Source organism: Schistocerca nitens, chromosome 9 (genome assembly GCF_023898315.1).
Source record: "Schistocerca nitens isolate TAMUIC-IGC-003100 chromosome 9, iqSchNite1.1, whole genome shotgun sequence".
Taxonomy (NCBI): Eukaryota; Metazoa; Arthropoda; class Insecta; order Orthoptera; family Acrididae; genus Schistocerca; species Schistocerca nitens.
Window position 1 is genome coordinate 531706612 of NC_064622.1, and position 72089 is coordinate 531778700.

General features: G+C 41.2%; 1 non-coding gene across 1 annotated transcript; it reads right to left on the reverse strand.

Annotated features, from left to right (window-relative positions):
• Window positions 1–29123: 29123 nt before the first annotated feature.
• Window positions 29124–29196, reverse strand: Trnaa-cgc (transfer RNA alanine (anticodon CGC)). Its single transcript has one exon. It is a non-coding gene; the product is annotated as a tRNA-Ala (tRNA).
• Window positions 29197–72089: the final 42893 nt, after the last annotated feature.

Below are 72089 nucleotides of genomic sequence, written 5' to 3' on the forward strand. Positions count from 1 at the left end.
CCGATGCACCTCTACAGGTTTACTGCATCCCTTGGACTTCACAGTGACGATGAAAACAGAAATTGCATAGGAATTAAATATAAGAGACACAATGCCGACTTAAGTACAAGAAAACATTCTTACAGTCAATGTTTTGAGCGTTTCCTGTGTCACCAGTTTTACATTCCGATGCACCTCTGCAGGTTTACTGAATCCCTTGGACCCTCCCATTGACGATGAAACACAGAAATTACATCGGAATTAAATATAAGAGACACAATGACGACTTAAGTACAGGCAGACTGAGTCTTCCTTCTGTCTATGTTTTGAGCGTTTCCTGTGTCACCAGTTTTACATTCTCATGCACCTCTGCAGGTTTACTGTATCCCTTGGACCTTCCCATTGACGATGAACACTGAAATTGCATCGGAATTAAATATAAGAGACACAATGCAGACTTAAGTACAGGAAGAATGAGTCTTCCTACTGTCTATGTTTTGAGCGTTTCCTGTGTCATCAGTTTTACATTCCGATGCACCTCTGCAGGTTTACTGTATCCCTTGGACCTTCCCATTGACGATGGAAGACAGAAATTGCATCGGAATTAAATATAAGAGACACAATGCCGACTTAAGTACAGGAAGACTGAGTCTTCCTACTGTCTAATATTTGAGCTTTTTCTGTGTCACCAGTTTTACATTCCGATGCACCTCTGCAGGTTTACTGTATCCCTTGGACCTTTCCATTGACGATGAAAACAGAAATTGCATAGGAATTAAATATAAGAGACACAATGCCGACTTAAGTACAGGAAGAATGAGTCTTCCTACTGTCTATGTGTTGAGCGTTTCCTGTGTCACCAGTTTTACATTCTGATCCACCTCTGCAGGTTTACTGTATCCCTTGGACCTTCCCATTGACGATGAAACACAGAAATTGCATCGGAATTAAATATAAGAGACACAATGCCGACTTAAGTACAGGAAGACTGAGCCTTCCTACTGTCTATAATTTGAGCATTTCCTGTGTCACCAGTTTTACATTCCGAAGCACCTCTGCAGGTTTACTGTATCCCTTGGACCTTTCCATTGACGATGAAACACAGAAATTGCATCGGAATTAATTATAAGTAACACAATGCCGACTTAAGTACAGGAAGACTGAGTCTTCCTACTGTCTATAATTTCAGCGTTTCCTGTGTCACCAGTTTTACATTAACATGCACCTCTACAGGTTTACTGTATCCCTTGGACCTTCACAGTGACGATGAAACACAGATATTGCATCGGAATTAAATATAAGAGACACAATGCCGAGGTAAGTACAGGAAGACTGAGTCTTTCTACTGTCTATGTTTTGAGCGTTTCCTGTGTCATCAGTTTTACATTCCGATGCACCTCTGCAGGTTTTCTATATCCCTTGGACCTTCCCATTCACGATGAAACACAGATATTTCATCGGAAATAAATATAAGAGACACAATGCCGACTTAAGTTCAAGAAAACAGTCTTCTTACAGTCAATGTTTTGAGCGTTTCCTGTGTCACCAGTTTTACATTCCGATGCACCTCTGCAGGTTTACTGAATCCCTTGGACCTTCCCATTGACGATGAAACAAAGAAATTGCATCGGAATTAAATATAAGAGACACAATGCCGACTTAAGTACAGGAAGACTGAGTCTTCCTACTGTCTATGTTTTGAGCGTTTCCTGTGTCATCAGTTTTACATTCCGATGCACCTCTGCAGGTTTACTGTATACCTTGGACCTTCCCATTGACGATGAAACACAGAAATTGCATCGGAATTAAATATAAGAGACACAATGCCGACTTAAGTACAGGAAGAATGAGTCTTCCTACTGTCTATGTGTTGAGCGTTTCCTGTGTCACCAGTTTTACATTCTGATGCACCTCTGCAGGTTTACTGTATCCCTTGGACCTTCCCATTGACGATGAAACACAGAAATTGCATCGGAATTAAATATAAGAGACACAATGCCGACTTAAGTACAGGAAGACTGAGCCTTCCTACTGTCTATAATTTGAGCGTTTCCTGTGTCACCAGTTTTACATTCCGATGCACCTCTGCAGGTTTACTGTATCCCTTGTACCTTTCCATTGACGATGAAACACAGACATTGCATCGGAATTAATTATAAGTGACACAATGCCGACTTAAGTGCAGGAAGACTGAGTCTTCCTACTGTCTATAATTTCAGCGTTTCCTGTGTCACCAGTTTTACATTCCGATGCACCTCTACAGGTTTACTGTATCCCTTGGACCTTCACAGTGACGATGAAACACAGATATTGCATCGGAATTAAATATAAGAGACACAATGCCGAGGTAAGTACAGGAAGACAGAGTCTTTCTACTGTCTATGTTTTGAGCGTTTCCTGTGTCATCAGTTTTACATTCCGATGCACCTCTGCAGGTTTACTATATCCTATGGTCCTTCCCATTCACGATGAAACACAGAAATTTCATCGGAAATAAATATAAGAGACACAATGCCGACTTAAGTTCAAGAAAACAGTCTTCTTACAGTCAATGTTTTGAGCGTTTCCTGTGTCACTAGTTTTACATTCCGATGCACCTCTGCAGGTTTAATGTATCCCTTGGACATTTCCATTGACGATGAAACACAGAAATTGCATCGGAATTAAATATAAGAGACACAATGCCGACTTAAGTACAGGAAGACTGAGTCTTCCTACTATCTATGTTTTGAGCGTTTCCTGTGTCACCAGTTTTACATTCTGATGCACCTCTTCAGGTTTACTGTATCCCTTGGACCTTCCCGTTGACGATGAAACACAGAAATTGCATCGGAAGTAAATGTAAGAGACACAATGCCAACTTAAGTACAGCAAGAATGAGTCTTCCTACTGTCTATGTGTTGAGCATTTCCTGTGTCACCAGTTTTACATTCTGATGCACCTCTGCAGGTTTACTGTATCCCTTGGACCTTCCCATTGGCGATGAAACACAGAAATTACATCGGAATTAAATATAAGAGACACAATGACGACTTAAGTACAGGCAGACTGAGTCTTCCTACTGTCTATGTTTGGAGCGTTTCCTGTGTCACCAGTTTTACATTCTGATGCACCTCTGCTGGTTTACTGTATCCCTTGGACCTTCCCATTGACGATGAACACTGAAATTGCATCGGAATTAAATATAAGAGACACAATGCAGACTTAAGTACAGGAAGAATGAGTCTTCCTACTGTCTATGTTTTGAGCGTTTCCTGTGTCATCAGTTTTACATTCCGATGCACCTCTGCAGGTTTGCTGTATCCCTTGGACCTTCCCATTGACGATGGAAAACAGAAATTGCATCGGAATTAAATATAAGAGACACACTGCCGACTTAAGTACAGGAAGACTGAGTCTTCCTACTGTCTAATATTTGAGCTTTTTCTGTGTCACCAGTTTTACATTCTGATGCACCTCTGCAGGTTTACTGTATCCCTTGGACCTTCCCATTGACGATGAAACACAGAAATTGCATCGGAATTAAATATAAGAGACACAATGCCGACTTAAGTACAGGAAGACTGAGTCTTCCTACTCTCTATAATTTGAGCGTTTCCTGTGTTACCAGTTTTACATTCCGATGCACCTCTACAGGTTTACTGCATCCCTTGGACCTTCACAGTGACGATGAAAACAGAAATTGCATAGGAATTAAATATAAGAGACACAATGCCGACTTAAGTACAAGAGCCCGCATCTCGTGGTCGTGCGGTAGCGTTCTCGCTTCCCACGCCCGGGTTCCCGGGTTCGATTCCCGGCGGGGTCAGGGATTTTCTCTGCCTCGTGATGGCTGGGTGTTGTGTGCTGTCCTTAGGTTAGTTAGGTTTAAGTAGTTCTAAGTTCTAGGGGACTTATGACCACAGCAGTTGAGTCCCATAGTGCTCAGAGCCATTTGAACCATTTTTAAGTACAAGAAAACATTCTTACAGTCAATGTTTTGAGCGTTTCCTGTGTCACCAGTTTTACATTCCGATGCACCTCTGCAGGTTTACTGAATCCCTTGGACCTTCCCATTGACGATGAAACACAGAAATTGCATCGGAATTAAATATAAGAGACACAATGCCGACTTAAGTACAGGATGACTGAGTCTTCCTACTGTCTATGTTTTGAGCGTTTCCTGTGTCACCAGTTTTACATTCCGATGCACCTCTGCAGGTTAACTGTATCCCTTGGACCTTTCCATTGACGATGAAACACAGACATTGCATCGGAATTAATTATAAGTGACACAATGCCGACTTAAGTGCAGGAAGACTGAGTCTTCCTACTGTCTATAATTTCAGCGTTTCCTGTGTCACCAGTTTTACATTCCGATGCACCTCTACAGGTTTACTGTATCCCTTGGACCTTCACAGTGACGATGAAACACAGATATTGCATCGGAATTAAATATAAGAGACACAATGCCGAGGTAAGTACAGGAAGATAGAGTCTTTCTACTGTCTATGTTTTGAGCGTTTCCTGTGTCATCAGTTTTACATTCCGATGCACCTCTGCAGGTTTACTATATCCCTTGGTCCTTCCCATTCACGATGAAACACAGAAATTTCATCGGAAATAAATATAAGAGACACAATGCCGACTTAAGTTCAAGAAAACAGTCTTCTTACAGTCAATGTTTTGAGCGTTTCATGTGTCACTAGTTTTACATTCCGATGCACCTCTGCAGGTTTAATGTATCCCTTGGACATTTCCATTGACGATGAAACACAGAAATTGCATCGGAATTAAATATAAGAGACACAATGCCGACTTAAGTACAGGAAGACTGAGTCTTCCTACTATCTATGTTTTGAGCGTTTCCTGTGTCACCAGTTTTACATTCTGATGCACCTCTTCAGGTTTACTGTATCCCTTGGACCTTCCCGTTGACGATGAAACACAGAAATTGCATCGGAAGTAAATGTAAGAGACACAATGCAAACTTAAGTACAGCAAGAATGAGTCTTCCTACTGTCTATGTGTTGAGCATTTCCTGTGTCACCAGTTTTACATTCTGATGCACCTCTGCAGGTTTACTGTATCCCTTGGACCTTCCCATTGACGATGAAACACAGAAATTACATCGGAATTAAATATAAGAGACACAATGACGACTTAAGTACAGGCAGACTGAGTCTTCCTTCTGTCTATGTTTTGAGCGTTTCCTGTGTCACCAGTTTTACATTCTCATGCACCTCTGCAGGTTTACTGTATCCCTTGGACCTTCCCATTGACGATGAACACTGAAATTGCATCGGAATTAAATATAAGAGACACAATGCAGACTTAAGTACAGGAAGAATGAGTCTTCCTACTGTCTATGTTTTGAGCGTTTCCTGTGTCATCAGTTTTACATTCCGATGCACCTCTGCAGGTTTACTGTATCCCTTGGACCTTCCCATTGACGATGGAAGACAGAAATTGCATCGGAATTAAATATAAGAGACACAATGCCGACTTAAGTACAGGAAGACTGAGTCTTCCTACTGTCTAATATTTGAGCTTTTTCTGTGTCACCAGTTTTACATTCTGATGCACCTCTGCAGGTTTACTGTATCCCTTGGACCTTCCCATTGACGATGAAACACAGAAATTGCATCGGAATTAAATATAAGAGACACAATGCCGACTTAAGTACAGGAAGACTGAGTCTTCCTACTCTCTATAATTTGAGCGTTTCCTGTGTTACCAGTTTTACATTCCGATGCACCTCTACAGGTTTACTGCATCCCTTGGACCTTCACAGTGACGATGAAAACAGAAATTGCATAGGAATTAAATATAAGAGACACAATGCCGACTTAAGTACAAGAAAACATTCTTACAGTCAATGTTTTGAGCGTTTCCTGTGTCACCAGTTTTACATTCCGATGCACCTCTGCAGGTTTACTGAATCCCTTGGACCTTCCCATTGACGATGAAACACAGAAATTGCATCGGAATTAAATATAAGAGACACAATGCCGACTTAAGTACAGGATGACTGAGTCTTCCTACTGTCTATGTTTTGGGCGTTTCCTGTGTCACCAGTTTTACATTCCGATGCACCTCTGCAGGTTAACTGTATCCCTTGGACCTTCCCATTGACGATGAAACACAGAAATTGCATCGGAATTAAATATAAGAGACACAATGCCGACTTAAGTACAGGAAGACTGATCCTTCCTACTGTCTATAATTTGAGCGTTTCCTGTGTCACCAGTTTTACATTCCGATGCACCTCTGCAGGTTTACTGTATCCCTTGGACCTTTCCATTGACGATGAAACACAGAAATTGCATCGGAATTAATTGTAAGTGACACAATGCCGACTTAAGTTCAGGAAGACTGAGTCTTCCTACTGTCTATAATTTCAGCGTTTCCTGTGTCACCAGTTTTACATTAAGATGCACCTCTACAGGTTTACTGTATCCCTTGGACCTTCACAGTGACGATGAAATACAGATATTGCATCGGAATTAAATATAAGAGACACAATGCCGAGGTAAGTACAGGAAGACTGAGTCTTTCTACTGTCTATGTTTTGAGCGTTTCCTGTGTCATCAGTTTTACATTCCGATGCACCTCTGCAGGTTTTCTATATCCCTTGGTCCTTCCCATTCACGATGAAACACAGGAATTTCATCGGAAATAAATATAAGAGACACAATGCCGACTTAAGTTCAAGAAAACAGTCTTCTTACAGTCAATGTTTTGAGCGTTTCCTGTGTCACCAGTTTTACATTCCGATGCACCTCTGCAGGTTTACTGAATCCCTTGGACCTTCCCATTGACGATGAAACACAGAAATTGCATCGGAATTAAATATAAGAGACACAATGCAGACTTAAGTACAGGAAGACTGAGTCTTCCTACTGTCTATGTTTTGAGCGTTTCCTGTGTCACCAGTTTTACATTCCGATGCACCTCTGCGGGTTTACTGTATCCCTTGGACCTTCCCATTGACGATGAAACACAGAAATTGCATCGGAATTAAATATAAGAGACACAATGCCGACTTAAGTACAGGAAGAATGAGTCTTCCTACTGTCTATGTGTTGCGCGTTTCCTGTGTCACCAGTTTTACATTCTGATGCACCTCTGCAGGTTTACTGTATCCCTTGGACCTTCCCATTGACGATGAAACACAGAAATTGCATCGGAATTAAATATAAGAGACACAATGCCGACTTAAGTACAGGAAGACTGAGCCTTCCTACTGTCTATAATTTGAGCGTTTCCTGTGTCACCAGTTTTACATTCCGATGCACCTCTGCAGGTTTACTGTATCCCTTGTACCTTTCCATTGACGATGAAACACAGAAATTGCATCGGAATTAATTATAAGTGACAGAATGCCGACTTAAGTACAGGAAGACTGAGTCTTCCTACTGTCTATAATTTCAGCGTTTCCTGTGTCACCAGTTTTACATTCTGATGCACCTCTGCAGGTTTACTGTATCCCTTGGACCTTCCCGTTGACGATGAAACACAGAAATTGCATCGGAAGTAAATGTAAGAGACACAATGCCAACTTAAGTACAGCAAGAATGAGTCTTCCTGCTGTCTATGTGTTGAGCATTTCCTGTGTCACCAGTTTTACATTCTGATGCACCTCTGCAGGTTTACTGTATCCCTTGGACCTTCCCATTGACGATGAAACACAGAAATTACATCGGAATTAAATATAAGAGACACAATGCCGACTTAAGTACAAGAAGACTGAGTCTTCCTACTGTCTATGTTTTGAGCGTTTCCTGTGTCATCAGTTTTACTTTCCGATGCACCTCTGCAGGTTTACTATATCCCTTGGTCCTTCCCATTCACGATGAAACACAGAAATTTCATCGGAAATCAATATGACACAATGCCGACTTAAGTACAAGAAAACAGTCTTCTTACAGTCAATGTTTTGAGCGTTTCCCGTGTCACCAGTTTTACATTCCGATGCACTTCTGCCGGTTTACTGAATCCCTTGGACCTTCCCATTGACGATGAAACACAGAAATTGCATCGGAATTAAATATAAGAGACTCAATGCCGACTTAAGTACAGGAAGACTGAGTCTTCCTACTGACTATGTTTGAGCGTTGCCTGTGTCACCAGTTTTACATTCTGGTGCACCTCTGCAGGTTTACTGTATCCCTTGGACCTTCCCATTGACGATGAAACACAGAAGTTGCATCGGAATTAAATATAAGAGACACATAGCCGACTTAAGTACAGGAAGGCTGAGTTTTCCTACTGTCTATGTTTTGAGCGTTTCCTGTGTCACCAGTTTTACATTCTGATGCACCTCTGCAGGTTTACTGTATCCCTTGGACCTTCCCACTGACGATGAAACACAGAAATTGCATCGGAATTAAATATAAGAGACACAATGCCGACTTAAGTACAGGAAGACTGAGTCATCCTACTGTCTATAATTTCAGCGTTTCCTGTGTCACCAGTTTTACATTCCGATGCACCTCTACAGGTTTACTGTATCCCTTGGACATTCCCATTGACGATGAAACACAGAAATTGCATCGGAATTAAATATAAGAGACACAATGCCGACTTAAGTACAGGATGAATGAGTCTTCCTACTGTCTATGTTTTGAGCGTTTCCTGTGTCTTAGTTTTACATTCCGATGCACCTCTGGAGGTCTTCTGTATCCATTTGACCATCCCATTGACAATGAAACACAGAAATTGCTTCGGAATTAAATATAAGAGACACAATTCCGACTTAAGGACAGGGAGACTGAGTCTTCCTACTGTCTATCTTTTGAGCGTTTCCTCTGTCACCAGTTTTACATTCTAATGCACCTCTGCAGGTTTACTGTATCCCTTGGACCTTCCCATTGACGATGGAAAACAGAAATTTCGTCGGAATTAAATATAAGAGACACAATGCCGACTTAAGTACAGGAAGACTAAGTCTTCCTACTGTCTATGTTTTGAGCGTTTCCTGTGTCATCAGTTTTACTTTAAGATGCACTTCAGCTTGTTTATTATATCCCTTGGACCTTCCCGTTGACGATGAGACACAGAAATTTCAAAGGTAATAAATATAAGAGACACAATGCCGATTTGTCTATGTTTTGAGCGTTTCCTGTGTCACCAGTTTTACATTCCAATGCACCTCTGCAGGTTTACTGTATCCCTTGGACCTTCCCATTGACGATGAAACACAGAAATTGCATCGGAATTAAATGTAAGAGACACAATGCCGACTTAAGTACAGGAAGACTAAGTTTTCCTACTGTCTATGTTTTGAGCGTTTCCTGTGTCACTAGTTTTACATTCCGATGCACATCTGCAGGTTCACTGTATCCCTTGGACCCTCCCATTGTCGATGAAACACAGAAATTGCATCGGAATTAAATATAAGAGACGCAATGCTGACTTAAGTACAGGAAGACTGAGTCTTTCTACAGTCTATGTTTTGAGCGTTTCCTGTGTCACCAGTTTTACATTCTGATGTACCTCTGCAGGTTTACTGTATCCCTTGGACCTTCCCATTGACGATGAAACACAGAAATTGCATCGGAATTAAGTATAAGAGACACAGTGCCGACTTAAGTACAGGAAGACTGAGTCTTCCTACTGTCTATAATTTGAGCGTTTCCTGTGTCACCAGTTTTACATTCCGATGCACCTCTACAGGTTTACTGTATCCCTTGGACCTTCACAGTGACGATGAAACACAGATATTGCATCGGAATTAAATATAAGAGACACAATGCCGAGGTAAGTACAGGAAGACTGAGTTTTTCTACTGTCTATGTTTTGAGCGTTTCCTGTGTCATCAGTTTTACATTCCGATGCACTTCTGCAGGATTACTATATCCCTTGGTCCATCCCATTCACGATGAAACACAGATATTTCATCAAAAATAAATATATGAGACACAATGCCGACTTAAGTTCAAGAAAACAGTCTTCTTACAGTCAATGTTTTGAGCGTTTCCTGTGTCACTAGTTTTACATTCCGATGCACCTCTGCAGGTTTAATGTATCACTTGGACATTTCCATTGACGATGAAACACAGAAATTGCATCGGAATTAAATATAAGAGACGCAATGCCGACTTAAGTACAGGAAGACTGAGTCTTCCTACTGTCTATGTTTTGAGCGTTTCCTGTGTCACCAGTTTTACATTCTGATGCACCTCTTCAGGTTTACTGTATCCCTTGGACCTTCCCATTGACGATGAAACACAGAAATTGCATCGGAAGTAAATATAAGAGACACAATGCCAACTTAAGTACAGGAAGAAAGAGTCTTCCTACTGTCTATGTGTTGAGCATTTCCTGTGTCACCAGTTTTACATTCTGATGCACCTCTGCAGGTTTACTGTATCCCTTGGACCTTCCCATTGACGATGAAACAAAGAAATTGCATCGGAATTAAATATAAGAGACACAATGCCGACTTAAGTACAGGGAGACTGAGTCTTCCAACTGTCTATGTTTTGAGCGTTTCCTGTGTCACCAGTTTTACATTCTGATGCACCTCTGCAGGTTTACTGTATCCCTTGGACCTTCCCATTGACGATGAACACAGAAATTGCATCGGAATTAAATATAAGAGACACAATGCAGACTTAAGTACAGGAAGAATGAGTCTTCCTACTGTCTATGTTTTGAGCGTTTCCTGTGTCATCAGTTTTACATTCCGATGCACCTTTGCAGGTTTACTGTATTCCTTGGACCTTCCCATTGACGATGGAAAACAGAAATTGCATCGGAATTAAATATAAGAGACACAATGCCGGCTTAAGTACAGGAAGACTAAGTCTTACTACTGTCTATGATTTGAGCGTTTCCTGTGTCATCAGTTTTACTTTAAGATGCACTTCTGCTTGTTTATTATATCCCTTGGACCTTCCCGTTGACGATGAAACACAGAAATATCATAGGTAATAAATATAAGAGACACAATGCCGACTTAAGTACAGGAAGACTGAGTCTTCCTACTGTCTATGTTTTGAGCGTTTCCTGTGTCACTAGTTTTACATTCCGAAGCACCTCTGCAGGTTTACTGTATCCCTTGGACCTTCCCATTGACGATGAAACACAGAAATTGCATCGGAATTAAATATAAGAGACACAATGCCGACTTAAGTACAGGAAGACTGAGTCTTCCTACTGTCTATGTTTTGAGCGTTTCCTGTGTCACCAGTTTTACCTTCTGATGCACCTCTGCAGGTTTACTGTATCCCTTGGACCTTCCCATTGACGATGAAACACAGAAATTGCATCGGAATTAAATATAAGAGACACAATGCCGACTTAAGTACAGGAAGACTGAGTCTTCCTACTGTCTATGTTTTGAGCGATTCCTGTGTCACCAGTTTTAAATTCTGATGCACCTCTGCAGGTTTACTGTATCCCTTGGACCTTCCCATTGACGATGAAACACAGAAGTTTCATCGGAATTAAATATAAGAGACACAAAGCCGACTGAAGTACAGGAAGACTGAGTCTTCCTACTGTCTATGTTTTGAGCGTTTCCTGTGTCACCAGTTTTACCTTCTGATGCACCTCTGCAGGTTTACTGTATCCCTTGGACCTTCCCATTGACGATGAAACACAGAAATTGCATCGGAATTAAATATAAGAGACACAATGCCGACTTAAGTACAGGAAGACTGAGTCTTCCTACTGTCTATAATTTCAGCGTTTCCTGTGTCACCAGTTTTACATTCCGATGCACCTCTACAGGTTTACTGTATCCCTTGGACATTCCCATTGACGATGAAACACAGAAATTGCATCGGAGTTAAATATAAGAGACACAATGCCGACTTAAGTACAGGAAGACTGAGTCTTCCTACTGTCTATGTTTTGAGCGTTTCCTGTGTCACTAGTTTTACATTCCGATGCACCACTGCAGGTTTACTGTATCCCTTGGACATTCCCATTGACGATGAAACACAGAAATTGCATCGGAAATTAAGAGACACAATGCCGACTTAAGTACAGGAAGACTGAGTCTTCCTACTGTCTATGTTTTGACCGTTTCCTGTGTCACCAGTTTTACATTCTGATGCACCTCTTCAGGTTTACTGTATCCCTTGGACCTTCCCGTTGACGATGAAACACAGAAATTGCATCGGAAGTACATATAAGAGACACAATGCCAACTTAAGTACAGGAAGAATGAGTCTTCCTACTGTCTATGTGTTGAGCATTTCCTGTGTCACCAGTTTTACATTCTGATGCACCTCTGCAGGTTTACTGTATCCCTTGGACCTTCCCATTGACGATGAACACATAAATTGAATCGGAATTAAATATAAGAGACACAATGCAGACTGATGTACAGGAAGAATGAGTCTTCCTACTGTCTATGTTTTGAGCGTTTCCTGTGTCATCAGTTTTACATTCCGATGCACCTCTGCAGGTTTACTGTATCCCTTGGACCTTCCCATTGACGATGGAAAACAGAAATTGCGTCGGAATTAAATATAAGAGACACAATGCCGACTTAAGTACAGGAAGACTAAGTCTTCCTACTGTCTATGTTTTGAGCGTTTCCTGTGTCATCTGTTTTACTTTAAGATGCACCTCTGCAGGTTCACTGTATCCCTTGGACCTTCCCATTGACGATGAAACACAGATATTGCAACGGAATTAAATATAAGAGACACAATGCCGACATAAGTACAGGAAGACTGAGTCTTCCTACTGTCTATTTTTTGAGCGTTTCCTGAGTCACCAGTTTTACATTCTGATGCACCTCTGCAGGTTAACTGTATCCCTTGGACCTTCCCATTGACGATGAAACACAGAAATTGCATCGGAATTAAATATAAGAGACACAATGCCGACTTAAGTACAGGAAGACTGAGTCTTCCTACTGTCTATAATTTGAGCGTTTCCTGTGTCACCAGTTTTACATTCCGATGCACCTCTACAGGTTTACTGTATCCCTTGGACCTTCACAGTGACGAAGAAACACAGGAATTGCATCGGAATTAAATATAAGAAACACAGTGCCGACTTTAGTACAGGAAGACTAAGTCTTCCTACTGTCTATGTTTTGAGCGTTTCCTGTGTCATCACTTTTACTTTCCGATGCACTTCTGCAGGTTTAGTATATCCCTTGGACCTTGCCATTCACGATGAAACACAGAAATTTCAACGGAAATAAATATAAGAGACATAATGCCGACTTAAGGACAGGAAGACTGAGTCTTCCTACTGTCTATGTTTTGAGCATTTCCTGTGTCATCAGTTTTACTTTCCGATGCATTTCTGCAGGTTTACTATATCCCTTGGTTCTTCCCATTCACGATGAAACACAGAAACTTCATCGGAAATCAATATAAGAGACACAATGCCGACTTAAGTACAAGAAAACAGTCTTCTTACAGTCAATGTTTTGAGCGTCTCCTGTGTCACCAGTTTTACATTCCGATTCACCTCTGCAGGTTTACTGTATCCCTTGGACCTTTCCCACTGACGATGAAACACAGAAATTGCATCGGAATTAAGTATAAGAGACACAATGCCGACTTAAGTACAGGAAGACTCAGTCTTCCTACTGTCTATGTTTTGAGCGTTTCCTGTGTCACTAGTTTTACATTCCGATGCACCTCTGCAGGTTTACTGAATCCCTTGGACCTTTCCATTGACGATGAAACACAGAAATTGCATCGGAATTAAATATAAGAGACACAATGCGGACTTAAGTACAGGAAGACTGAGTCTTCCTACTGTCTATGTTTTGAGCGTTTCCTGTGTCACTAGTTTTACATTCCGATGCACCTCTGCAGGTTTACTGTATCCCTTGGACCTTTCCATTGACGATGAAACACAGAAATTGCATCGGAATTATATATAAGAGACACAATGCCGACTTAGGTACAGGAAGACTAAGTCTCCCTACTGTCTATGTTTAGAGCGTTTCCTGTGTCATCAGTTTTACATTCCGATGCACCTGTGCAGGTTTACTGTATCCCTAAGACCGTCCCATTGACGATGAAAAACAGATATTGCATCGGAAATAAATATAAGAGACACAATGCAGACTTAAGTACAGGAAGACTGAGTCTTCCTACAGCCTATATTTCGAGCGTTTCTTGTGTCATCAGTTTTACATTCCGATGCACCTCTGCAGGTTGACTGTACCCCTTGAACCTTCCCATTGACGATGTAAAACAGAAATTGCATCGGAATTAAATATAAGAGACACAATGCCAACTTAAGTACAGGAAGAATGAGTCTTCCTACTGTCTATGTGTTGAGCATTTCCTGTGTCACCAGTTTTACATTCTGATGCACCTCTGCAGGTTTACTGTATCCCTTGGACCTTCCCATTGACGATGAACACATAAATTGAATCGGAATTAAATATAAGAGACACAATGCAGACTTAAGTACAGGAAGAATGAGTCTTCCTACTGTCTATGTTTTGAGCGTTTCCTGTGTCATCAGTTTTACATTCCGATGCACCTCTGCAGGTTTACTGTATCCCTTGGACCTTCCCATTGACGATGGAAAACAGAAATTGCGTCGGAATTAAATATAAGAGACACAATGCCGACTTAAGTACAGGAAGACTAAGTCTTCCTACAGTCTATGTTTTGAGCGTTTCCTGTGTCATCTGTTTTACTTTAAGATGCACTTCTGCTTGTTTATTATATCCCTTGGACCTTCCCGTTGACGATGAAACACAGAAATTTCAAAGGTAATAAATATAAGAGACACAATGCCGACTTAAGTACAGGAAGACTAAGTCTTCCTACCGTCTATGTTTTGAGCGTTTCCTGTGTCACCAGTTTTACATTCCGATGCACCTCTGCAGGTTTACTGTATCCCTTGGACCTTCCCATTGACGATGAAACACAGAAATTGCATCGGAATTAAATGTAAGAGACACAATGCCGACTTAAGTACAGGAAGACTGAGTCTTCTTACTGTCTAAGTTTTGAGCGTTTCCTGTGTCACTAGTTTTACATTCCGATGCACCTCTGCAGGTTCACTGTATCCCTTGGACCTTCCCATTGACGATGAAACACAGAAATTGCATCGGAATTAAATATAAGAGACACAATGCCGACATAAGTACAGGAAGACTGAGTCTTCCTATTGTCTATTTTTTGAGCGTTTCCTGAGTCACCAGTTTTACATTCTGATGCACCTCTGCAGGTTAACTGTATCCCTTGGACCTTCCCATTGACGATGAAACACAGAAATTGCATCGGAATTAAATATAAGAGACACAATGCCGACTTAAGTACAGGAAGACTGAGTCTTCCTACTGTCTATAATTTGAGCGTTTCCTGTGTCACCAGTTTTACATTCCGATGCACCTCTACAGGTTTACTGTATCCCTTGGACCTTCACAGTGACGAAGAAACACAGGAATTGCATCGGAATGAAATATAAGAAACACAATGCCGACTTAAGTACAGGAAGACTAAGTCTTCCTACTGTCTATGTTTTGAGCGTTTCCTGTGTCATCACTTTTACTTTCCGATGCACTTCTGCAGGTTTAGTATATCCCTTGGACCTTGCCATTCACGATGAAACACAGAAATTTCAACGGAAATAAATATAAGAGACATAATGCCGACTTAAGTACAGGAAGACTGAGTCTTCCTACTATCTATGTTTTGAGCATTTCCTGTGTCATCAGTTTTACTTTCCGATGCATCTCTGCAGGTTTACTATATCCCTTGGTTCTTCCCATTCACGATGAAACACAGAAACTTCATCGGAAATCAATATAAGAGACACAATGCCGACTTAAGTACAAGAAAACAGTCTTCTTACAGTCAATGTTTTGAGCGTTTCCTGTGTCACCAGTTTTACATTCCGATTCACCTCTGCAGGTTTACTGTATCCCTTGGACCTTTCCCACTGACGATGAAACACAGAAATTGCATCGGAATTAAGTATAAGAGACACAATGCCGACTTAAGTACAGGAAGACTCAGTCTTCCTACTGTCTATGTTTTGAGCGTTTCCTGTGTCACTAGTTTTACATTCCGATGCACCTCTGCAGGTTTACTGTATCCCTTGGACCTTTCCATTGACGATGAAACACAGAAATTGCATCGGAATTAAATATATGAGACACAATGCGGACTTAAGTACAGGAAGACTGAGTCTTCCTACTGTCTATGTTTTGAGCGTTTCCTCTGTCACTAGTTTTACATTCCGATGCACCTCTGCAGGTTTACTGTATCCCTTGGACCTTTCCATTGACGATGAAACACAGAAATTGCATCCGAATTATATATAAGAGACACAATACCGACTTAGGTACAGGAAGACTAAGTCTCCCTACTGTCTATGTTTTGAGCGTTTCCTGTGTCATCAGTTTTACATTCCGATGCACCTGTGCAGGTTTACTGTATCCCTAAGACCGTCCCATTGACGATGAAAAACAGATATTGCATCGGAAATAAATATAAGAGACACAATGCAGACATAAGTACAGGAAGACTGAGTCTTCCTACAGCCTATGTTTCGAGCGTTTCTTGTGTCATCAATTTTACATTCCGATGCACCTCTGCAGGTTTACTGTACCCCTTGAACCTTCCCATTGACGATGTAAAACAGAAATTGCATCGGAATTAAATATAAGAGACACAATGCCGACTTAAGTACAGGAAGACTAAGTCTTCCTACCGTCTATGTATTGAGCGTGTCCTGTGTCATCAGTTCTACTTTCTGATGCACCTCTGCAGGTTTACTATATCCCTTGGACCTTCCCATTCACGATGAAACACAGAAATTTCATCGGAAATAAATATAAGAGACACAATGCCGACTTAAGTACAGGAAGACTGAGTCTTCCTACTGTCTATGTTTTGAGCGTTTCCTGTGTCACCAGTTTTACATTCCGATGCACCTCTGCAGGTTTACTGTATCCCTTGCACCTTCCCATTGACGATGTAACACAGAAATTGCATCGGAATTAAGTATAAGAGACACAATGCCGACTTAAGTACAGGAAGACTAAGTCTTCCTACTGTCTATATTTTGAGCGTTTCCTGTGTCATCAGTTTTACTTTCCGATGCACCTCTGCAGGTTTAGTATATCCCTTGGACCTTGCCATTCACGATGAAATACAGAAATTTCATCGGAAATAAATATAAGAGACACAATGCCGACTTAAATACAGGAAGACTGAGTCTTCCTACTGTCTATGTTTTGAGCGTTTCCTGTGTCACCAGTTTTACATTCGGATGGACCTCTGCAGGTTTACTGTTTCCCTTGGACCTTCCCATTGACGATGAAACACAGAAATTGCATCGGAATTAAATATAAGAGACAAAATGCCGACTTAAGTACAGGAAGAATTAGTCGTCCTACTGTCTATGTGTTGAGCGTTTCCTGTGTCACCAGTTTTACATTCTGATGCACCTCTGCAGGTTTACTGTATCCCTTGTACTTTCCCATTGACGAAGAAACACAAAAATTGCATCGGAATTAGTTATAAGTGACACAATGCCGACATAAGTACAGGAAGACTGAGTCTTCCTACTGTCTATGTTTTGAGCGTTTCCTGTGTCACCAGTTTTACATTCCGATGCACCTCTACAGGTTTACTGTATCCCTTGGACCTTCACAGTGACGATGAAACACAGAAATTGCATCGGAATTAAATATAAGAGACACAATGCCGACATAAGTACAGGAAGACTGAGTCTTCCTACTGTTTATTTTTTGAGCGTTTCCTGAGTCACCAGTTTTACATTCTGATGCACCTCTTCAGGTTAACTGTATCCCTTGGACCTTCCCATTGACGATGAAACACAGAAATTGCATCGGAATTAAATATAAGAGACACAATGCCGACTTAAGTACAGGAAGACTGAGTCTTCCTACTGTCTATAATTTGAGCGTTTCCTGTGTCACCAGTTTTACATTCCGATGCACCTCTAGAGGTTTACTGTATCCCTTGGACCTTCACAGTGACGATGAAACACAGGAATTCCATCGGAATTAAATATAAGAAACACAATGCCGACTTAAGTACAGTAAGACTAAGTCTTCCTACTGTCTATAACTTGAGCGTTTCCTGTATCACCAGTTTTACATTCCGATGCATCTCTGCAGGTTTACTATATCCCTTGGACCTTCCCATTGACGATGAAACACAGAAATTGCATCGGAATTAAATATAAGAGACACAATGCCGACTTAAGTACAGGAAGAATGAGTCGTCCTACTGTCTATGTGTTGAGCGTCTCCTGTGTCACCAGTTTTACATTCCGATGCACCTCTGCATGTTTACTGTATCCCTTGGACCTTCCCATTGACGATGAAACACAGAAATTGCATCAGAATTAATTATAAGTGACACAATGCCGACTTAAGTACAGGAAGACTGAGTCTTCCTAATGTCTATGTTTTGAGCGCTTCCTGCGTCACCAGTTTTACATTCCGATGCACCTCTACAGGTTTACTGTATCCCTTGGACCTTCACAGTGACGATGAAACACAGAAATTGCATCGGAAAAAATATAAGAGACATAATGCCGACTTAAGGGGATACGGAATCGGATTTTGGGTTAAAAAATCGAATTTTTTTTTTTATTGGCGTATTATATTCTGCCATGTTTCCTCTTTAAAATGACGTATCATACATAGCTCTACTACAATTATAACTATTTTATTTTTATGTATTTGTGAGATCGGGTATTGCGCTTTAGTTATACACGTCTCTCGTGGCTGACCATGAACTTTTTGGCAGTACCTTTAAAGTGACATGAATTCAAATATCCCGGTTTCCAGCGACTATTTATACACTAGTTGCCCGAAAATGTTTCTCTCTGGTTTCCTCAAGTTACTCTTTGACTTTGTGGCGGGACTGTTTTGTAAACAGTGTGATATAAGAAAGTAGTTGTTGTTGAGTTATTTCGTATTTAGTGTTTCATTTTTCGCAGTGAAAATGCCTAGAGCTAAAGCAAAAGTATTTAAAAAGCGTGTGAACTGGCAAAAGAAAAGAAATAATGATTCATTAGCAAAGCAAAGCAGTTCATCATCACCACTGTTGGAAAATGTGAATCCACTTATTACTGATTTGCCGAACGAACTTACACCAAATGAAAACAGTGCTTCTCATAAAAAACTAAGAGATTTGGAAGAGAAATATAATTTACTTGATAGAGGGAATGAAGTTTTTGAACTCATTGATACGAATATATTGTGTGAAGCTCTTGAAAACAGTTTGTGCTGCAAAAAATGTCATGGAAACGTTTCTCTGAAAGTAGAATCCCATGTTGGCCTGGCTGCCCAGTTTAATTTAATATGCAGTGTTTGTAAATACAGCTGTAAGTTTCCAAGTTCGGTTTCAGTAACTGTAAATAATGGATACAAGAAAACTGAACTTTATAGTGTAAATATTAGGTTAGTTTATGGATTGCGAGCAATTGGTAAGGGCAAAGCAGCTGGTGATATGCTATGTGGTGTTCTAAATCTTCCAAGTGCACCTTCAAAGTTTGAAGCTTACAATTATGTACTAGGATCTGCAGTTGAAGATGTAGCACAGAAGTCAATGCAGGTTGCTGTGGAAGAAGCAGTGGAAGAAAATGACGGCAGTCGTGACCTCACAGTGGCGTTTGATGGCACGTGGCAGAAAAGGGGCCACACCTCCAACAATGGTGTTGTAACAGCAACTAGTGTTGATACTGGCAAGGTTATTGATGTTGCAATAATGTCTAAATACTGTAGGTGCACAGGCAGGCTGAAAAATGAACACAGTGATGACTGTATTGCTAATTATTATGGTAGTAGTGGTGGCATGGAGGTTGCTGGGGTGAAGAAAATTTTTCATCGCTCTTCACAGTGGTATAATGTTCGCTATGTCAAATATCTGGGAGATGGTGACTCTAAAGCATTCAAAGAAGTTTTGGAAAGCAAACCATATGGGAACAGTGTAAATATAAGCAAACTTGAATGTATAGGACATGTGCAGAAGAGAATGGGTGCCAGGCTGAGAAGGTTAAAATCAGTTATGAAAGGGAAAAAACTAGATGATGGGAAAACCTTGGATGGCAGAGGAAGATTGACTGATTCCATAATAGACCACATTCAGAACTGCTATGGCCTTGCAATCAGGCAAAATACAGGCAATCTTGAAGAAATGAGGAGAGCTATATGGGCTTTATATTTCCACACCGCATCCACGGATGAGCATCCACAACATGGTTTGTGCCCCAAAGGTGAAAACAGCTGGTGTAAATACAATAGGGGACTAACAACAGGAGAGAAATACATTCACCACCACAGTCTACCATCAGCCATCATGGCAGAAATAAAGCCCATTTTCAGAGATCTGGCTGACAGAAGTCTTCTGATGAAATGTCTTCACGGAAAAACGCAGAACCCCAACGAGTGCTTGAATAGTGTGATATGGCATCGTCTCCCAAAAACAGTGTTTGTCGGAATTAATACACTACATTTTGGTGTGTATGATGCTGTGGCAACCTTCAATCTTGGAAATATAACTAAATGCCAGGTCCTTCAAAAGTTGGGTATGTGTGTTGGTTCCCGTACGGTACGTGCTATGTTCTTTTTAGATCAGCACAGACTAAGGCATGCTGATAATATAATCAAGACATTAGTGAAAAAAGCAAGACAGGTGCAGAGGGGTGCCAAAAGAAGACTTGAAGATGATTATGAAGACTGTGAAGGGGGTATTAGCTACGGATCAGGAATGTTTTAATCTTCTTTCTCCGTTTCCCGTAAGTTTACTTTTTACTTCATCTAGGAACATTATCTCAGGTACTGGTCAACCTAGAAGTCTGAAATTTTTATGACGTAGTGACATAGGTCCCTATTACATACTGAAACATCGATTTTTTAATTACTTGATTTACAAAAGACTTAGGGGTGATAGTCTAGTAAAAAGCGATGGAAAAAATTTACTTAAAAATAAATGTACAATATCTCTGTAAGAAAATACTTTGACAATAAACTGTTGTTTCAGTATTGTTGTAACATATGAATGCACATACAGTAAAATTTTTACCTCTCTGTCTCCAGTAGTTTGTGAGAAAATGTTCCCTATAGTAGGCATATATTAACATTGCGGGGATAGGTGATTCCGTATCCCCTTAAGTACAGGAAGACTGAGTCTTCCTACTGTCTATGTTTTGAGCATTTCCTGTGTCATCAGTTTTACTTTCCGATGCATCTCTGCAGGTTTACTATATCCCTTGGTTCTTCCCATTCACGATGAAACACAGAAACTTCATCGGAAATCAATATAAGAGACACAATGCCGACTTAAGTACAAGAAAACAGTCTTCTTACAGTCAATGTTTTGAGCGTTTCCTGTGTCACCAGTTTTACATTCCGATTCACCTCTGCAGGTTTACTGTATCCCTTGGACCTTTCCCACTGACGATGAAACACAGAAATTGCATCGGAATTAAGTATAAGAGACACAATGCCGACTTAAGTACAGGAAGACTGAGTCTTCCTACTGTGTATGCTTTGAGCGTTTCCTGTGTCACTAGTTTTTCATTCCGATGCACCTCTGCTGGTTTACTGTATCCCTTGGACCTTCCCATTGACGATGAAACACAGAAATTGCATCGGAATTAAATATAAGAGACACAATGCCGACTTAAGTACAGGGTGACTGAGTCTTCCTACTGTCTATAATTTGAGCGTTTCCTGTGTCACCAGTTTTACATTCCGATGCACCTCTAGAGGTTTACTGTATCCCTTGGACCTTCACAGTTACGATGAAACACAGAAATTACATCGAAATTAAATATAAGAGACACAATGCCGACTTAAGTACAAGAAAACAGTCCTCTTAAAGTCAATATTTTGAGCGTTTCCTGTGTCACCAGTTTTACATTCCGATGCATCTCTGCAGGTTTACTGTATCCCTTGGACCTTCCCATTGACGATGAAACACAGAAATTGCATCGGAAATAAATATAAGAGACACGATGCGGACTTAAGTACAGGAAGACTGAGTCTTCCTACTGTCTATGTTTTGAGCGTTTCCTGTGTCACTAGTTTTACATTCCGATGCACCTCTGCAGGTTTACTGTATCCCTTGGACCTTTCCATTGACGATGAAACACAGAAATTGCATCGGAATTATATATAAGAGACACAATGCCGACTTAGGTACAGGAAGACTAAGTCTCCCTACTGTCTATGTTTTCAGCGTTTCCTGTGTCATCAGTTTTACATTCCGATGCACCTGTGCAGGTTTACTGTATGCCTAAGACCGTCCCATTGACGATGAAACACAGATATTGCATCGGAATTAAATATAAGAGACACAATGCAGACTTAAGTACAGGAAGACTGAGTCTTCCTACAGTCTATGTTTCGAGCGTTTCCTGTGTCATCAGTTTTACATTCCGATGCACCTCTGCAGGTTTACTGTACCCCTTGAACCTTCCCATTGACGATGTAGAACAGAAATTGCATCGGAATTAAATGTAAGAGACACAATGCCGACTTAAGTACAGGAAGACTAAGTCTTCCTACCGTCTATGTATTGAGCGTGTCCTGCGTCATCAGTTTTACTTTCTGATGCACCTCTGCAGGTTTACTATATCCCTTGGACCTTCCCATTCACGATGAAACACAGAAATTTCATCGGAAATAAATATAAGAGACACAATGCCGACTTAAGTACAGGAAGACTGAGTCTTCCTACTGTCTATGTTTTGAGCGTTTCCTGTGTTACCAGTTTTACATTCCGATGCACCTCTGCAGGTTTACTGTATCCCTTGCACCTTCCCATTGACGATGAAACACAGAAATTGCATCTGAATTAAATGTAAGAGACACAATGCCGACTTAAGTACAGGAAGACTGAGTCTTTCTACTGTCTATGTTTTGAGCGTTTCCTGTGTCAGCAGTTTTACATTCTGATGCACCTCTGCAGGTTTACTGTATCCCTTGGACCTTCCCATTGGCGATGAAACACAGAAATTGCATCGGAATTAAGTATAAGAGACACAATGCCGACTTAAGTACAGGAAGACTGAGTCTTCCTACTGTCTATAGTTTAAGCGTTTCCTGTGTCACCAGTTTTACATTCCGATGCACTTCTACAGGTTTACTGTATCCCTTGGACCTTCACAGTGACGATGAAACACAGGAATTGCATCGGAATTAAATATAAGAAACACAATGCCGACTTAAGTACAGGAAGACTAAGTCTTCCTACTGTCTATGTTTTGAGCGTTTCCTGTGTCATCAGTTTTACTTTCCGATGCACCTCTGCAGGTTTAGTATATCCCTTGGACCTTGCCATTCACGATGAAATACAGAAATTTCATCGGAAATAAATATAAGAGACACAATGCCGACTTAGGTACAGGAAGACTGAGTCTTCCTACTGTCTATGTTTTGAGCGTTTCCTGTGTCACCAGTTTTACATTCGGATGCACCTCTGCAGGTTTACTGTATCCCTTGGACCTTCCCATTGACGATGAAACAGAGAAATTGCATCGGAATTAAATATAAGAGACACAATGCCGACTTAAGTACAGGAAGAATTAGTCGTCCTACTGTCTATGTGTTGAGCGTTTCCTGTGTCACCAGTTTTACATTCTGATGCACCTCTGCAGGTTTACTGTATCCCTTGTACCTTCCCATTGACGATGAAACACAAAAATTGCATCGGAATTAGTTATAAGTGACACAATGCCGACTTAAGTACAGGAAGACTGAGTCTTCCTACTGTCTATGTTTTGAGCGTTTCCTGTGTCACCAGTTTTACATTCCGATGCACCTCTACAGGTTTACTGTATCCCTTTGACCTTCACAGTGACGATGAAACACAGAAATGGCATCGGAATTAAATATAAGAGACACAATGCCGACATAAGTACAGGAAGACTGAGTCTTCCTACTGTCTATTTTTTGAGCGTTTCCTGAGTCACCAGTTTTACATTCTGATGCACCTCTGCAGGTTAACTGTATCCCTTGGACCTTCCCATTGACGATGAAACACAGGAATTGCATCGGAATTAAATATAAGAGACATAATGCCGACTTAAGTACAGGAAGACTGAGTCTTCCTACTGTCTATAATTTGAGCGTTTCCTGTGTCACCAGTTTTACATTCCGATGCACCTCTACAGGTTTACTGTATCCCTTGGACCTTCACAGTGACGATGAAACACAGGAATTGCATCGGAATTAAATATAAGAAACACAATGCCGACTTAAGTACAGGAAGACTAAGTGTTCCTACTGTCTATGTTTTGAGCGTTTCCTGTGTCATCACTTTTACTTTCCGATGCACCTCTGCAGGTTTAGTATATCCCTTGGACCTTGCCATTCACGATGAAACACAGAAATTTCATCGGAAATAAACATAAGAGACACAATGCCGACTTAAGTACAGGAAGACTGAGTCTTGATACTGTCTATAATTTGAGCGTTTCCTGTGGTACCAGTTTTACATTCCGATGCACCTCTGCAGGTTTACTATATCCCATGGACCTTCCCATTGACGATGAAACAGAGAAATTGCATCGTAATTAAATATAAGAGACACAATGCCGACTTAAGTACAGGAAGAATTAGTCGTCCTACTGTCTATGTGTTGAGCGTTTCCTGTGTCACCAGTTTTACATTCTGATGCACCTCTGCAGGTTTACTGTATCCCTTGTACCTTCCCATTGACGATGAAACACAAAAATTGCATCGGAATTAGTTATAAGTGACACAATGCCGACTAAAGTACAGGAAGACTGAGTCTTCCTACTGTCTATGTTTTGAGCGTTTCCTGTGTCACCAGTTTTACATTCCGATGCACCTCTACAGGTTTACTGTATCCGTTTGACCTTCACAGTGACGATGAAACACAGAAATGGCATCGGAATTAAATATAAGAGACACAATGCCGACATAAGTACAGGAAGACTGAGTCTTCCTACTGTCTATTTTTTGAGCGTTTCCTGAGTCACCAGTTTTACATTCTGATGCACCTCTGCAGGTTAACTGTATCCCTTGGACCTTCCCATTGACGATGAAACACAGGAATTGCATCGGAATTAAATATAAGAGACATAATGCCGACTTAAGTACAGGAAGACTGAGTCTTCCTACTGTCTATAATTTGAGCGTTTCCTGTGTCACCAGTTTTACATTCCGATGCACCTCTACAGGTTTACTGTATCCCTTGGACCTTCACAGTGACGATGAAACACAGGAATTGCATCGGAATTAAATATAAGAAACACAATGCCGACTTAAGTACAGGAAGACTAAGTCTTCCTACTGTCTATGTTTTGAGCGTTTCCTGTGTCATCACTTTTACTTTCCGATGCACCTCTGCAGGTTTAGTATATCCCTTGGACCTTGCCATTCACGATGAAACACAGAAATTTCATCGGAAATAAACATAAGAGACACAATGCCGACTTAAGTACAGGAAGACTGAGTCTTGATACTGTCTATAATTTGAGCGTTTCCTGTGGTACCAGTTTTACATTCCGATGCACCTCTGCAGGTTTACTATATCCCATGGACCTTCCCATTGACGATGAAACACAGGAATTGCATCGGAATTAAATATAAGAAACACAGTGCCGACATTAGTACAGGAAGACTGAGTCTTCCTACTGTCTATGTTTTGAGCGTTTCCTGTGTCATCACTTTTACTTTCCGATGCACTTCTGCAGGTTTAGTATATCCCTTGGGCCATGCCATTCACGATGAAACACAGAAATATCAACGGAAATAAATATAAGAGACATAATGCCGACTTAAGTACAGGAAGACTGAGTCTTCCCACTGTCTATGTTTTGAGCATTTCCTGTGTCATCAGTTTTACTTTCCGATGCATTTCTGCAGGTTTACTATATCCCTTGGTTCTTCCCATTCACGATGAAACACAGAAACTTCATCGGAAATCAATATAAGAGACACAATGCCGACTTAAGTACAAGAAAAGAGTCTTCTTACAGTCAATGTTTTGAGCGTCTCTTGTGTCACCAGTTTTACATTCCGATTCACCTCTGCAGGTTTACTGTATCCCTTGGACCTTTCCCACTGACGATGAAACACAGAAATTGCATCGGAATTAAGTATAAGAGACACAATGCCGACTTAAGTACAGGAAGACTCAGTCTTCCTACTGTCTATGTTTTGAGCGTTTCCTGTGTCACTAGTTTTACATTCCGATGCACCTCTGCAGGTTTACTGAATCCCTTGGACCTTTCCATTGACGATGAAACACAGAAATTGCATCGGAATTAAATATAAGAGACACAATGCGGACTTAAGTACAGGAAGACTGAGTCTTCCTACTGTCTATGTTTTGAGCGTTTCCTGTGTCACTAGTTTTACATTCCGATGCACCTCTGCAGGTTTACTGTATCCCTTGGACCTTTCCATTGACGATGAAACACAGAAATTGCATCGGAATTATATATAAGAGACACAATGCCGACTTAGGTACAGGAAGACTAAGTCTCCCTACTGTCTATGTTTAGAGCGTTTCCTTTGTCATCAGTTTTACATTCCGATGCACCTGTGCAGGTTTACTGTATCCCTAAGACCGTCCCATTGACGATGAAAAACAGATATTGCATCGGAAATAAATATAAGAGACACAATGCAGACTTAAGTACAGGAAGACTGAGTCTTCCTACAGCCTATGTTTCGAGCGTTTCTTGTGTCATCAGTTTTACATTCCGATGCACCTCTGCAGGTTGACTGTACCCCTTGAACCTTCCCATTGACGATGTAAAACAGAAATTGCATCGGAATTAAATATAAGAGACACAATGCCAACTTAAGTACAGGAAGAATGAGTCTTCCTACTGTCTATGTGTTGAGCATTTCCTGTGTCACCAGTTTTACATTCTGATGCACCTCTGCAGGTTTACTGTATCCCTTGGACCTTCCCATTGACGATGAACACATAAATTGAATCGGAATTAAATATAAGAGACACAATGCAGACTTAAGTACAGGAAGAATGAGTCTTCCTACTGTCTATGTTTTGAGCGTTTCCTGTGTCATCAGTTTTACATTCCGATGCACCTCTGCAGGTTTACTGTATCCCTTGGACCTTCCCATTGACGATGGAAAACAGAAATTGCGTCGGAATTAAATATAAGAGACACAATGCCGACTTAAGTACAGGAAGACTAAGTCTTCCTACAGTCTATGTTTTGAGCGTTTCCTGTGTCATCTGTTTTACTTTAAGATGCACTTCTGCTTGTTTATTATATCCCTTGGACCTTCCCGTTGACGATGAAACACAGAAATTTCAAAGGTAATAAATATAAGAGACACAATGCCGACTTAAGTACAGGAAGACTAAGTCTTCCTACTGTCTATGTTTTGAGCGTTTCCTGTGTCACCAGTTTTACATTCCGATGCACCTCTGCAGGTTTACTGTATCCCTTGCACCTTCCCATTGACGATGAAACACAGAAATTGCATCGGAATTAAATGTAAGAGACACAATGCCGACTTAAGTACAGGAAGACTGAGTCTTCTTACTGTCTAAGTTTTGAGCGTTTCCTGTGTCACTAGTTTTACATTCCGATGCACCTCTGCAGGTTCACTGTATCCCTTGGACCTTCCCATTGACGATGAAACACAGAAATTGCATCGGAATTAAATATAAGAGACACAATGCCGACATAAGTACAGGAAGACTGAGTCTTCCTACTGTCTATTTTTTGAGCGTTTCCTGAGTCACCAGTTTTACATTCTGATGCACCTCTGCAGGTTAACTGTATCCCTTGGACCTTCCCATTGACGATGAAACACAGAAATTGCATCGGAATTAAATATAAGAGACACAATGCCGACTTAAGTACAGGAAGACTGAGTCTTCCTACTGTCTATAATTTGAGCGTTTCCTGTGTCACCAGTTTTACATTCCGATGCACCTCTACAGGTTTACTGTATCCCTTGGACGTTCACAGTGACGAAGAAACACAGGAATTGCATCGGAATTAAATATAAGAAACACAATGCCGACTTAAGTACAGGAAGACTAAGTCTTCCTACTGTCTATGTTTTGAGCGTTTCCTGTGTCATCACTTTTACTTTCCGATGCACTTCTGCAGGTTTAGTATATCCCTTGGACCTTGCCATTCACGATGAAACACAGAAATTTCAACGGAAATAAATATAAGAGACATAATGCCGACTTAAGTACAGGAAGACTGAGTCTTCCAACTATCTATGTTTTGAGCATTTCCTGTGTCATCAGTTTTACTTTCCGATGCATCTCTGCAGGTTTACTATATCCCTTGGTTCTTCCCATTCACGATGAAACACAGAAACTTCATCGGAAATCAATATAAGAGACACAATGCCGACTTAAGTACAAGAAAACAGTCTTCTTACAGTCAATGTTTTGAGCGTTTCCTGTGTCACCAGTTTTACATTCCGATTCACCTCTGCAGGTTTACTGTATCCCTTGGACCTTTCCCACTGACGATGAAACACAGAAATTGCATCGGAATTAAGTATAAGAGACACAATGCCGACTTAAGTACAGGAAGACTCAGTCTTCCTATTGTCTATGTTTTGAGCGTTTCCTGTGTCACTAGTTTTACATTCCGATGCACCTCTGCAGGTTTACTGTATCCCTTGGACCTTTCCATTGACGATGAAACACAGAAATTGCATCGGAATTAAATATAAGAGACACAATGCGGACTTAAGTACAGGAAGACTGAGTCTTCCTACTGTCTATGTTTTGAGCGTTTCCTCTGTCACTAGTTTTACATTCCGATGCACCTCTGCAGGTTTACTGTATCCCTTGGACCTTTCCATTGACGATGAAACACAGAAATTGCATCCGAATTATATATAAGAGACACAATACCGACTTAGGTACAGGAAGACTAAGTCTCCCTACTGTCTATGTTTTGAGCGTTTCCTGTGTCATCAGTTTTACATTCCGATGCACCTGTGCAGGTTTACTGTATCCCTAAGACCGTCCCATTGACGATGAAAAACAGATATTGCATCGGAAATAAATATAAGAGGTGGTGGTGGTGGTGGTTAGTGTTTAACGTCCCGTCGACAACGAGGTCAGTAGAGACGGAGCGCAAGCTCGGGTTAGGGAAGGAGTGGGAAGGAAATCGGCCGTGCCCTTTCAAAGGAACCATCCCGGCATTTGCCTGAAACGATTTAGGGAAATCACGGAAAACCTAAATCAGGATGGCCGGGGACGGGATTGAACCGTCGTCCTCCCGAATGCGAGTCCAGTGTGCTAACCACTGCGCCACCTCGCCCGGTAAAATATAAGAGACACAATGCAGACATAAGTACAGGAAGACTGAGTCTTCCTACAGCCTATGTTTCGAGCGTTTCTTGTGTCATCAATTTTACATTCCGATGCACCTCTGCAGGTTTACTGTACCCCTTGAACCTTCCCATTGACGATGTAAAACAGAAATTGCATCGGAATTAAATATAAGAGACACAATGCCGACTTAAGTACAGGAAGACTAAGTCTTCCTACCGTCTATGTATTGAGCGTGTCCTGTGTCATCAGTTCTACTTTCTGATGCACCTCTGCAGGTTTACTATATCCCTTGGACCTTCCCATTCACGATGAAACACAGAAATTTCATCGGAAATAAATATAAGAGACACAATGCCGACTTAAGTACAGGAAGACTGAGTCTTCCTACTGTCTATGTTTTGAGCGTTTCCTGTGTCACCAGTTTTACATTCCGATGCACCTCTGCAGGTTTACTGTATCCCTTGCACCTTCCCATTGACGATGAAACACAGAAATTGCATCGGAATTAAGTATAAGAGACACAATGCCGACTTAAGTACAGGAAGACTAAGTCTTCCTACTGTCTATATTTTGAGCGTTTCCTGTGTCATCAGTTTTACTTTCCGATGCACCTCTGCAGGTTTAGTATATCCCTTGGACCTTGCCATTCACGATGAAATACAGAAATTTCATCGGAAATAAATATAAGAGACACAATGCCGACTTAAATACAGGAAGACTGAGTCTTCCTACTGTCTATGTTTTGAGCGTTTCCTGTGTCACCAGTTTTACATTCGGATGGACCTCTGCAGGTTTACTGTATCCCTTGGACCTTCCCATTGACGATGAAACACAGAAATTGCATCGGAATTAAATATAAGAGACAAAATGCCGACTTAAGTACAGGAAGAATTAGTCGTCCTACTGTCTATGTGTTGAGCGTTTCCTGTGTCACCAGTTTTACATTCTGATGCACCTCTGCAGGTTTACTGTATCCCTTGTACTTTCCCATTGACGAAGAAACACAAAAATTGCATCGGAATTAGTTATAAGTGACACAATGCCGACATAAGTACAGGAAGACTGAGTCTTCCTACTGTCTATGTTTTGAGCGATTCCTGTGTCACCAGTTTTACATTCCGATGCACCTCTACAGGTTTACTGTATCCCTTGGACCTTCACAGTGACGATGAAACACAGAAATTGCATCGGAATTAAATATAAGAGACACAATGCCGACATAAGTACAGGAAGACTGAGTCTTCCTACTGTCTATTTTTTGAGCGTTTCCTGAGTCACCAGTTTTACATTCTGATGCACCTCTTCAGGTTAACTGTATCCCTTGGACCTTCCCATTGACGATGAAACACAGAAATTGCATCGGAATTAAATATAAGAGACACAATGCCGACTTAAGTACAGGAAGACTGAGTCTTCCTACTGTCTATAATTTGAGCGTTTCCTGTGTCACCAGTTTTACATTCCGATGCACCTCTAGAGGTTTACTGTATCCCTTGGACCTTCACAGTGACGATGAAACACAGGAATTCCATCGGAATTAAATATAAGAAACACAATGCCGACTTAAGTACAGTAAGACTAAGTCTTCCTACTGTCTATAACTTGAGCGTTTCCTGTATCACCAGTTTTACATTCCGATGCATCTCTGCAGGTTTACTATATCCCTTGGACCTTCCCATTGACGATGAAACACAGAAATTGCATCGGAATTAAATATAAGAGACCCAATGCCGACATAAGTACAGGAAGAATGAGTCGTCCTACTGTCTATGTGTTGAGCGTCTCCTGTGTCACCAGTTTTACATTCCGATGCACCTCTGCATGTTTACTGTATCCCTTGGACCTTCCCATTGACGATGAAACACAGAAATTGCATCAGAATTAATTATAAGTGACACAATGCCGACTTAAGTACAGGAAGACTGAGTCTTCCTAATGTCTATGTTTTGAGCGCTTCCTGCGTCACCAGTTTTACATTCCGATGCACCTCTACAGGTTTACTGTATCCCTTGGACCTTCACAGTGACGATGAAACACAGAAATTGCATCGGAAAAAATATAAGAGACATAATGCCGACTTAAGTACAGGAAGACTGAGTCTTCCTACTGTCTATGTTTTGAGCATTTCCTGTGTCATCAGTTTTACTTTCCGATGCATCTCTGCAGGTTTACTATATCCCTTGGTTCTTCCCATTCACGATGAAACACAGAAACTTCATCGGAAATCAATATAAGAGACACAATGCCGACTTAAGTACAAGAAAACAGTCTTCTTACAGTCAATGTTTTGAGCGTTTCCTGTGTCACCAGTTTTACATTCCGATTCACCTCTGCAGGTTTACTGTATCCCTTGGACCTTTCCCACTGACGATGAAACACAGAAATTGCATCGGAATTAAGTATAAGAGACACAATGCCGACTTAAGTACAGGAAGACTGAGTCTTCCTACTGTGTATGCTTTGAGCGTTTCCTGTGTCACTAGTTTTTCATTCCGATGCACCTCTGCTGGTTTACTGTATCCCTTGGACCTTCCCATTGACGATGAAACACAGAAATTGCATCGGAATTAAATATAAGAGACACAATGCCGACTTAAGTACAGGGTGACTGAGTCTTCCTACTGTCTATAATTTGAGCGTTTCCTGTGTCACCAGTTTTACATTCCGATGCACCTCTAGAGGTTTACTGTATCCCTTGGACCTTCACAGTTACGATGAAACACAGAAATTACATCGAAATTAAATATAAGAGACACAATGCCGACTTAAGTACAAGAAAACAGTCCTCTTAAAGTCAATATTTTGAGCGTTTCCTGTGTCACCAGTTTTACATTCCGATGCATCTCTGCAGGTTTACTGTATCCCTTGGACCTTCCCATTGACGATGAAACACAGAAATTGCATCGGAATTAAATATAAGAGACACGATGCGGACTTAAGTACAGGAAGACTGAGTCTTCCTACTGTCTATGTTTTGAGCGTTTCCTGTGTCACTAGTTTTACATTCCGATGCACCTCTGCAGGTTTACTGTATCCCTTGGACCTTTCCATTGACGATGAAACACAGAAATTGCATCGGAATTATATATAAGAGACACAATGCCGACTTAGGTACAGGAAGACTAAGTCTCCCTACTGTCTATGTTTTCAGCGTTTCCTGTGTCATCAGTTTTACATTCCGATGCACCTGTGCAGGTTTACTGTATGCCTAAGACCGTCCCATTGACGATGAAACACAGATATTGCATCGGAATTAAGTATAAGAGACACAATGCCGACTTAAGTACAGGAAGAATTAGTCGTCCTACTGTCTATGTGTTGAGCGTTTCCTGTGTCACCAGTTTTACATTCTGATGCACCTCTGCAGGTTTACTGTATCCCTTGTACCTTCCCATTGACGATGTAGAACAGAAATTGCATCGGAATTAAATGTAAGAGACACAATGCCGACTTAAGTACAGGAAGACTAAGTCTTCCTACCGTCTATGTATTGAGCGTGTCCTGCGTCATCAGTTTTACTTTCTGATGCACCTCTGCAGGTTTACTATATCCCTTGGACCTTCCCATTCACGATGAAACACAGAAATTTCATCGGAAATAAATATAAGAGACACAATGCCGACTTAAGTACAGGAAGACTGAGTCTTCCTACTGTCTATGTTTTGAGCGTTTCCTGTGTTACCAGTTTTACATTCCGATGCACCTCTGCAGGTTTACTGTATTCCTTGCACCTTCCCATTGACGATGAAACACAGAAATTGCATCTGAATTAAATGTAAGAGACACAATGCCGACTTAAGTACAGGAAGACTGAGTCTTTCTACTGTCTATGTTTTGAGCGTTTCCTGTGTCAGCAGTTTTACATTCTGATGCACCTCTGCAGGTTTACTGTATCCCTTGGACCTTCCCATTGGCGATGAAACACAGAAATTGCATCGGAATTAAGTATAAGAGACACAATGCCGACTTAAGTACAGGAAGACTGAGTCTTCCTACTGTCTATAGTTTAAGCGTTTCCTGTGTCACCAGTTTTACATTCCGATGCACTTCTACAGGTTTACTGTATCCCTTGGACCTTCACAGTGACGATGAAACACAGGAATTGCATCGGAATTAAATATAAGAAACACAATGCCGACTTAAGTACAGGAAGACTAAGTCTTCCTACTGTCTATGTTTTGAGCGTTTCCTGTGTCATCAGTTTTACTTTCCGATGCACCTCTGCAGGTTTAGTATATCCCTTGGACCTTGATATTCACGATGAAATACAGAAATTTCATCGGAAATAAATATAAGAGACACAATGCCGACTTAGGTACAGGAAGACTGAGTCTTCCTACTGTCTATGTTTTGAGCGTTTCCTGTGTCACCAGTTTTACATTCGGATGCACCTCTGCAGGTTTACTGTATCCCTTGGACCTTCCCATTGACGATGAAACAGAGAAATTGCATCGGAATTAAATATAAGAGACACAATGCCGACTTAAGTACAGGAAGAATTAGTCGTCCTACTGTCTATGTGTTGAGCGTTTCCTGTGTCACCAGTTTTACATTCTGATGCACCTCTGCAGGTTTACTGAATCCCTTGTACCTTCCCATTGACGATGAAACACAAAAATTGCATCGGAATTAGTTATAAGTGACACAATGCCGACTTAAGTACAGGAAGACTGAGTCTTCCTACTGTCTATGTTTTGAGCGTTTCCTGTGTCACCAGTTTTACATTCCGATGCACCTCTACAGGTTTACTGTATCCCTTTGACCTTCACAGTGACGATGAAACACAGAAATGGCATCGGAATTAAATATAAGAGACACAATGCCGACATAAGTACAGGAAGACTGAGTCTTCCTACTGTCTATTTTTTGAGCGTTTCCTGAGTCACCAGTTTTACATTCTGATGCACCTCTGCAGGTTAACTGTATCCCTTGGACCTTCCCATTGACGATGAAACACAGGAATTGCATCGGAATTAAATATAAGAGACATAATGCCGACTTAAGTACAGGAAGACTGAGTCTTCCTACTGTCTATAATTTGAGCGTTTCCTGTGTCACCAGTTTTACATTCCGATGCACCTCTACAGGTTTACTGTATCCCTTGGACCTTCACAGTGACGATGAAACACAGGAATTGCATCGGAATTAAATATAAGAAACACAATGCCGACTTAAGTACAGGAAGACTAAGTCTTCCTACTGTCTATGTTTTGAGCGTTTCCTGTGTCATCACTTTTACTTTCCGATGCACCTCTGCAGGTTTAGTATATCCCTTGGACCTTGCCATTCACGATGAAACACAGAAATTTCATCGGAAATAAACATAAGAGACACAATGCCGACTTAAGTACAGGAAGACTGAGTCTTGATACTGTCTATAATTTGAGCGTTTCCTGTGGTACCAGTTTTACATTCCGATGCACCTCTGCAGGTTTACTATATCCCATGGACCTTCCCATTGACGATGAAACACAGAAATTGCATCGGAATTAAATATAAGAGACACAATGCCGACTTAAGTACAGGAAGAATGAGTCGTCCTACTGTCTATGTGTTGAGCGTCTCCTGTGTCACCAGTTTTACATTCCGATGCACCTCTGCATGTTTACTGTATCCCTTGGACCTTCCCATTGACGATGAAACACAGAAATTGCATCAGAATTAATTATAAGTGACACAATGCCGACTTAAGTACAGGAAGACTGAGTCTTCCTAATGTCTAAGTTTTGAGCGCTTCCTGCGTCACCAGTTTTACATTCCGATGCACCTCTACAGGTTTACTGTATCCCTTGGACCTTCACAGTGACGATGAAACACAGAAATTGCATCGGAAAAAATATAAGAGACATAATGCCGACTTAAGTACAGGAAGACTGAGTCTTCCTACTGTCTATGTTTTGAGCATTTCCTGTGTCATCAGTTTTACTTTCCGATGCATCTCTGCAGGTTTACTATATCCCTTGGTTCTTCCCATTCACGATGATACACAGAAACTTCATCGGAAATCAATATAAGAGACACAATGCCGACTTAAGTATAAGAAAACAGTCTTCTTACAGTCAATGTTTTGAGCGTTTCCTGTGTCACCAGTTTTACATTCCGATTCACCTCTGCAGGTTTACTGTATCCCTTGGACCTTTCCCACTGACGATGAAACACAGAAATTGCATCGGAATTAAGTATAAGAGACACAATGCCGACTTAAGTAAAGGAAGACTGAGTCTTCCTACTGTGTATGCTTTGAGCGTTTCCTGTGTCACTAGTTTTTCATTCCGATGCACCTCTGCTGGTTTACTGTATCCCTTGGACCTTCCCATTGACGATGAAACACAGAAATTGCATCGGAATTAAATATAAGAGACACAATGCCGACTTAAGTACAGGGTGACTGAGTCTTCCTACTGTCTATAATTTGAGCGTTTCCTGTGTCACCAGTTTTACATTCCGATGCACCTCTAGAGGTTTACTGTATCCCTTGGACCTTCACAGTTACGATGAAACACAGAAATTACATCGAAATTAAATATAAGAGACACAATGCCGACTTAAGTACAAGAAAACAGTCCTCTTAAAGTCAATATTTTGAGCGTTTCCTGTGTCACCAGTTTTACATTCCGATGCATCTCTGCAGGTTTACTGTATCCCTTGGACCTTCCCATTGACGATGAAACACAGAAATTGCATCGGAATTAAATATAAGAGACACGATGCGGACTTAAGTACAGGAAGACTGAGTCTTCCTACTGTCTATGTTTTGAGCGTTTCCTGTGTCACTAGTTTTACATTCCGATGCACCTCTGCAGGTTTACTGTATCCCTTGGACCTTTCCATTGACGATGAAACACAGAAATTGCATCGGAATTATATATAAGAGACACAATGCCGACTTAGGTACAGGAAGACTAAGTCTCCCTACTGTCTATGTTTTCAGCGTTTCCTGTGTCATCAGTTTTACATTCCGATGCACCTGTGCAGGTTTACTGTATGCCTAAGACCGTCCCATTGACGATGAAACACAGATATTGCATCGGAATTAAATATAAGAGACACAATGCAGACTTAAGTACAGGAAGACTAAGTCTTCCTACCGTCTATGTATTGAGCGTGTCCTGCGTCATCAGTTTTACTTTCTGATGCACCTCTGCAGGTTTACTATATCCCTTGGACCTTCCCATTCACGATGAAACACAGAAATTTCATCGGAAATAAATATAAGAGACACAATGCCGACTTAAGTACAGGAAGACTGAGTCTTCCTACTGTCTATGTTTTGAGCGTTTCCTGTGTTACCAGTTTTACATTCCGATGCACCTCTGCAGGTTTACTGTATCCCTTGCACCTTCCCATTGACGATGAAACACAGAAATTGCATCTGAATTAAATATAAGAGACACAATGCCGACTTAAGTACAGGAAGACTGAGTCTTTCTACTGTCTATGTTTTGAGCGTTTCCTGTGTCAGCAGTTTTACATTCTGATGCACCTCTGCAGGTTTACTGTATCCCTTGGACCTTCCCATTGGCGATGAAACACAGAAATTGCATCGGAATTAAGTATAAGAGACACAATGCCGACTTAAGTACAGGAAGACTGAGTCTTCCTACTGTCTATAGTTTAAGCGTTTCCTGTGTCACCAGTTTTACATTCCGATGCACTTCTACAGGTTTACTGTATCCCTTGGACCTTCACAGTGACGATGAAACACAGGAATTGCATCGGAATTAAATATAAGAAACACAATGCCGACTTAAGTACAGGAAGACTAAGTCTTCCTACTGTCTATGTTTTGAGCGTTTCCTGTGTCATCAGTTTTACTTTCCGATGCACCTCTGCAGGTTTAGTATATCCCTTGGACCTTGCCATTCACGATGAAATACAGAAATTTCATCGGAAATAAATATAAGAGACACAATGCCGACTTAGGTACAGGAAGACTGAGTCTTCCTACTGTCTATGTTTTGAGCGTTTCCTGTGTCACCAGTTTTACATTCGGATGCACCTCTGCAGGTTTACTGTATCCCTTGGACCTTCCCATTGACGATGAAACAGAGAAATTGCATCGGAATTAAATATAAGAGACACAATGCCGACTTAAGTACAGGTAGAATTAGTCGTCCTACTGTCTATGTGTTGAGCGTTTCCTGTGTCACCAGTTTTACATTCTGATGCACCTCTGCAGGTTTACTGTATCCCTTGTACCTTCCCATTGACGATGAAACACAAAAATTGCATCGGAATTAGTTATAAGTGACACAATGCCGACTTAAGTACAGGAAGACTGAGTCTTCCTACTGTCTATGTTTTGAGCGTTTCCTGTGTCACCAGTTTTACATTCCGATGCACCTCTACAGGCTTACTGTATCCCTTTGACCTTCACAGTGACGATGAAACACAGAAATGGCATCGGAATTAAATATAAGAGACACAATGCCGACATAAGTACAGGAAGACTGAGTCTTCCTACTGTCTATTTTTTGAGCGTTTCGTGAGTCACCAGTTTTACATTCTGATGCACCTCTGCAGGTTAACTGTATCCCTTGGACCTTCCCATTGACGATGAAACACAGGAATTGCATCGGAATTAAATATAAGAGACATAATGCCGACTTAAGTACAGGAAGACTGAGTCTTCCTACTGTCTATAATTTGAGCGTTTCCTGTGTCACCAGTTTTACATTCCGATGCATCTCTACAGGTTTACTGTATCCCTTGGACCTTCACAGTGACGATGAAACACAGGAATTGCATCGGAATTAAATATAAGAAACACAATGCCGACTTAAGTACAGGAAGACTAAGTCTTCCTACTGTCTATGTTTTGAGCGTTTCCTGTGTCATCACTTTTACTTTCCGATGCACCTCTGCAGGTTTAGTATATCCCTTGGACCTTGCCATTCACGATGAAACACAGAAATTTCATCGGAAATAAACATAAGAGACACAATGCCGACTTAAGTACAGGAAGACTGAGTCTTGATACTGTCTATAATTTGAGCGTTTCCTGTGGTACCAGTTTTACATTCCGATGCACCTCTGCAGGTTTACTATATCCCATGGACCTTCCCATTGACGATGAAACACAGAAATTGCATCGGAATTAAATATAAGAGACACAATTACGACTTAAGTAAAGGAGGAATGAGTCGTCCTACTGTCTATGTGTTGAGCGTTTCCTGTGTCACCAGTTTTACATTCTGCTGCACCTCTGCATGTTTACTGTATCCCTTGGTCCTTCCCATTGACGATGAAACACAGAAATTGCATCGGAATTAATTATAAGTGACACAATGCCGACTTAAGTACAGGAAGGCTGAGTCTTCCTAATGTCTATGTTTTGAGCGCTTCCTGTGTCACCAGTTTTACATTCCGATGCACCTCTACAGGTTTACTGTATCCCTTGGACCTTCACAGTGACGATGAAACACAGAAATTGCATCGGAATTAAATATAGGAGACATAATGCCGACTTCAGTACAGGAAGACTGAGTCTTCCTACTGTCTATGTTTTGAGCATTTCCTGTGTCATCAGTTTTACTTTCCGATGCATCTCTGCAGGTTTACTATATCCCTTGGTTCTTCCCATTCACGATGAAACACAGAAACTTCATCGGAAATCAATATAAGAGACACAATGCCGACTTAAGTACAAGAAAACAGTCTTCTTACAGTCAATGTTTTGAGCGTTTCCTGTGTCACCAGTTTTACATTCCGATTCACCTCTGCAGGTTTACTGTATCCCTTGGACCTTTCCCACTGACGATGAAACACAGAAATTGCATCGGAATTAAGTATAAGAGACACAATGCCGACTTAAGTACAGGAAGACTGAGTCTTCCTACTGTGTATGCTTTGAGCGTTTCCTGTGTCACTAGTTTTTCATTCCGATGCACCTCTGCTGGTTTACTGTATCCCTTGGACCTTCCCATTGACGATGAAACACAGAAATTGCATCGGAATTAAATATAAGAGACACAATGCCGACTTAAGTACAGGGTGACTGAGTCTTCCTACTGTCTATAATTTGAGCGTTTCCTGTGTCACCAGTTTTACATTCCGATGCACCTCTAGAGGTTTACTGTATCCCTTGGACCTTCACAGTTACGATGAAACACAGAAATTACATCGAAATTAAATATAAGAGACACAATGCCGACTTAAGTACAAGAAAACAGTCCTCTTAAAGTCAATATTTTGAGCGTTTCCTGTGTCACCAGTTTTACATTCCGATGCATCTCTGCAGGTTTACTGTATCCCTTGGACCTTCCCATTGACGATGAAACACAGAAATTGCATCGGAATTAAATATAAGAGACACGATGCGGACTTAAGTACAGGAAGACTGAGTCTTCCTACTGTCTATGTTTTGAGCGTTTCCTGTGTCACTAGTTTCACATTCCGATGCACCTCTGCAGGTTTACTGTATCCCTTGGACCTTTCCATTGACGATGAAACACAGAAATTGCATCGGAATTATATATAAGAGACACAATGCCGACTTAGGTACAGGAAGACTAAGTCTCCCTACTGTCTATGTTTTCAGCGTTTCCTGTGTCATCAGTTTTACATTCCGATGCACCTGTGCAGGTTTACTGTATGCCTAAGACCGTCCCATTGACGATGAAACACAGATATTGCATCGGAATTAAATATAAGAGACACAATGCAGACTTAAGTACAGGGAGACTGAGTCTTCTTACAGTCTATGTTTCGAGCGTTTCCTGTGTCATCAGTTTTACATTCCGATGCACCTCTGCAGGTTTACTGTACCCCTTGAACCTTCCCATTGACGATGTAGAACAGAAATTGCATCGGAATTAAATGTAAGAGACACAATGCCGACTTAAGTACAGGAAGACTAAGTCTTCCTACCGTCTATGTATTGAGCGTGTCCTGCGTCATCAGTTTTACTTTCTGATGCACCTCTGCAGGTTTACTATATCCCTTGGACCTTCCCATTCACGATGAAACACAGAAATTTCATCGGAAATAAATATAAGAGACACAATGCCGACTTAAGTACAGGAAGACTGAGTCTTCCTACTGTCTATGTTTTGAGCGTTTCCTGTGTTACCAGTTTTACATTCCGATGCACCTCTGCAGGTTTACTGTATCCCTTGCACCTTCCCATTGACGATGAAACACAGAAATTGCATCTGAATTAAATGTAAGAGACACAATGCCGACTTAAGTACAGGAAGACTGAGTCTTTCTACTGTCTATGTTTTGAGCGTTTCCTGTGTCAGCAGTTTTACATTCTGATGCACCTCTGCAGGTTTACTGTATCCCTTGGACCTTCCCATTGGCGATGAAACACAGAAATTGCATCGGAATTAAGTATAAGAGACACAATGCCGACTTAAGTACAGGAAGACTGAGTCTTCCTACTGTCTATAGTTTAAGCGTTTCCTGTGTCACCAGTTTTACATTCCGATGCACTTCTACAGGTTTACTGTATCCCTTGGACCTTCACACTGACGATGAAACACAGGAATTGCATCGGAATTAAATATAAGAAACACAATGCCGACTTAAGTACAGGAAGACTAAGTCTTCCTACTGTCTAGGTTTTGAGCGTTTCCTGTGTCATCAGTTTTACTTTCCGATGCAATTCTGCAGGTTTAGTATATCCCTTGGACCTTGCCATTCACGATGAAATACAGAAATTTCATCGGAAATAAATATAAGAGACACAATGCCGACTTAGGTACAGGAAGACTGAGTCTTCCTACTGTCTATGTTTTGAGCGTTTCCTGTGTCACCAGTTTTACATTCGGATGCACCTCTGCAGGTTTACTGTATCCCTTTGACCTTCACAGTGACGATGAAACACAGGAATTGCATCGGAATTAAATATAAGAGACATAATGCCGACTTAAGTACAGGAAGACTGAGTCTTCCTACTGTCTATAATTTGAGCGTTTCCTGTGTCACCAGTTTTACATTCCGATGCACCTCTACAGGTTTACTGTATCCCTTGGACCTTCACAGTGACGATGAAACACAGGAATTGCATCGGAATTAAATATAAGAAACACAATGCCGACTTAAGTACAGGAAGACTAAGTCTTCCTACTGTCTATGTTTTGAGCGTTTCCTGTGTCATCACTTTTACTTTCCGATGCACCTCTGCAGGTTTAGTATATCCCTTGGACCTTGCCATTCACGATGAAACACAGAAATTTCATCGGAAATAAACATAAGAGACACAATGCCGACTTAAGTACAGGAAGACTGAGTCTTGATACTGTCTATAATTTGAGCGTTTCCTGTGGTACCAGTTTTACATTCCGATGCACCTCTGCAGGTTTACTATATCCCATGGACCTTCCCATTGACGATGAAACACAGAAATTGCATCGGAATTAAATATAAGAGACACAATTACGACTTAAGTAAAGGAGGAATGAGTCGTCCTACTGTCTATGTGTTGAGCGTTTCCTGTGTCACCAGTTTTACATTCTGCTGCACCTCTGCATGTTTACTGTATCCCTTGGTCCTTCCCATTGACGATGAAACACAGAAATTGCATCGGAATTAATTATAAGTGACACAATGCCGACTTAAGTACAGGAAGACTGAGTCTTCCTAATGTCTATGTTGTGAGCGCTTCCTGTGGCACCAGTTTTACATTCCGATGCACCTCTACAGGTTTACTGTATCCCTTGGACCTTCACAGTGACGATGAAACACAGAAATTGCATCGGAATTAAATATAGGAGACATAATGCCGACTTCAGTACAGGAAGACTGAGTCTTCCTACTGTCTATGTTTTGAGCATTTCCTGTGTCATCAGTTTTACTTTCCGATGCATCTCTGCAGGTTTACTATATCCCTTGGTTCTTCCCATTCACGATGAAACACAGAAACTTCATCGGAAATCAATATAAGAGACACAATGCCGACTTAAGTACAAGAAAACAGTCTTCTTACAGTCAATGTTTTGAGCGTTTCCTGTGTCACCAGTTTTACATTCCGATTCACCTCTGCAGGTTTACTGTATCCCTTGGACCTTTCCCACTGACGATGAAACACAGAAATTGCATCGGAATTAAGTATAAGAGACTTAAGTACAGGAAGACTGAGTCTTCCTACTGTGTATGTTTTGAGCGTTTCGTGTGTCACTAGTTTTACATTCCGATGCACCTCTGCTGGTTTACTGTGTCCCTTGGACCTTCCCATTGACGATGAAACACAGAAATTGCATCGGAATTAAATATAAGAGACACAATGCCGACTTAAGTACAGGAAGACTGAGTCCTCCTACTGTCTATGTTTTGAGCGTATCCTGTGTCACCAGTTTTACATTCTGATGCACCTCAGCAGGATTACTGTATCCCTTGGACCTTCCAGTTGACGATGAAACACAGAAAATGCATCGGAATTAAATATAAGAGACACAATGCCGACTTAAGTACAGGGTGACTGAGTCTTCCTACTGTCTATAATTTGAGCGTTTCCTGTGTCACCAGTTTTACATTCCGATGCACCTCTAGAGGTTTACTGTATCCGTTGGACCTTCACAGTTACGATGAAACACAGAAATTACATCGAAATTAAATATAAGAGACACAATGCCGACTTAAGTACAAGAAAACAGTCCTCTTAAAGTCAATGTTTTGAGCGTTTCCTGTGTCACCAGTTTTACATTCCGATGCACCTCTGCAGGTTTACTGTATCCCTTGGACCTTCCCATTGACGATGAAACACAGAAATTGCATCGGAATTAAATATAAGAGACACAATGCGGACTTAAGTACAGGAAGACTGAGTCTTCCAACTGTCTATGTTTTGAGCGTTTCCTGTGTCACTAGTTTTACATTCCGATGCACCTCTGCAGGTTTACTGTATCCCTTGGACCTTTCCATTGACGATGAAACACAGAAATTGCATCGGAATTATATATAAGAGACACAATGCCGACTTAGGTACAGGAAGACTAAGTCTCCCTACTGTCTATGTTTTGAGCGTTTCCTGTGTCATCAGTTTTACATTCCGATGCACCTGTGCAGGTTTACTGTATCCCTAAGACCGTCCCATTGACGATGAAACACAGATATTGCATCGGAATTAAATATAAGAGACACAATGCCGACTTAAGTACAGGAAGACTGAGTCTTCCTACAGTCTATGTTTCGAGCGTTTCCTGTGTCATCAGTTTTACATTCCGATGCACCTCTGCAGGTTTACTGTACCCCTTGAACCTTCCCATTGACGATGTAAAACAGAAATTGCATCGGAATTAAATATAAGAGACACAATGCCGACTTAAGTACAGGAAGACTAAGTCTTCCTACCGTCTATGTATTGAGCGTGTCCTGTGTCATCAGTTTTACTTTCTGATGCACCTCTGCAGGTTTACTATATCCCTTGGACCTTCCCATTCACGATGAAACACAGAAATTTCATCGGAAATAAATATAAGAGACACAATGCCGATTTAAGTACAGGAAGACTGAGTCTTCCTACTGTTTTTGTTTTGAGCGTTTCCTGTGTCACCAGTTTTACATTCCGATGCACCTCTGCAGGTTTACTGTATCCCTTGCACCTTCCCATTGACGATGAAACACAGAAATTGCATCAGAATTAAATGTAAGAGACACAATGCCGACTTATGTATAGGAAGACTGAGTCTTCCTACTGTCTATGTTTTGAGCGTTTCCTGTGTCACTAGTTTTACATTCCGATGCACCTCTGCAGGTTTACTGTATCCCTTGGACCTTCACAGTGACGATGAATCACAGAAATTGCATCGGAATTAAATATAAGTGACACAGTGCCGACTTAAGTACAGGAAGGCTTGATCTTAGTACTGTCTATGTTTTGAGCGTTTCCTGTGTCACCAGTTTTACATTCCGATGCACCTCTGCAGGTTTATTGTATCCCTTGGATGTTCCCATTGACGATGAAACACAGATATGGCATCGGAATTGAAAATAAGAGACACAATGCTGACTTAAGTACAGGAAGACTGATTCTTCCTACTGTCTATGTTTCGAGCGTTTCCTATGTCATCAGTTTTACATTCCGATGCACCTCTGCAGGTTTACTGTATCCCTTGGACCTTCCCATTGACGATGGAAAACAGAAATTGCATCGGAATTAAATATAAGAGACACAATGCCGACTTAAGTACAGGAAGACTAAGTCTTCCTACTGTCCATGTTTTGAGCGTTTCCTGTGTCATCAGTTTTACTTTCCGATGCACCTCTGCTTGTTTATTATATCCCTTGGACCTTCCCATTCACGATGAAACACAGTAATTTCATCGGAAATAAATATAAGAGACACAATGCCGACTTAAGTACAGGAAGACTGAGTCTTCCTACTGTCTATGTTTTGAGCGTTTCCTGTGTCACCAGTTTTACATTCCGATGCACCTCTGCAGGTTTACTGTATCCCTTGGACCTTCCCATAGACGATGAAACACAGAAATTGCATCGGAATTAAATATAAGAGACACAATGCCGACTTAAGTACAGGAAGACTCAGTCTTCCTACTGTCTATGTTTGAGCGTTTCCTGTGTCACCAGTTTTACATTCCGATGCACCCCTGCAGGTTTACTGTATCCCTTGGACCTTCCCATTGACGATGAAACACAGAAATTGAATCGGAATTAAATATAAGAGACACAATGCCGACTTAAGTACAGGAAGACTGAGTCTTCCTACTGTCTATGTTTTGAGCGTTTCCTGTGTCACCAGTTTTACATTCCGATGCACCTCTACAGGTTTACTGTATCCCTTGGACCTTCACAGTGACGATGAAACACAGAAATTGCATCGGAATTAAATATAAGAGACACAATGCCGACTTAAGTACAGGAAGACTAAGTCTTCCTACTGTCTATGTTTTGAGCGTTTCCTGTGTCATCACTTTTACTTTCCGATGCACCTCTGCAGGTTTCGTATATCCCTTGGACCTTGCCATTCACGATGAAACACAGAAATTTCTTCGGAAATAAACATAAGAGACACAATGCCGACTTAAGTACAGGAAGACTGAGTCTTCCTACTGTCTATAATTTGAGCGTTTCCTGCGTCACCAGTTTTACATTCCGATGCACCTCTGCAGGTTTACTATATCCCATGGACCTTCCCATTGACGATGAAACACAGAAATTGCATCGGAATTAAATATAAGAGACACAATGCTGACTTAAGTACAGGAAGAATGAGTCTCCCTACTGTCTATGTGTTGAGCGTTTCCTGTGTCATCAGTTTTACATTCCGATGCCCCTGTGCAGGTTTACTGTATCCCTAAGACCGTCCCATTGACGATGAAAAACAGATATTGCATCGTAATTAAATATAAGAGACACCATGCAGACTTAAGTACAGGAAGACTGAGTCTTCCTACAGTCTATGTTTCGAGCGTTTCCTGTGTCATCAGTTTTACATTCCGATGCACCTCTGCAGGTTTACTGTACCCCTTGAACCTTCCCATTGACGATGTAAAACAGAAATTGCATCGGAATTAAATATAAGAGACACAATGCCGACTTAAGTACAGGAAGACTAAGTCCTCCTACCGTCTATGTATTGAGCGTGTCCTGTGTCATCAGTTTTACTTTCTGATGCACCTCTGCAGGTTTACTATATCCTTTGGACCTTCCCATTCACGATGAAACACAGAACTTTCATCGGAAATAAATATAAGAGACACAATGCCGACTTAAGTACAGGAAGACTGAGTCTTCCTACTGTCTATGTTTTGAGCGTTTCTTGTGTCACCAGTTTTACATTCCGATGCACCTCTGCAGGTTTACTGTATCCCTTGCACCTTCCCATTGACGATGAAACACAGAAATTGCATCGGAATTAAGTATAAGAGACACAATGCCGACTTAAGTACAGGAAGACTGAGTCTTCCTACTGTCTATAGTTTAAGCGTTTCCTGTGTCACCAGTTTTACATTCCGATGCACTTCTACAGGTTTACTGTATCCCTTGGACCTTCACAGTGACGATGAAACACAGGAATTGCAACGGAATTAAATATAAGAAACACAATGCCGACTTAAGTACAGGAAGACTAAGTCTTCCTACTGTCTATGTTTTGAGCGTTTCCTGTGTCATCAGTTTTACTTTCCGATGCACCTCTGCAGGTTTAGTATATCCCTTGGACCTTGCCATTCACGATGAAATACAGAAATTTCATCGGAAATAAATATAAGAGACACAATGCCGACTTAAGTACAGGAAGACTGAGTCTTCCTACTGTCTATAATTTGAGCGTTTCCTGTGTCACCAGTTTTACATTCGGATGCACCTCTGCAGGTTTACTGTATCCCTTGGACCTTCCCATTGACGATGAAGCACAGAAATTGCATCGGAATTAAATATAAGAGACACAATGCCGACTTAAGTACAGGAAGAATGAGTCGTCCTACTGTCTATGTGTTGAGCGTTTCCTGTGTCACCAGTTTTACATTCTGATGCACCTCTGCAGGTTTACTGTATCCCTTGGACCTTCCCATTGACGATGAAACACAGAAATTGCATCGGAATTATATATAAGAGACACAATGCCGACTTAAGTACAGGAAGACTAAGTCTCCCTACTGTCTATGTTTTGAGCGTTTCCTGTGTCATCAGTTTTACATTCCGATGCACCTGTGCAGGTTTACTGTATCCCTAAGACCGTCCCATTGACGATGAAACACAGAAATTGCATCGGAATTAAATATAAGAGACACAATGCCGACATAAGTACAGGAAGACTGAGTCTTCCTACTGTCTATTTTTTGAGCGTTTCCTGAGTCACCAGTTTTACATTCCGATGCAACTCTACAGGTTTACTGTATCCCTTGGACCTTCACAGTGACGAGAAACACAGGAATTGCATCGGAATTAAATATAAGAAACACAATGCCGACTTAAGTACAGGAAGACTAAGTCTTCCTACTGTCTATGTTTTGAGCGTTTCCTGTGTCATCACTTTTACTTTCCGATGCACCTCTGCAGGTTTAGTATATCCCTTGGACTTTGCCATTCACGATGAAACACAGAAATTTCATCGGAAATAAACATAAGAGACACAATGCCGACTTAAGTACAGGAAGACTGAGTCTTCCTACTGTCTATAATTTGAGCGTTTCCTGTGGTACCAGTTTTACATTCCGATGCACCTCTGCAGGTTTACTGTATCCCTTGCACCTTCCCATTGACGATGAAACACAGAAATTGCATCTGAATTAAATGTAAGAGACACAATGCCGACATAAGTACAGGAAGACTGAGTCTTTCTACTGTCTATTTTTTGAGCGTTTCCTGAGTCACCAGTTTTACATTCCGATGCACCTCTACAGATTTACTGTATCCCTTGGACCTTCACAGTGACGATGAAACACAGAAATTGCATCGGAATTAAATATAGGAGACATAATGCCGACTTATGTACAGGAAGACTGAGTCTTACTACTGTCTTTGTTTTGAGCGTTTCCTGTGTCACCTGTTTTACATTCCGATGCACCTCTGCAGGTTTACTGTATCCCTTGGACCTTTCCCACTGACGATGAAACACAGAAATTGCATCGGAATTAAGTATAAGAGACACAATGCCGACTTAAGTACAGGAAGACTGAGTCTTCCTACTGTGTATGTTTTGAGCGTTTCCTGTGTCATCAGTTTTACATTCCAATGCACCTGTGCAGGTTTACTGTATCCCTAAGACCGTCCCATTGACGATGAAACACAGATATTGCATCGGAATTAAACATAAGAGACACAATGCCGACTTAAGTACAGGAAGACTGAGTCTTCCTACAGTCTATGTTTCGAGCGTTTCCTGTGTCATCAGTTTTACACTCCGATGCACCTCTGCCGGTTTACTGTACACCTTGAACCTTCCCATTGACGATGTAAAACAGAAATTGCATCGGAATTAAATATAAGAGACACAATGCCGACTTAAGTACAGGAAGACTAAGTCTCCCTACCGTCTATGTATTGAGCGTGTCCTGTGTCATCAGTTTTACTTTCTGATGCACCTCTGCAGGTTTACTATATCCCTTGGACCTTCCCATTCACGATGAAACACAGAAATTTCATCGGAAATAAATATAAGAGACACAATGCCGACTTAAGTACAGGAAGACTGAGTCTTACTACTGTCTTTGTTTTGAGCGTTTCCTGTGTCACCTGTTTTACATTCCGATGCACCTCTGCAGGTTTACTGTATCCCTTGCACCTTCCCATTGACGATGAAACACAGAAATTGCATCTGAATTAAATGTAAGAGACACAATGCCGACTTAAGTATAGGAAGACTGAGTCTTCCTACTGTCTATGTTTTGAGCGTTTCCTGTGTCACTAGTTTTACATTCCGATGCACCTCTGCTGGTTTACTGTATCCCTTGGCCCTTCACAGTGACGATGAATCACAGAAATTGCATCGGAATTAATTTTAAGAGGCACAGTGCCGACTTAAGTACAGGAAGGCTTAGTCTTAGTACTGTCTATGTTTTGAGCGTTTCCTGTGTCATCAGTTTTACTTTCCGATGCATCTCTGCAGGTTTACTATATCCCTTGGTTCTTCCCATTCACGATGAAACACAGAAACTTCATCGGAAATCAATATAAGAGACACAATGCCGACTTAAGTACAAGAAAACAGTCTTCTTACAGTCAATGTTTTGAGCGTTTCCTGTGTCACCAGTTTTACATTCCGATTCACCTCTGCAGGTTTACTGTATCCCTTGGACCTTTCCCACTGACGATGAAACACAGAAATTGCATCGGAATTAAGTATAAGAGACACAATGCCGACTTAAGTACAGGAAGACTGAGTCTTCCTACTGTGTATGTTTTGAGCGTTTCCTGTGTCACTAGTTTTACATTCCGATGCACCTCTGCTGGTTTACTGTATCCCTTGGACCTTCCCATTGACGATGAAACACAGAAATTGCATCGGAATTAAATATAAGAGACACAATGCCGACTTAAGTACAAGAAAACAGTCCTTTTAAAGTCAATGTTTTGAGCGTTTCCTGTGTCACCAGTTTTACATTCCGATGCACCTCTGCAGGTTTACTGTATCCCTTGGACCTTCCCATTGACGATGAAACACAGAAATTGCATCGGAATTAAATATAAGAGACACAATGCGGACTTAAGTACAGGAAGACTGAGTCTTCCAACTGTCTATGTTTTGAGCGTTTCCTGTGTCACTAGTTTTACATTCCGATGCACCTCTGCAGGTTTACTGTATCCCTTGGACCTTTCCATTGACGATGAAACACAGAAATTGCATCGGAATTATATATAAGAGACACAATGCCGACTTAGGTACAGGAAGACTAAGTCTCCCTACTGTCTATGTTTTGAGCGTTTCCTGTGTCATCAGTTTAACATTCCGATGCACCTGTGCAGGTTTACTGTATCCCTAAGACCGTCCCATTGAAGATGAAACACAGATATTGCATCGGAATTAAATATAAGAGACACAATGCCGACTTAAGTACAGGAAGACTGAGTCTTCCAACAGTCTATGTTTCGAGCGTTTCCTGTGTCATCAGTTTTACATTCCGATGCACCTCTGCAGGTTTACTGTACCCCTTGAACCTTCCCATTGACGATGTAAAACAGAAATTGTATCGGAATTAAATATAAGAGACACAATGCCGACTTAAGTACAGGAAGACTAAGTCTTCCTACCGTCTATGTATTGAGCGTGTCCTGTGTCATCAGTTTTACTTTCTGATGCACCTCTGCAGGTTTACTATATCCCTTGGACCTTCCCATTCACGATGAAACACAGAACTTTCATCGGAAAAAAATATAAGAGACACAATGCCGACTTAAGTACAGGAAGACTGAGTCTTCCTACTGTCTTTGTTTTGAGCGTTTCCTGTGTCACCAGTTTTACATTCCGATGCACCTCTGCAGGTTTACTGTATCCCTTGCACCTTCCCATTGACGATGAAACACAGAAATTGCATCTGAATTAAATGTAAGAGACACAATGCCGACTTAAGTATAGGAAGACTGAGTCTTCCTAATGTCTATGTTTTGAGCGTTTCCTGTGTCACTAGTTTTACATTCCGATGCACCTCTGCAGGTTTACTGTATCCCTTGGACCTTCACAGTGACGATGAATCACAGAAATTGCATCGGAATTAAATATAAGTGACACAGTGCCGACTTAAGTACAGGAAGGCTTAGTCTTAGTACTGTCTATGTTTTGAGCGTTTCCTGTGTCACCAGTTTTACATTCCGATGCACCTCTGCAGGTTTATTGTATCCCTTGGATGTTCCCATTGACGATGAAACACAGATATGGCATCGGAATTGAAAATAAGAGACACAATGCTGACTTAAGTACAGGAAGACTGATTCTTCCTAATGTCTATGTTTCGAGCGTTTCCTATGTCATCAGTTTTACATTCCGATGCACCACTGCAGGTTTACTGTATCCCTTGGACCTTCCCATTGACGATGGAAAACAGAAATTGCATCGGAATTAAATATAAGAGACACAATGCCGACTTAAGTACAGGAAGACTAAGTCTTCCTACTGTCCATGTTTTGAGCGTTTCCTGTGTCATCAGTTTTACTTTCCGATGCACCTCTGCTTGTTTATTATATCCCTTGGACCTTCCCATTCACGATGAAACACAGTAATTTCATCGGAAATAAATATAAGAGACACAATGCCGACCTAAGTACAGGAAGACTGAGTCTTCCTACTGTCTATGTTTTGAGCGTTTCCTGTGTCACCAGTTTTACATTCCGATGCACCTCTGCAGGTTTGCTGTATCGCTTGGACCTTCCCATAGACGATGAAACACAGAAATTGCATCGGAATTAAATATAAGAGACACAATGCCGACTTAAGTACAGGAAGACTCAGTCTTCCTACTGTCTATGTTTGAGCGTTTCCTGTGTCACCAGTTTTACATTCCGATGCACCCCTGCAGGTTTACTGTATCCCTTGGACCTTCCCATTGACGATGAAACACAGAAATTGCATCGGAATTAAATATAAGAGACACAATGCCGACTTAAGTACAGGAAGACTAAGTCTTCCTACTGTCTATGTTTTGAGCGTTTCCTGTGTCATCACTTTTACTTTCCGATGCACCTCTGCAGGTTTTGTATATCCCTTGGACCTTGCCATTCACGATGAAACACAGAAATTTCATCGGAAATAAACATAAGAGACACAATGCCGACTTAAGTACAGGAAGACTGAGTCTTCCTAATGTCTATAATTTGAGCGTTTCCTGCGTCACCAATTTTACATTCCGATGCACCTCTGCAGGTTTACTATATCCCATGGACCTTCCCATTGACGATGAAACACAGAAATTGCATCGGAATTAAATATAAGGGACACAATGCTGACTTAAGTACAGGAAGAATGAGTCTCCCTACTGTCTATGTGTTGAGCGTTTCCTGTGTCATCAGTTTTACATTCCGATGCACCTGTGCAGGTTTACTGTATCCCTAAGACCGTCCCATTGACGATGAAAAACAGATATTGCATCGGAATTAAATATAAGAGACACCATGCAGACTTAAGTACAGGAAGACTGAGTCTTCCTACAGTCTATGTTTCGAGCGTTTCCTGTGTCATCAGTTTTACATTCAGATGCACCTCTGCAGGTTTACTGTACCCCTTGAACCTTCCCATTGACGATGTAAAACAGAAATTGCATCGGAATTAAATGTAAGAGACACAATGCCGACTTAAGTACAGGAAGACTAAGTCTTCCTACCGTCTATGTATTGAGCGTGTCCTGTGTCATCAGTTTTACTTTCAGATGCACCTCTGCAGGTTTACTATATCCCTATGACCTTCCCATTCACGATGAAACACAGAACTTTCATCGGAAATAAATATAAGAGACACAATGCCGACTTAAGTACAGGAAGACTGAGTCTTCCTACTGTCTATGTTTTGAGCGTTTCCTGTGTCACCAGTTTTACATTCCGATGCACCTCTGCAGGTTTACTGTATCCCTTGCACCTTCCCATTGACGATGAAACACAGAAATTGCATCGGAATTAAGTATAAGAGACACAATGCCGACCTAAGTACAGGAAGACTGAGTCTTCCTACTGTCTATAGTTTAAGCGTTTCCTGTGTCACCAGTTTAACATTCCGATGCACTTCTAGAGGTTTACTGTATCCCTTGGACCTTCACAGTGACGATGAAACACAGAACTTTCATCGGAAATAAATATAAGAAACACAATGCCGACTTAAGTACAGGAAGACTAAGCCTTCCTACTGTCTATGTTTTGAGCGTTTCCTGTGTCATCAGTTTTACTTTCCGATGCACCTCTGCAGGTTTAGTATATCCCTTGGACCTTGCCATTCACGATGAAATACAGAAATTTCATCGGAAATAAATATAAGAGACACAATGCCGACTAAAGTACAGGAAGACTGAGTCTTCCTACTGTCTATAATTTTGAGCGTTTCCTGTGTCACCAGTTTTACATTCGGATGCACCTCTGCAGGTTTACTGTATCCCTTGGACCTTCCCATTGACGATGAAGCACAGAAATTGCATCGGAATTAAATATAAGAGACACAATGCCGACTTAAGTACAGGAAGAATGAGTCGTCCTACTGTCTATGTGTTGAGCGTTTCCTGTGTCACCAGTTTTACATTCTGATGCACCTCTGCAGGTTTACTGTATCCCTTGGACCTTCCCATTGACGATGAAACACAGAAATTGCATCGGAATTATATATAAGAGACACAATGCCGACTTAGGTACAGGAAGACTAAGTCTCCCTACTGTCTATGTTTTGAGCGTTTCCTGTGTCATCAGTTTTACATTCCGATGCACCTGTGCAGGTTTACTATATCCCTTGGTTCTTCCCATTCACGATGAAACACAGAAGCTTCATCGGAAATCAATATAAGAGACACAATGCCGACTTAAGTACAAGAAAACAGTCTTCTTACAGTCAATGTTTTGAGAGTTTCCTGTGTCACCAGTTTTACATTCCGATTCACCTCTGCAGGTTTACTGTATCCCTTGGACCTTTCCCACTGACGATGAAACACAGAAATTGCATCGGAATTAAGTATAAGAGACACAATGCCGACCTAAGTACAGGAAGACTGAGTCTTCCTACTGTGTATGTTTTGAGCGTTTCCTGTGTCATCAGTTTTACATTCCGATGCCCCTGTGCAGGTTTACTGTATCCCTAAGACCGTCCCATTGACGATGAAACACAGATATTGCATCGGAATTAAATATAAGAGACACAATGCCGACTTAAGTACAGGAAGACTGAGTCTTCCTACTGTCTATAATTTGAGCGTTTCCTGTGTCATCAGTTTTACACTCCGATGCACCTCTGCAGGTTTACTGTACACCTTGAACCTTCCCATTGTCGATATAAAACAGAAATTGCATCGGAATTAAATATAAGAGACACAATGCCGACTTAAGTACAGGAAGACTAAGTCTTCCTACCGTCTATGTATTGAGCGTGTCCTGTGTCATCAGTTTTACTTTCTGATGCACCTCTGCAGGTTTACTATATCCCTTGGACCTTCCCATTCACGATGAAACACAGAAATTTCATCGGAAATAAATATAAGAGACACAATGCCGACTTAAGTACAGGAAGACTGAGTCTTCCTACTGTCTTTGTTTTGACCGTTTCCTGTGTCACCTGTTTTACATTCCGATGCACCTCTGCAGGTTTACTGTATCCCTTGCACCTTCCCATTGACGATGAAACACAGAAATTGCATCTGAATTAAATGTAAGAGACACAATGCCGACTTAAGTATAGGAAGACTGAGTCTTCCTACTGTCTATGTTTTGAGCGTTTCCTGTGTCACTAGTTTTACATTCCGATGCACCTCTGCAGGTTTACTGTATCCCTTGGACCTTCACAGTGACGATGAATCACAGAAATTGCATCGGAATTAAATATAAGAGGCACAGTGCCGACTTAAGTACAGGAAGGCTTAGTCTTAGTACTGTCTATGTTTTGAGCGTTTCCTGTGTCACCAATTTTACATTCCGATGCACCTCTGCAGGTTTATTGTATCCCTTGGATGTTCCCATTGACGATGAAACACAGATATGGCATTGGAATTGAAAATAAGAGACACAATGCTGACTTAAGTACAGGAAGACTGATTCTTCCTACTGTCTATGTTTCGAGCGTTTCCTATGTCATCAGTTTTACATTCCGATGCACCTCTGCAGGTTTACTGTATCTCTTGGACCTTCCCATTGACGATGGAAAACAGAAATTGCATCGGAATTAAATATAAGAGACACAATGCCGACTTAAGTACAGGAAGACTAAGTCTTCCTACTGTCTATGTTTTGAGCGTTTCCTGTGTCATCAGTTTTACTTTCCGATGCACCTCTGCTTGTTTATTATATCCCTTGGACCTTCCCATTCACGATGAAACACAGTAATTTCATCGGAAATAAATATAAGAGACACAATGCCGACTTAAGTACAGGAAGACTGAGTCTTCCTATTGTCTATGTGTTGAGCGTTTCCTGTGTCACCAGTTTTACATTCCGATGCACCTCTGCAGGTTTACTGTATCCCCTGGACCTTCCCATAGACGATGAAACACAGAAATTGCATCGGAATTAAATATAAGAGACACAATGCCGACTTAAGTACAGGAAGGCTCAGTCTTCCTTCTGTCTATGTTTTGAGCGTTTCCTGTGTCACCAGTTTTACATTCCGATGCACCCCTGCAGGTTTACTGTATCCCTTGGACCTTCCCATTGACGATGAAACACAGAAATTGAATCGGAATTAAATATAAGAGACACAATGCCGACTTAAGTACAGGAAGACTCAGTCTTCCTACTGTCTATGTTTTGAGCGTTTCCTGTGTCACCAGTTTTACATTACGATGCACCTCTCCAGGTTTACTGTACCCCTTGAACCTTCCCATTGACGATGTAAAACAGAAATTGCATCGGAATTAAATATAAGAGACACTATGCCGACTTAAGTAAAGGAGGAATGAGACGTCCTACTGTCTATGTGTTGAGCGTTTCCTGTGTCACCAGTTTTACATTCTGATGCACCTCTGCATGTTTACTGTACCCCTTGAACCTTCCCATTGACGATGTAAAACAGAAATTGCATCGGAAATAAATATAAGAGACACAATGCCGACTTAAGTACAGGAAGACTAAGTCTTCCTACCGTCTATGTATTGAGCGTGTCCTGTGTCATCAGTTTTACTTTCTGTTGCACCTCTGCAGGTTTACTATATCCCTTGGACCTTCCCATTCACGATGAAACACAGAACTTTCATCGGAAATAAATATAAGAGACACAATGCCGACTTAAGTACAGGAAGACTGAGTCTTCCTACTGTCTATGTTTTGAGCGTTTCCTGTGTCACCAGTTTTACATTCCGATGCACCTCTGCAGGTTTACTGTATCCCTTGCACCTTCCCATTGACGATGAAACACAGAAATTGCATCGGAATTAAGTATAAGAGACACAATGACGACTTAAGTACAGGAAGACTGAGTCTTCCTACTGTCTATAGTTTAAGCGTTTCTTGTGTCACCAGTTTTACATTCCGATGCACTTCTAGAGGTTTACTGTATCCCTTGGACCTTCACAGTGACGATGAAACACAGGAATTGCATCGGAATTAAATATAAGAAACACAATGCCGACTTAAGTACAGGAAGACTAAGTCTTCCTACTGTCTATGTTTTGAGCGTTTCCTGTGTCAACAGTTTTACTTTCCGATGCACCTCTGCAGGTTTACTGTATCCCTTGGACCTTCCCATTGACGATGAAACACAGAAATTGCATCGGAATTAAATATAAGAGACACAATGCCGACTTAAGTACAGGAAGAATTAGTCGTCCTACTGTCTATGTGTTGAGCGTTTCCTGTGTCACCAGTTTTACATTCCGATGCACCTCTACAGGTTTACTGTATCCCTTGGACCTTCACAGAGACGATGAAACACAGAAATTGCATCGGAATTAAATATAAGAGACACAATGCCGACTTAAGTACAGGAAGACTGAGTCTTCCTACTGTCTATAATTTGAGCGTTTCCTGTGTCACCAGTTTTACATTCGAATGCACCTCTGCAGGTTTACTGTATCCCTTGGACCTTCCCATTGACGATGAAGCACAGAAATTGCATCGGAATTAAATATAAGAGACACAATGCCGACTTAAGTACAGGAAGAATGAGTCGTCCTACTGTCTATTTTTTGAGCATTTCCTGAGTCACCAGTTTTAAATTCCGATGCACCTCTACAGGTTTACTGTATCCCTTGGACCTTCACAGTGACGATGAAACACAGGAATTGCATCGGAATTAAATATAAGAAACACAATGCCGACTTAAGTACAGGAAGACTAAGTCTTCCTACTGTCTATGTTTTGAGCGTTTCCTGTGTCATCAGTTTTACTTTCCGATGCACCTCTGCAGGTTTACTATATCCCATGGACGTTCCCATTGACGATGAAACACAGAAATTGCATCGGAATTAAATATAAGAGACACAATGCCGACTTAAGTAAAGGAGGAATGAGACGTCCTACTGTCTATGTGTTGAGCGTTTCCTGTGTCACCAGTTTTACATTCTGATGCACCTCTGCATGTTTACTGTATCCCTTGGACCTTCCCATTGATGATGAAACACAGAAATTGCATCGGAATTAATTATAAGTGACACAATGCCGACTTAAGTAAAGGAAGACTGAATCTTCCTAATGTCTATGTTTTGAGCGCTTCCTGTGTAACCAGTTTTACATTCCGATGCACCTCTACAGGTTTACTGTATCCTTTGGACCTTCACAGTGCCGATGAAACACAGAAATTGCATCGGAATTAAATATAGGAGACATAATGCCGACTTATGTACAGGAAGACTGGGTCTTCCTACTGTCTATGTTTTGAGCATTTCCTGTGTCATCAGTTTTACTTTCCGATGCATCTCTGCAGGTTTACTATATCCCTTGGTTCTTCCCATTCACGATGAAACACAGAAACTTCATCGGATATCAATATAAGAGACACAATGCCGACTTAAGTAAAAGAAAACAGTCTTCTTACAGTCAATGTTTTGAGCGTTTCCTGTGTCACCAGTTTTACATTCCGATTCACCTCTGCAGGTTTACTGTATCCCTTGGACCTTTCCCACTGACGATGAAACACAGAAATTGCATCGGAATTAAGTATAAGAGACACAATGCCGACTTAAGTACAGGAAGACTGAGTCTTCCTACTGTGTATGTTTTGAGCGTTTCCTGTGTCACTAGTTTTACATTCCGATGCACCTCTGCTGGTTTACTGTATCCCTTGGACCTTCCCATTGACGATGAAACACAGAAATTGCATCGGAATTAAATATAAGAGACACAATGCCGACTTAAGTACAGGAAGACTGAGTCCTCCTACTGTCTATGTTTTGAGCGTTTCCTGTGTCACCAGTTTTACATTCTGATGCACCTCTGCAGGTTTACTGTATCCCTTGGACCTTCAAGTTGACGATGAAACACAGAAATTGCATCGGAATTAAATATAAGAGACACAATGCCGACTTAAGTACAGGGTGACTGAGTCTTCCTACTGTCTATAATTTGAGCGCTTCCTGTGTCACCAGTTTTAAATTCCGATGCACCTCTAGAGGTTTACTGTATCCCTTGGACCTTCACAGTTACGATGAAACACAGAAATTACATCGAAATTAAATATAACAGACACAATGCCGACCTAAGTACAAGAAAACAGTCCTCTTAAAGTCAATGTTTTGAGCGTTTCCTGTGTCACCAGTTTTACATTCCGATGCACCTCTGCAGGTTTACTGTATCCCTTGGACCTTCCCATTGACGATGAAACACAGAAATTGCATCGGAATTAAATATAAGAGACACAATGCGGACTTAAGTACAGGAAGACTGAGTCTTCCTACTGTCTATGTTTTGAGCGTTTCCTGTGTCACTAGTTTTACATTCCGATGCACCTCTGCAGGTTTACTGTATCCCTTGGACCTTTCCATTGACGATGAAACACAGAAATTGCATCGGAATTATATATAAGAGACACAATGCCGACTTAGGTACAGGAATACTAAGTCTCCCTACTGTCTATGTTTTGAGCGTTTCCTGTGTCATCAGTTTTACATTCCGATGCACCTGTGCAGGTTTACTGTATTCCTAAGACCGTCCCATTGACGATGAAACACAGATATTGCATCGGAATTAAATATAAAAGACACAATGCAGACTTAAGTACAGGAAGACTGAGTCATCCTACAGTCTATGTTTCGAGCGTTTCCTGTGTCATCAGTTTTACATTCCGATGCACCTCTGCAGGTTTACTGTACCCCTTGAACCTTCGCATTGACGATGTAAAACAGAAATTGCATCGGAATTAAATATAAGAGACACTATGCCGACTTAAGTACAGGAAGACTAAGTCTTCGTACCGTCTATGTATTGAGCGTGTCCTGTGTCATCAGTTTTACTTTCTGATGCGCCTCTGCAGGTTTACTATATCCCTTGGACCTTCCCATTCACGATGAAACACAGAAATTTCATCGGAAATAAATATAAGAGACACAATGCCGACTTATGTACAGGAAGACTGAGTCTTCCTACTGTCTTTGTTTTGAGCGTTTCCTGTGTCACCAGTTTTACATTCCGATGCACCTCTGCAGGTTTACTGTATCCCTTGCACCTTCCCATTGACGATTAAACACAGAAATTGCATCTGAATTAAATGTAAGAGACACAATGCCGACTTAAGTATAGGAAGACTGAGTCTTCCTACTGTCTAAGTTTTGAGCATTTCCTGTGTCACTAGTTTTACATTCCGATGCACCTCTGCAGGTTTACTGTATCCCTTGGACCTTCACAGTGACGATGAATCACAGAAATTGCATCGGAATTAAATATAAGAGACACAGTGCCGACTTAAGTACAGGAAGGCTTAGTCTTAGTACTGTCTATGTTTTGAGCGTTTCCTGTGTCACCAGTTTTACATTCCGATGCACCTCTGCAGGTTTATTGTATCCCTTGGATGTTCCCATTGACGATGAAACACAGATATGGCATCGGAATTGAAAATAAGAGACACAATGCTGACTTAAGTACAGGAAGACTGATTCTTCCTACTGTCTATGTTTCGAGCGTTTCCTGTGTCATCAGTTTTACATTCCGATGCACCTCTGTAGGTTTACTGTATCCCTTGGACCTTCCCATTGACGATGGAAAACAGAAATTGCATCGGAATTAAATATAAGAGACACAATGCCGACTTAAGTACAGGAAGACTAAGTCTTCCTACTGCCTATGTTTTGAGCGTTTCCTGTGTCATCAGTTTTACTTTCTGATGTACCTCTGCTTGTTTATTATATCCCTTGGACCTTCCCATTCACGATGAAACACAGTAATTTCATCGGAAAAAAATATAAGAGACACAATGCCGACTTAAGTACAGGAAGACTGAGTCTTCCTACTGTCTATGTTTTGAGCGTTTCCTGTGTCACCAGTTTTACATTCCGATGCACTTCTGCAGGTTTACTGTATCCCTTGGACCTTCCCATAGACGATGAAACACAGAAATTGCATCGGAATTAAATATAAGAGACACAATGCCGACTTAAGTACAGGAAGACTCAGTCTTCCTACTGTCTATGTTTTGAGCGTTTCCTGTGTCACCAGTTTTACATTCCTATGCACCCCTGCAGGTTTCTGTATCCCTTGGACCTTCCCATTGACGATGAAACACAGAAATTGAATCGGAATTAAATATAAGAGACACAATGCCGACTTAAGTACAGGAAGAATCAGTCTTCCTACTGTCTATGTTCTGAGCGTTTCCTGTGTCACCAGTTTTACATTCCGATGCACCTCTGCAGGTTTACTGTATCCCTGGGACCTTCCCATTGACGATGAAAATCAGAAATTGCATCGGAATTATATATAAGAGACACAACGCCGACTTAAGTACATGAAAACGGAGTCTTCTTACGGTCTACGTTTTAGCGTTTCCTGTGTCACCAGGTTTAAATTCCGATGCACCGCTACAGGTTTATTGTATCCCTTGGAACTTCCCATTGACGATGAAACACAGAAATTGCATCGGAATTAAATATTAGAGACACAGTGCCGAGTTAAGAACACGATGACTGAGTCTTCCTTCTGTCTATGTTTTGAGCGTTTCCCGTGTCACCAGTTGTACATTCCGATGCACCTCAGCACGTTCACTGTATCCATTGGACCTTCACAGTGACGATGAATCACAGAAATTGCATCGGAATTAAATATAAGAGACACAGTGATGACTTAAGTACAGGAAGACTGATTCTTAGTACTGTGTATGTTTTGAGCGTTTCCTGTGTCACTAGTTTTACATTCCGATGCACCTCTGCAGGTTTACTGAATCCCTTGTAAATTCCCATTGACGATGAAACACAGAAATTGCATCGGAATTAATTATAAGTGACACAATGCCAACTTAAGTACAGGAAGACTGAGTCTTCCTACTGTCTATGTTTTGAGCGTTTCCTGTGTCACCAGTTTTACATTCCGATGCACCTCTACAGGTTTACTGTATCCCTTGGACCTTCACAGTGACGATGAAACACAGAAATTGCTTCGGAATTAAATATAAGAGACACAATGCCGACTTAAGTACAGGAAGACTGAGTCTTCCTACTGTCTATAATTTGAGCGTTTCCTGTGTCACCAGTTTTACATTCCGATGCACCTCTACAGGTTTACTGTATCCCTTGGACCTTCACAGTGACGATGAAACACAGGAATTGCATCGGAATTAAATATAAGAAACACAATGCCGACTTAAGTACAGGAAGACTAAGTCTTCCTACTGTCTATGTTTTGAGCGTTTCCTGTGTCATCACTTTTACTTTCCGATGCACCTCTGCAGGTTTAGTATATCCCTTGGACCTTGCAATTCACGATGAAATACAGAAATTTCATCGGAAATAAATATAAGAGTCACAATGCCGACTTAAGTACAGGAAGACTGAGTCTTCCTACTGTCTATGTTTTGAGCGTTTCCTGTGTCACCAGTTTTACATTCGGATGCACCTCTGCAGGTTTACTGTATCCCTTGGACCTTCCCATTGACGATGAAACACAGAAATTGCATCGCAATTAAATATAAGAGACACAATGCCGACGTAAGTACAGGAAGAACTAGTCGTCCTACTGTCTATGTGTTGAGCGTTTCCTGTGTCACCAGTTTTACATTCTGATGCACCTCTGCAGGTTTACTGTATCCCTTGTACTTTCCCATTGACGATGAAACACAAAAATTGCATCGGAATTAGTTATAAGTGACACAATGCCGTCTTAAGTACAGGAAGACTGAGTCTTCCTACTGTCTATGTTTTGAGCGTTTCCTGTGTCACCAGTTTTACATTCCGATGCACCTCTACAGGTTTACTGTATCCCTTGGACCTTCACAGTGACGATGAAACACAGAAATTGCATCGGAATTAAATATAAGAGACACAATGCCGACATAAGTACAGGAAGACTGAGTCTTGCTACTGTCTATTATTTGAGCGTTTCCTGAGTCACCAGTTTTACATTCTGATGCACCTCTGCAGGTTAACTGTATCCCTTGGACCTTCCCATTGACGATGAAACACAGAAATTGCATCGGAATTAAATATAAGAGACACAATGCCGACTTAAGTACAGGAAGACTGAGTCTTCCTACTGTCTATAATTTGAGCGTTTCCTGTGTCACCAGTTTTACATTCCGATGCACCTCTACAGGTTTACTGTATCTCTTGGACCTTCACAGTGACGATGAAACACAGGAATTGCATCGGAATTAAATATAAGAAACACAATGCCGACTTAAGTACAGGAAGACTAAGTCTTCCTACTGTCTATGTTTTGAGCGTTTCCTGTGTCATCACTTTTACTTTCCGATGCACCTCTGCAGGTTTAGTATATCCCTTGGACCTTGCCATTCACGATGAAACACAGAAATTTCATCGGAAATAAACATAAGAGACACAATGCCGACTTAAGTACAGGAAGACTGAGTCTTCCTACTGTCTATAACTTGAGCGTTTCCTGTGTCACCAGTTTTACATTCCGATGCACCTCTGCAGGTTTACTATATCCCATGGACCTTCCCATTGACGATGAAACACAGAAATTGCATCGGAATTAAATATAAGAGACACAATGCCGACTTAAGTACAGGAAGAATGAGTCGTCCTACTGTCTATGTGTTGAGCGTTACCTGTGTCACCAGTTTTACATTCTGATGCACCTCTGCATGTTTACTGTATCCCTTGGACCTTCCCATTGACGATGAAACACAGAAATTGCATCAGAATTAATTATAAGTGACACAATGCCAACTTAAGTACAGGAAGACTGAGTCTTCCTAATGTCTATGTTTTGAGCGCTTCCTGCGTCACCAGTTTTACATTCCGATGCACCTCTACAGGTTTACTGTATCCCTTGGACCTTCACAGTGACGATGAAACACAGAAATTGCATCGGAATTAAATATAAGAGACACAATGCCGACTTAAGTACATTAAGACTGAGTCCTCCTACTGTCTATGTTTTGAGCGTTTCCTGTGTCACCAGTTTTACATTCTGATGCACCTCTGCAGGTTTACTGTATCCCTTGGACCTCCCAGTTGACGATGAAACAGAGAAATTGCATCGGAATTAAATATAAGAGACACAATGCCGACTTAAGTACAGGGTGACTGAGTCTTCCTACTGTCTATAATTTGAGCGTTTCCTGTGTCACCAGTTTTACATTCCGATGCACCTCTAGAGGTTTACTGTATCCCTTGGACCTTCACAGTTACGATGAAACACAGAAATTACATCGAAATTAAATATAAGAGACACAATGCCGACTTAAGTACAAGAAAACAGTCCTCTTAAAGTCAATGTTTTGAGCGTTTCCTGTGTCACCAGTTTTACATTCCGATGCACCTCTGCAGGTTTACTGTATCCCTCGGACCTTCCCATTGACGATGAAACACAGAAATTGCATCGGAATTAAATATAAGAGACACAATGCCGACTTAAGTACAGGAAGACTGAGTCTTCCTACTGTCTATGTTTTGAGCGTTTCCTGTGTCACTAGTTTTACATTCCGATGCACCTCTGCAGGTTTACTGTATCCCTTGGACCTTTCCATTGACGATGAAACACAGAAATTGCATCGGAATTATATATAAGAGACACAATGCCGACTTAGGTACAGGAAGACTAAGTCTCCCTACTGTCTATGATTTGAGCGTTTCCTGTGTCATCAATTTTACATTCCGATGCACCTGTGCAGGTTTACTGTATGCCTAAGACCGTCCCATTGACGATGAAGCACAGATATTGCATCGGAATTAAATATAAGAGACACAATGCAGACTTAAGTACAGGAAGACTGAGTCTTCCTACAGTCTATGTTTCGAGCGTTTCCTGTGTCAACAGTTTTACATTCCGATGCACCTCTGCAGGTTTACTGTACCCATTGAACCTTCCCATTGACGATGTAAAACAGAAATTGCATCGGAATTAAATATAAGAGACACAATGCCGACTTAAGTACAGGAAGACTAAGTCTTCCTACCGTCTATGTATTGAGCGTGTCCTGTGTCATCAGTTTTACTTTCTGATGCACCTCTGCAGGTTTACTATATCCCTTGGACCTTCCCATTCACGATGAAACACAGAAATTTCATCAGAAATAAATATAAGAGACACAATGCCGACTTAAGTACAGGAAGACTGAGTCTTCCTACTGTCTATGTTTTGAGCGTTTCCTGTGTCACCAGTTTTACATTCCGATGCACCTCTGCAGGTTTACTGTATCCCTTGCACCTTCCCATTGACGATGAAACACAGATATTGCATCTGAATTAAATGTAAGAGACACAATGCCGACTTAAGTATAGGAAGACTGAGTCTTCCTACTGTCTATGTTTGAGCGTTTCCTGTGTCACCAGTTTTACATTCCGATGCACCTCTGCAGGTTTACTGTATCCCTCTGACCTTCACAGTGACGATGAAACACAGGAATTGCATCGGAATTAAATATAAGAAACACAATGCCGACTTAAGTACAGGAAGACTAAGTCTTCCCACTGTCTATGATTTGAGCGTTTCCTGTGTCATCAGTTTTACTTTCCGATGCACCTCTGCAGGTTTAGTATATCCCTTGGACCTTGCCATTCACGATGAAATACAGAAATTTCATCGGAAATAAATATAAGAGACACAATGGCGACTTAAGTACAGGAAGAATTAGTCTTCCTACTGTCTATGTTTTGAGCGGTTCCTGTGTCACTAGTTTTACATTCCGATGCACATCTGCAGGTTCACTGTATCCCTTGGACCTTCCCATTGACGATGAAACACAGAAATTGCATCGGAATTAAATATAAGAGACACAATGCCGACTTAAGTACAGGAAGACTGAGTCTTTCTACTGTCTATGTTTTGAGCGTTTCCTGTGTGACCAGTTTTACATTCTGATGCACCTCTGCAGGTTTACTGTATCCCTTGGACCTTCCCATTGACGATGAAACACAGAAATTGCATCGGAATTAAGTATAAGAGACACAATGCCGACTTAAGTACAGAAAGACTGAGTCTTCCTACTGTCTATCGTTTAAGCGTTTCCTGTGTCACCAGTTTTACATTCCGATGCACTTCTACAGGTTTACTGTATCCCTTGGACCTTCACAGTGACGATGAAACACAGGAATTGCATCGGAATTAAATATAAGAAACACAATGCCGACTTAAGTACAGGAAGACTAAGTCTTCCTACTGTCTATGTTTTGAGCGTTTGCTGTGTCATCAGTTTTACTTTCCGATGCACCTCTGCAGGTTTAGTATATCCCTTGGACCTTGCCATTCACGATGAAATACAGAAATTTCATCGGAAATAAATATAAGAGACACAATGCCGACTTAAGTACAGGAAGACTGAGTCTTCCTACTGTCTATGTTTTGAGCGTTTCCTGTGTCACCAGTTTTACATTCGGATGCACCTCTGCAGGTTTACTGTATCCCTTGGACCTTCCCATTGACGATGAAACAGAGAAATTGCATCGGAATTAAATATAAGAGACACAATGCCGACTTAAGTACAGGAAGAATTAGTCGTCCTACTGTCTATGTGTTGAGCGTATCCTGTGTCACCAGTTTTACATTCTGATGCACCTCTGCAGGTTTACTGTATCCCTTGTACCTTCCCATTGACGATGAAACAAAAAAATTGCATCGGAATTAGTTATAAGTGACACAATGCCGACTTAAGTACAGGAAGACTGAGTCTTCCTACTGTCTATGTTTTGAGCGTTTCCTGTGTCACCAGTTTTACATTCCGATGCACCTCTACAGGTTTACTGTATCCCTTGGACCTTCACAGTGACGATGAAACACAGAAATTGCATCGGAATTAAATATAAGAGACACAATGCCGACATAAGTACAGGAAGACTGAGTCTTCCTACTGTCTATTTTTTGAGCGTTTCCTGAGTCACCAGTTTTACATTCTGATGCACCTCTGCAGGTTAACTGTATCCCTTGGACCTTCCCATTGACGATGAAACACAGAAATTGCATCGGAATTAAATATAGGAGACATAATGCCGAATTAAGTACGGGAAGACTGATTCTTCCTACTGTCTATAATTTGAGCGTTTCCTGTGTCACCAGTTTTTCATTCCGATGCACCTCTACAGCTTTACTGTATCCCTTGGACCTTCACAGTGACGATGAAACACAGGAATTGCATCGGAATTAAATATAAGAAACACAACGCCGACTTAAGTACAGGAAGACTAAGTCTTCCTACTGTCTATGTTTTGAGCGTTTCCTGTGTCATCACTTTTACTTTCCGATGCACCTCTGCAGGTTTAGTATATCCCTTGGACCTTGCCATTCACGATGAAACACAGAAATTTCATCGGAAATAAACATAAGAGACACAATGCCGACTTAAGTACAGGAAGACTGAGTCTTCCTACTGTCTATAATTTGAGCGTTTCCTGTGGTACCAGTTTTACATTCCGATGCACCTCTGCAGGTTTACTATATCCCATGGACCTTCCCATTGACGATGACACACAGAAATTGCATCGGAATTAAATATAAGAGACACAATGCCGACTTAAGTAAAGGAGGAATGAGTCGTCCTACTGTCTATGTGTTGAGCGTTTCCTGTGTCACCAGTTTTACATTCTGATGCACCTCTGCATGTTTACTGTATCCCTTGGACCTTCCCATTGACAATGAAACACAGAAATTGCATCGGAATTAATTATAAGTGACACAATGCCGACTTAAGTACAGGAAGACTGAGTCTTCCTAATGTCTATGTTTTGAGCGCTTCCTGTGTCACCAGTTTTACATTCCGATGCACCTCTAGAGGTTTACTGTATCCCTTGGACCTTCACAGTGACGATGAAACACAGAAATTGCATCGGTATTAAATATAGGAGACATAATGCCGACTGAAGTACAGGAAGACTGAGTCTTCCTACTGTTTATGTTTTGAGCATTTCCTGTGTCATCAGTTTTACTTTCCGATGCATTTCTGCAGGTTTACTATATCCCTTGGTTCTTCCCATTCACGATGAAACACAGAAACTTCATCGGAAATCAATATAAGAGACACAATGCCGACTTAAGTACAAGAAAACAGACTTCTTACAGTCAATGATTTGAGCGTTTCCTGTGTCACCAGCTTTACATTCTGATGCACCTCTGCAGGTTTACTGTATCCCTTGGACCTTCCAGTTGACGATGAAACACAGAAATTGCATCGGAATTAAATATAAGAGACACAATGCCGACTTAAGTACAGGGTGACTGAGTCTTCCTACTGTCTATAATTTGAGCGTTTCCTGTGTCACCAGTTTTACATTCCGATGCACCTCTAGGGGTTTACTGTATCCCTTGGCCCTTCACAGTTACGATGAAACACAGAAATTACATCGAAATTAAATATAAGAGACACAATGCTGACTTAAGTACAAGAAAACAGTCCTCTTAAAGTCAATGTTTTGAGCGTTTCCTGTGTCACCACTTTTACATTCCGATGCACCTCTGCAGGTTTACTGTATCCCTTGGACCTTCCCATTGACGATGAAACACAGAAATTGCATCGGAATTAAATATAAGAGGCACAATGCGTACTTAAGTACAGGAAGACTGAGTCTTCCTACTGTCTATGCTTTGAGCGTTTCCTGTGTCACTAGATTTACATTCCGGTGCACCTCTGCAGGTTTACTGTATCCCTTGGACCTTTCCATTGACGATGAAACACAGAAATTGCATCGGAATTATATATAAGAGACACAATGCCGACTTAGGTACAGGAAGACTAAGTCTCCCTACTGTCTATGTTTTGAGCGTTTCCTGTGTCATCAGTTTTACATTCCGATGCACCTGTGCAGGTTTACTGTATCCCTAAGACCGTCCCATTGACGATGAAACACAGATATTGCATCGGAATTAAATATAAGAGACACAATGCAGACTTAAGTACAGGAAGACTGAGTCTTCCTACAGTCTATGTTTCGAGCGTTTCCTGTGTCATCAGTTTTACATTCCGATGCACCTCTACAGGTTTACTGTACCCCTTGAACCTTCCCATTGACGATGTAAAACAGAAATTGCATCGGAATTAAATATAAGAGACACAATGCCGACTTAAGTACAGGAAGACTAAGTCTTCCTACCGTCTATGTATTGAGCGTGTCCTGTGTCATCAGTTTTACTTTCTGATGCACCTCTGCAGGTTTACTATATCCCTTGGACCTTCCCATTCACGATGAAACACAGAAATTTCATCAGAAATAAATATAAGAGACACAATGCCGACTTAAGTACAGGAAGACTGAGTCTTCCTACTGTCTATGTTTTGAGCGTTTCCTGTGTCACCAGTTTTACATTCCGATGCACCTCTGCAGGTTTACTGTATCCCTTGCACCTTCCCATTGACGATGAAACACAGATATTGCATCTGAATTAAATGTAAGAGACACAATGCCGACTTAAGTACAGGAAGAATTAGTCGTCCTACTGTCTATGTGTTGAGCGTATCCTGTGTCACCAGTTTTACATTCTGATGCACCTCTGCAGGTTTACTGTATCCCTTGTACCTTCCCATTGACGATGAAACAAAAAAATTGCATCGGAATTAGTTATAAGTGACACAATGCCGACTTAAGTACAGGAAGACTGAGTCTTCCTACTGTCTATGTTTTGAGCGTTTCCTGTGTCACCAGTTTTACATTCCGATGCACCTCTACAGGTTTACTGTATCCCTTGGACCTTCACAGTGACGATGAAACACAGAAATTGCATCGGAATTAAATATAAGAGACACAATGCCGACATAAGTACAGGAAGACTGAGTCTTCCTACTGTCTATTTTTTGAGCGTTTCCTGAGTCACCAGTTTTACATTCTGATGCACCTCTGCAGGTTAACTGTATCCCTTGGACCTTCCCATTGACGATGAAACACAGAAATTGCATCGGAATTAAATATAGGAGACATAATGCCGAATTAAGTACGGGAAGACTGATTCTTCCTACTGTCTATAATTTGAGCGTTTCCTGTGTCACCAGTTTTTCATTCCGATGCACCTCTACAGCTTTACTGTATCCCTTGGACCTTCACAGTGACGATGAAACACAGGAATTGCATCGGAATTAAATATAAGAAACACAACGCCGACTTAAGTACAGGAAGACTAAGTCTTCCTACTGTCTATGTTTTGAGCGTTTCCTGTGTCATCACTTTTACTTTCCGATGCACCTCTGCAGGTTTAGTATATCCCTTGGACCTTGCCATTCACGATGAAACACAGAAATTTCATCGGAAATAAACATAAGAGACACAATGCCGACTTAAGTACAGGAAGACTGAGTCTTCCTACTGTCTATAATTTGAGCGTTTCCTGTGGTACCAGTTTTACATTCCGATGCACCTCTGCAGGTTTACTATATCCCATGGACCTTCCCATTGACGATGACACACAGAAATTGCATCGGAATTAAATATAAGAGACACAATGCCGACTTAAGTAAAGGAGGAATGAGTCGTCCTACTGTCTATGTGTTGAGCGTTTCCTGTGTCACCAGTTTTACATTCTGATGCACCTCTGCATGTTTACTGTATCCCTTGGACCTTCCCATTGACGATGAAACACAGATATTGCATCGGAATTAATTATAAGTGACACAATGCCGACTTAAGTACAGGAAGACTGAGTCTTCCTAATGTCTATGTTTTGAGCGCTTCCTGTGTCACCAGTTTTACATTCCGATGCACCTCTAGAGGTTTACTGTATCCCTTGGACCTTCACAGTGACGATGAAACACAGAAATTGCATCGGTATTAAATATAGGAGACATAATGCCGACTTAAGTACAGGAAGACTGAGTCTTCCTACTGTTTATGTTTTGAGCATTTCCTGTGTCATCAGTTTTACTTTCCGATGCATTTCTGCAGGTTTACTATATCCCTTGGTTCTTCCCATTCACGATGAAACACAGAAACTTCATCGGAAATCAATATAAGAGACACAATGCCGACTTAAGTACAAGAAAACAGACTTCTTACAGTCAATGATTTGAGCGTTTCCTGTGTCACCAGCTTTACATTCTGATGCACCTCTGCAGGTTTACTGTATCCCTTGGACCTTCCAGTTGACGATGAAACACAGAAATTGCATCGGAATTAAATATAAGAGACACAATGCCGACTTAAGTACAGGGTGACTGAGTCTTCCTACTGTCTATAATTTGAGCGTTTCCTGTGTCACCAGTTTTACATTCCGATGCACCTCTAGGGGTTTACTGTATCCCTTGGACCTTCACAGTTACGATGAAACACAGAAATTACATCGAAATTAAATATAAGAGACACAATGCTGACTTAAGTACAAGAAAACAGTCCTCTTAAAGTCAATGTTTTGAGCGTTTCCTGTGTCACCAGTTTTACATTCCGATGCACCTCTGCAGGTTTACTGTATCCCTTGGACCTTCCCATTGACGATGAAACACAGAAATTGCATCGGAATTAAATATAAGAGGCACAATGCGGACTTAAGTACAGGAAGACTGAGTCTTCCTACTGTCTATGCTTTGAGCGTTTCCTGTGTCACTAGATTTACATTCCGGTGCACCTCTGCAGGTTTACTGTATCCCTTGGACCTTTCCATTGACGATGAAACACAGAAATTGCATCGGAATTATATATAAGAGACACAATGCCGACTTAGGTACAGGAAGACTAAGTCTCCCTACTGTCTATGTTTTGAGCGTTTCCTGTGTCATCAGTTTTACATTCCGATGCACCTGTGCAGGTTTACTGTATCCCTAAGACCGTCCCATTGACGATGAAACACAGATATTGCATCGGAATTAAATATAAGAGACACAATGCAGACTTAAGTACAGGAAGACTGAGTCTTCCTACAGTCTATGTTTCGAGCGTTTCCTGTGTCATCAGTTTTACATTCCGATGCACCTCTACAGGTTTACTGTACCCCTTGAACCTTCCCATTGACGATGTAAAACAGAAATTGCATCGGAATTAAATATAAGAGACACAATGCCGACTTAAGTACAGGAAGACTATGTCTTCCTACCGTCTATGTATTGAGCGTGTCCTGTGTCATCAGTTTTACTTTCTGATGCACCTCTCCAGGTTTACTATATCCCTTGGACCTTCCCATTCACGATGAAACACAGAAATTTCATCGGAAATAAATATAAGAGACACAATGCCGACTTAAGTACAGGAAGACTGAGTCTTCCTACTGTCTATGTTTTGAGCGTTTCCTGTGTCACGAGTTTTACATTCCGATGCACCTCTGCAGGTTTACTGTATCCCTTGCACCTTCCAATTGACGATGAAACACAGAAATTGCATCTGAATTAAATGTAAGAGACACAATGCCGACTTAAGTATAGGAAGACTGAGTCTTCCTACTGTCTATGTTTTGAGCGTTTCCTGTGTCACTAGTTTTACATTCCGATGCACCTCTGCAGGTTTACTGTATCCCTTGGACCTTCACAGTGACGATGAATCACAGAAATTGCATCGGAATTAAATATAAGAGACACAGTGCCGACTTAAGTAAAGGAAGGCTTAGTCCTAGTACTGTCAATCTTTTGAGCGTTTCCTGTGTCACCAGTTTTACATTCCGATGCACCTCTGCAGGTTTATTGTATCCCTTGGATGTTCCCATTGACGATGAAACACAGATATGGCATCGGAATTGAAAATAAGAGACACAATGCTGACTTAAGTACAGGAAGACTGATTCTTCCTACTGTCTATGTTTCGAGCGTTTCCTGTGTCATCAGTTTTACATTCCGATGCACCTCTGCAGGTTTACTGTATCCCTTGGACCTTCCCATTGACGATGGAAAACAGGAATTGCATCGGAATTAAATATAAGAGACACAATGCCGACTTAAGTACAGGAAGACTAAGTCTTCCTACTGTCTATGTTTTGAGCGTTTCCTGTGTCTTCAGTTTTACTTTCCGATGCACCTCTGCTTGTTTATTATATCCCTTGGACCTTCCCATTCACGATGAAACACAGTAATTTCATCGGAAATAAATATAAGAGACACAATGCTGACTTAAGTACAGGAAGACTGAGTCTTCCTACTGTCTATGTTTTGAGCGTTTCCTGTGTCACCAGTTTAACATTCCGATGCACCTCTGCAGGTTTACTGTATCCCTTGGACCTTCCCATAGACGTTGAAACACAGAAATTGCATCGGAATTAAATATAAGAGACACAATGCCGACTTAAGTACAGGAAGCCTCAGTCTTCCTACTGTCTATGTTTTGAGCGTTTCCTGTGTCACCAGTTTTACATTCCGATGCACCT